At 41.0% G+C, this 72,089-nt stretch overlaps 1 protein-coding gene across 1 annotated transcript; it reads left to right on the forward strand.

Annotated features, from left to right (window-relative positions):
• Nucleotides 1-31,982: 31,982 nt before the first annotated feature.
• On the forward strand, nucleotides 31,983-58,850 carry LOC137500928 (ejaculatory bulb-specific protein 3-like). Its single transcript, XM_068227670.1, has 2 exons — nucleotides 31,983-32,202; nucleotides 58,599-58,850. Exons 1-2 carry the CDS (start codon nucleotides 32,010-32,012, stop codon nucleotides 58,769-58,771), a joined length of 366 nt encoding a protein of 121 aa, XP_068083771.1. The 5' UTR covers nucleotides 31,983-32,009; the 3' UTR covers nucleotides 58,772-58,850.
• The last annotated feature ends 13,239 nt before the right edge of the window (nucleotides 58,851-72,089 follow it).

Raw genomic sequence — 72,089 nt, forward strand, 5'->3', positions numbered from 1 at the left:
TTCGCAGGAACTTCTGTAATTAATTAAAATTTGTCTGGCTTCCCCTACCACGCGGGGTGAACTCCCTTCGTCAAGGAGGTGTCATGACAATAAACAGATGGCCCCGGTACTTTTCCACGCAGAAACAACACAATATTGGGAGAGGTTGGAAAGATCAACGAATAAACTAATCATTAGACGACTCAGAGATATTCAAAGACAGTGGTTGGCATCCGAGTGTAGAAGCAAGGCGACCCTCTCAGAGTTTATTAGGATAAGGCAGGATATGAACATAAATATTGTGAGTGTAAATAGAAGAGAAATCAGGGGTTTGATATGGTGCTTAATGGGAATTTACAAGAATAGGGGATGGATTAAAGTGAAAGATGCAACAAGGTGCCTTCTCTGTGGTGAAAACGGAGAAGAATTTCACATGTTGAAATCATGTAAAGAAACCATAGCGGTGAGAAGGAAATTTTTGAATAACACGGAACAATATATGATAAATGAGGATGAGAATGGCTATAGGATTATTAAGATGATAAGCAAAGAATGGTATAAACCTGGTAATCTCAGTAAACTTTTAATTGTAATTAGAAATCCATGTAGAAGAGTGTTGAAAGAGCCTACAATGAGGGTAGGTCATATTACGGATGGATGATTGTGTTGCGAACCGATTAGTTAAGAAATTGCCAATAAGGCTATGTAAGAAAGGAATATTAGTATATGTAGCACTGTAAAGTCGATATGTTAGTAAGCCATAACGTAATTAACTGTCAAACTGTTTGTAATGAGACAGGGCCCAATGGATATAATGTTTCATCCTCAGCTGCTGGCGATCCGTGGCTGTAGTTTGATAACATTCACTCATTCATTCACTACTCATTCCACATATATTATGCATTCAATCATTTACTTAATTCATAACAAGGGCTCTCTCCCCAGTTACTGGTTATCCGTACTGGGAGGGATGAGTATTTTTTTCCTAACATGCATGCATGAATATCCATATACCCATTCATAAATCCATCCATACGTGTTTTCTCAATACCGTTAGGGAATTGGTAATTCATTTATTAATTCATTTATTCATACACTCATGTAGATAATCGTAGGCGTGGCCCTTGCATGTGGAATGGCGATCCGCCTGTGCAAAGGGCACTATTTTAGATAGGGAATCATAGCCAATTAATTAATTAATTCATTAATTCATACACTTATGTAAGGCTATAACCGAAGTAGGACGGGATAGGACGGGCCTATCCCAATCGAATATGTAGAGTGATGTAAATGCAACAGAGAAAGAAGAATAGGGAGGGGGGCACATGGGGTGCGGGATTTCCGCTTACGTGAGCCTCGCAGAAATTAGGGAATGGTGAGAAATTAGTGTTTGACAGCTATTAGATCAGGTGGGGTCTTCCGTTTGGGCCTCAAGGGATAGGGCCGGACGTGTTATCCTTGGGAAGGTGGCTCCTTTTTCTCACTAGGGGTGGATAACACGACCGGGCAGTAGTCATGCATAATCCCATCCATGCATTTATCCTGCCAACCGAATGCTCTCTCCTCAGTTGGTGGCTATCCGTGACTGGGAGGGAAGTGTTCATTCATTTATTCATGCATGCATGACAATATTATTCGGTCATGGAATCATTCAAAAAAACCACATTCATGCATTTATGTACACCTATGTACAGTGACTGTGAAAATGGAGGAGAACTCTGTACAGACTTATGATAAATAAATAAATAGTATAACTATCAGGTGACCAATATCTGGCTTATGTGATCGAGACATATCCGTACGATTATTCTTCGCAGGATCTTCTGTAATTAATTAAAATTTGTCCGGCTTCCCCTACCACGCGGGGTGAACTCCCTTCGTCAAGGAGATGTCATGAGAATAAACAGATGGCCCCGGTACTTTTCCACGCAGAAACAACACAATATTCTTTCTTCTTCTGAAAGTTATCAAAAAAGGGGACATTAGACACTCTAAATAAATGTCCCAGTGACATTTATCCCTTTTAAATCGGGAGACGACTCCGGAATTCGAGTTTCATTAATTTCTAGATCGTAGATAATTAAGTTGGCTAGTCCGAATTCAAGATGGCTCCTATATTTCGTTTCGAAAAAGTTGGTTTCCCCTCATTCTCTGAGTCTTGAGGAGGGATGTCTTCTCTCGAGTGATGTCATGGGGAATCCCCATTCATAACCCCTCCCGGGTCCAGATGGGCTTGCGTTCCGCTGCGGGCCCCCGCTACACAAAGGACAATATGGCGCAATAGGTCGCAAACAAAGAAATCTCGTAAAATAACTTTAAAAGACTCAATTTATCTATCTTAATGGTATGAATATTAATTAGTTTCGGTATTACCTGTATTAATGATATGAATATTAATCAATTTCAGTATTGTTTTCCTTAAATAGCATTGCGTGCGTAATTACGAAGATCAATATCAACCAAAGGGCCTTTGATCATGCCCCTGTCGGGTTCAATATTATGTTCCAAGGTCAGCCTAGATCGCTGACAGGAACCAAGTAATTTTTCTTTTTTGCTAGGGGCTTTACGTCGCACCGACACAGATAGGTCTTATGGCGACGATGGGATAGGAAAGGCCTAGAAGTTGGAAGGAAGCGGCCGTGGCCTTAATTAAGGTACAGCCCCGGCATTTGCCTGGTGTGGAAATGGGAAACCACGGAAAACCATCGTCAGGGCTGCCGATAGTGGGACTGGAACCTACTATCTCCCGGATGCAAGCTCACAGCCGCGCGCCTCTACGCGCACGGCCAACTCGCCCGGTAGGAACCAAATAATCTGTCGCAATGACACATACACAGATTACGCTGAGTCACTTCCATTTGCAGGTGCGAAGAGAGTACAAAGAAGTAAGAAATAATTTTGTTCTTATTATATGACACATCGTGATCTTATTGCCTACTCTAAAGACGAGTCGCTAAATCTGAAGGATTCTGGTTGTCGTTTGACGACAAAATTATTAGTGACGGGTGATTTCTCTAGCGATTTTAAAATTTAAGTAGCGAGAGTTATGGTGGATTTCGTCTTCTGCAAGGTTTGGGTGCCAGGTCAAGTGTTTTTGTTCAAAGCGTACGAAAATGCTGCATGTAGTTCATAACAAATCGAAGACTGACAAGTAATTCTGAAATGTTGAAGAAAATGTAACTTCTCTCAATAAGAAACTTTCTAAATTCTATCGAAAAAGCACCATTTCTGATTAAAAGATTCATTGGTTACATTCCTTCGTAAATTGTTTCCAGTGATGCTCATTCGGGCAACATGAACATAATAAAATGGAAGAATATTTTAAATAAGGCAATTTCTGCAGAGAAGTACAGTATGTGGCAATAAAGATTGTCTAGGATTTAGCCTTATCAAGGAATTAGTTAATTTTACTCTCCACTTTATCTTCCAACGCAAATATTGAAAGTGATGGGCTGTTTAGATACCTGAGAAAATTCATCATGATCATCATTATCATCATCATTATCATCATTTTACAGTTCCCGGGTACTTTTGACAAGCCTCTTCCACTCTGTCCACTCTGAGATACGTTCTGTTGTCAATGATATCCTCCAGTGTTTTCCCCGATCTACAATGTCCATTTTTACGACCTCCCAGTGGGTTCTTGATCTTCCCACCATCCATTTTCCTGCTACATGTCTCCCCTAATTAACATGAGCTGTGCTTGTTGGCTCCATCCTCATTACATGCCCAAAGTACATCAGTATGCGCATGGTGACCTGGTCTAACAATGATGTCAGAAAAGTAAAAAGTAAAATTTAGAAACAGATTACAGCGTGTAAGCTTTGAAGCAATACTTCGCATTGAAAGCACCGTATTGGGCGAAACCTGGTTTCCTTACGAACTTTCTGAAGTGTAGGTATGTAATTTCTCTGTTATTAACTCTTGATTTATTGTGAATATGTTCCTTCTTTTCAGTACATTGTTTTATATACGATACGTATTAGCGGACTGTTTATACTTTAGAGACATTCTAGTGATATCTGAACTTATAAGTGTAGTTCATTGACATCACTGCTCACTAGGCACAAACACCTCATTCAAATAAACGAAAGGGACGCGAACTTGATATACAGTGATGAGTAGATGGTAGGTCTGGGTTCTTGTCTTGATCAGCATGTATTACATTTCTAACAAGGAGCTCACGAAGGTCTTGCCTCCACAGGACATGTGAACGATGGAAGAATTCAAACTAGTGATGATCATCAGGTGAAAATATAATTCTTAGTCCACTTGAATGCTCGGTGTGAAATACTATACGTATTGGCCATACGATCGCCCTTGTCAACATTGCACATATGGGCTCTCGAGAATGAAACGTTTCGTTGAAATGCCATTGTCGTGCAGTGACTGCTTTATTTTTAGCGGGAAAGGAAATTTGCACATTTTCAGCACAATTTATTGACGCATTCATCAGTAAAAACATGATAAGATCCTTTTCGTAAGTCAAAATTTACGCCTACCTCGCTCTTGATAAAACGACCGCTAATTCTGACAGACTACCTTATCTATTGTTTGACATACCGACCGCTAGTACGATAAACGTACATAATATTCATCTTTTATGTCATGTACTTTAGGTTTAAAAAAATGAAATGGCGTATGGCTTTTAGTGCCGGGAGTGTCCGAGGACAAGTTCGGCTCGCCAAGTGCAGGTCTTTGGATTTGACACCCGTAGGCGACCTGCGCGTCGTGATGAGGATGAAATGATGATGAAGACGACACATACACCCAGCCCCCGTGCCAGCGATATTAACCAATTAAGGTTAAAATTCCCGACCCTGCCGGGAATCGAACCCGGGACCCCTGTGACCAAAGGCCAGCACGCTAACCATTTAACCATGGAGCCGGAGTGTACTTTAGGTAATATCACTGTTTACTGCCATACTTGTTTTCCCGTTACGTTTTATGTATTGTGCTCTGTTTATGCACTGACTTATATTTTCAGTTTTTATTTTACTTGCTTTTCATTATGGTTTTTTTCTCTTTCCTTCTTTTCTTACTTTTATGCTCCGAATTTCTTTCTTTTCTTTTGATGAGCTTTGCTTTCTTCATTCTGTGTTCTCCAAATCTGTTATTTAGCTTAGTTGGTTTATAATGGAATACTATCTTTTATGTCGGGCTCAGTAGCTTGGGTGGTAGAGCGCTGGCCTTCTAAGCCCAATCTGGCAGGTTCTATTCTTGCTCAGTCCGGTGGTATTTGAAAGTGCTGAAATAGCTCAGCCTCGTGTCGGTAGATTTACTGGCAAGTAAAAGAACTCCTACAAGACAAAATTCCGGTAACTCGGCGTCTCCTTAAATTTTGGAAGAATTTAGTTGGACATAAAACCATTAAAATTATTATTATTATTAGCTTTTGTATATGTATTATCAAGTAATGAATGTGGGTAAGTGTAACAGAGGGCCATGAACCCTAACTTCATCTACTACTAAAGTCGAAAATAAATAAAGGTTGACTTATAAAAACTTTCATTCCCGTGCAGCAAAATCAATCTGAAAACAGACCGGTGTAAAGGTCTAGTTTCGTCCGAGAGTTGACTTCTTTCTTACAGAATACCGCGGATCACAACTGCGAGCTCAATGCATTAGCTTTGCTACATCGTGATTCATTTACTAACACTACCATCCTGGGAGAATACAGATCCTATATACTCGTAATGATCCAACGGATCTAGTTCTGCATTTATTTCCTGATATTCCATCCTATTTGGTTTCTTCCCAACTCACATCACAGTAGTCTTGAAAATCTCATTTCAGAGCAAGCTCGTATAAAATAGTTCTCTACCAAAGACCTTAGGTATGGCACGTGTTATTTCTAAAACATGTCACTACATTAGGTATGGAGAGTGTGCAGTAAGGGATTTTAGAAGTGGTCTGAGTAACATTCAAGACTTCCAGATTCCAAGGTCTGGGCTCGAAACCCAGTCACGAAGACTCTTGTGTCACCATCTGCTCGTCTGTGGTTAGGTCATTGCACACCTCGAATTACGCTTTGGTCGCTGGTCAGACCGGTTCTGTCGGTTATCTTAAATCAAACCAACCTTGGTTCAGTTCTTATTGACTGCAGCGCAATTTTGATTATGTTAACTACTCGGTATCTACGTATACCAGGTTTAACCTGTTGTCAAGAGAAATGTTTTTCATAAGTCCACCACGTGATACAAAAATTATTAGACCAGTGGAACGTGCGGTTAGAGGGGTTTCACACTAACGTCACAGGAAATCTCCTAACTTCCAGCAGAAGCTTCAGGTTCAAGCCACCGAGCTCGATAGCTTCAGTCACTTAAGTGCGGCCAGTGTCCAGTATTCGGGAGATAGCGGGTTCGAACCCCACCGTCGGCTGCCCTGAAAATTGTTTTCCGTGCTTTCCCATTTTCACACCAGGCAAATGCTGGGGCTGTACTTTAATTAAGGTCACGACCGCTTCTTTCACACTCCTAGCACCTTCCTGTCCCATCGTCGCCATAAGACCTATCTGTGCCGGTGAGACGTAAAGCAACTTGCAAAAAAAAAAATAGTTTCAACCTATAATACTTGTTCCAATCAAATTCTGCAAAATATGTTATTTTATGAAAATGTGAACGAAAATTAAATGTAAAACACCTTTAGTTACATGGCAGAAATGAAATTCGTAAAGTTTTACCCAACAAATTTTCAACAGCACTACCTTTGGAAACATTACTTGATTCAGAAAAAAAAAAGTATTTGCTTTCTTTATAACCAGAATTAACAGTGAATCCATATGCAATGCGTAAGCTGTATTTATAATATTTATAATGTGATGTAACATTATTATTAATATGTCGGCCCCGCGGTGTACGGGGCAACGCGTCCGCCTGTCACCCGGTGGCCTCGGGTTTTATTCCCGGCCTGGTCAGGGTTTTTAAATTATAAATGATTAATATCCCTGGCCTGGGGACTGGTTGTTTATGTCGCCCTTAACGTTCCTTTCCTCACATTCAACACTCTACACTTCCGCAATTGCAATTACACACAGGTTCATATCATATGTTGCAAGTAGCGGCAAAATATCTACAAAGGTTGACGCAACGAACAAATATCATTAAAAAATTATTCATATTATTATTATTATTATTATTATTATTATTATTATTATTATTATTATTATTGTTATTATTATTATTATTATTATTATTATTATTAACAAATGTCCAGACACAAACTGAGTTAAAATGTGGTCATGTGTTAATATATTTTCATTTCATCTTGAATCTTCAATCAATCACTATCAGTCACTACTGATCTGCATTTAGGACAGTCGCCCAGGTGACAGATACGCTATCTGTTGTTTTCCTAGCCTTTTCTTGAATGATTGCAAAGAAATTGGAAAATTATTGAACATCTCCCTTGGTAAGTTATTTCAATCCCTAACTACCCTTCCTATAAACGAATATTTGCCCCAATTTGTCCCCTTCAATTCCAACTTTATCTTCATATTGTGATTTCTCTTACTTTTAAAGACACCACTCAAACTTATTCGTCTACTGATGTCATTCCAGGCCATCTCTCCACTGACAGCCCGGAACGTACCACTTAGTCGAGCAGGTCGTCTCCTTTCTCCCAAGTCTACCCAGCCCAAACTTTGCAACATTTTTGTAAAACTACTCTTTTGTCATGGTTCAGGTTTGTGGGTTACTGTAGTCACGTCCTTGTTCGTGAACCATGGGCAACGGCTGAGTGGCCTAGTAAGTGGTCCTGAGAGTCGGGATACCAGTTGCTATGGAATGGGAGTGGGCATCTCGGACATATTCTGAGTCGTGGCCCTCCTTGTGCTCAGGCGGCTAGGACTATACAATTCACCGGCGGTCCATAACCCGTTAGAGGAGAGATCCTCACTTGGACTATGTGCAAGTAGGGCAGCATCCTGCTTCATGAATTTACCGAGCTCAGAACACTTTAAGCAAGCCTCGGACCTATGGGAGTAATGGAGTCCCACTCCCATTTGACAGGCGAGGGACTCCTTGGAAACAACTTGGCGAACGAAATAGAATTCGATGGGGAACTATCAATATTAATGGGGCTTATGGAAGGTAGAACTGGCTGAGTCAGCAAAGAGGATGCATCTGGATGTGCTAGGAGTAAGTGATATTCGGGTAAGGGGAGATAATGAGGAAGAGGTAGGAGATTATAAAGTGTACTAGACGGGTGTTAGAAAGGGAAGGGCAGAGTCTGGGGTAGGGCTCTTTATCAGGAATACCATTGCACGCAACATAGTTTCTGTTAGGCACGTAAATGAGCGAATGATGTGGGTAGATTTGTCAGTGGGAGGAATTAGGACAAGAATTGTGTCCGTGTATTCACCATGTGAGGATGCAGATAAGGATGAAGTTGACAAGTTTTATGAAGCATTGAGTGACATCGTGGTCAGGGTCAACAGCAAGGATAGAATAGTGCTAATGGGTGATTTTAATGCGAGAGTTGGGAATAGAACTGAAGGATACGAAAGGGTGATTGGTAAATGTGGGGAAGATATGGAAGCTAATGGGAATGGGAAGCGTTTGCTGGACTTCTGTGCTAGTATGGGTTTAGCTGTTACGAATACATTCTTCAAGCATAAGGCTATTCACCGCTACACATGGGAGGCTAGGGGTACCAGATTCATAATAGACTATATCTTAACAGACTTTGAATTCAGGAAATCTGTTAGGAACGTAAGAGGTTTTTCGGGGATTTTTTGATGATACAGACCACTATCTGATCTGTAGTGAACTAAGTATCTCTAGGCCTAGGGTAGAGAAAGTGAAATCTGTCTGCAAACGAATAAGGGTAGAAAATCTCCAGGACGAGGAAATTAGACAGAAGTACCTGGATATGATTAGTGAGAAGTTTCGAAAAGTAGACAGTAAGCAGGTTCAGGATATAGAAAGTGAATGGGTGGCATACAGGGATGCTGTAGTAGAAACAGCAAGGGAATGCCTAGGAACAACTGTGTGTAAAGATGGGAAAAGGCGAACATCTTGGTGGAATGATGAAGTGAGAGCAGCCTGTAAACGTAAAAAAGAAGGCTTATCAGAAATGGCTCCAAACAAGGGCCGAGACAGACAGGGATTTGTACGTAGATGAAAGAAACAGAGCGAAACAAATAGTTGTTGAATCCAAAAAGAAGTCATGGGAATATTTTGGTAATAACCTGGAAAGGCTAGGTCAAGCAGCAGGGAAACCTTTCTGGACAGTAATAAAGAATCTTAGGAAGGGAGGGAAAAAGGAAATGAACAGTGTTTTGAGCAATTCAGGTGAGCTCATAATAGATCTCAGGGAATCACTGCAGAGGTGGAGGGAATATCTTAAACATCTTCTCAATATAAAAGGAAATCATCCTGGTGGTGTTGCAAACAGCCAAGCTCATGGGGAGGAGGAAAATGATGTTGGTAAAATTATGCTTGAGGAAGTGGAAAGGATAGTAAATAAACTCCATTGTCATAAGGCAGCAGGAATAGATTAAATTAGACCTGAAATGGTGAAGTATGAAATGGCTTCATAGAGTAGTAAAATTAGCGTGGAGGTTGGTAAGGTACCATCAGATTGGACAAAAGCAGTAATTGCACCTATCTATAAGCAAGGGAACAGGAAGGATTGCAACAACTATCGAGGTATCTCATTGATTAGTATACCAGGCAAAGTATTCACTGGCATCTTGGAAGGGAGGGTGCGATCAGTGGTTTAGAGGAAGTTGGATGAAAACCAGTGCGGTTTCAGACCACAAAGAGGCTGTCAGGATCAGATTTTCAGTATGCGCCAGGTAATTGATAAATGCTACAAGAGGAATAGGCAGTTGTGTTTATGTTTCGTAGATCTAGAGAAAGCATATGACAGGGTACCGAGGGAAAAGATGTTCGCCATACTGGGGGACTATGGAATTAAAGGTAGATTATTAAAATCAATCAAAGGCATTTATGTTGACAATTGGGCTTCAGTGAGAATTGATGGTAAAAGTGTTCTTGGTTCAGGGTACTTACAGGAGTTAGACAAGGCTGTAATCTTTCACCTTTGCTGTTCGTAGTTTACATGGATCATCTGCTGAAAGGTATAAAATGGCAGGGAGGGATTCATTTAGGTGGAAATGTAGTAAGCAGTTTGGCCTATGCTGACGACTTGGTCTTATGGCAGACTGTGCCGAAAGCCTGCAGTCTAATATCTTGGAACTTGAAAATAGGTGCAATGAGTATGGTATGAAAATTAGCCTCTCGAAGACTAAATTGATGTCAATAGGTAAGAAATTCAACTGAATTGAATGTCAGATTGGTGATACAAAGCTAGAACAGGTCGATAATTTCAAGTATTTGGGTTGTGTGTTCTCCCAGGATGGTAATGTAGTAAGTGAGATTGAATCAAGGTGTAGTAAAGCTAATGCAGTGAGCTCGCAGTTGCGATCAGCAGTATTCTGTAAGAAGGAAGTCAGCTCCCAGACGAAACTATCTTTACATCGGTCTGTTTTCAGACCGACTTTGCTTTACGGGAGCGAAAGCTGGGTGGACTCAGGATATCTTATTCATAAGTTAGAAGTAACAGACATGAAAGTAGCAAGAATGATTGTTGGTACAAACAGGTGGGAACAATGGCAGGAGGGTACTCAGAATGAGGAGATAAAGGCTAATTTAGGAATGAACTCGATGGATGAAGCTGTACGCATAAACCGGCTTCGGTGGTGGGGTGATGTGAGGCGAATGGAGGAGGATAGGTTACCTAGGAGAATAATGGACTCTGTTATGGAGGGTAAGAGTAGTAGTAGAGGGAGACCAAGACGACGATGGTTAGACTCTGTTTCTAATGATTTAAAGATAAGAGGTATAGAACTAAATGAGGCCACAACACTAGTTGCAAATCGAGGATTGTGGCGTCGTTTAGTAAATTCTCAGAGGCTTGCAGACTGAACGCTGAAAGGCATAACAGTCTATAATGATAATGTATGTATGTATGTATGTACTCTTTTGTCGGAAACCACCCAGAACAAATCGAGCTGCATTTCTTTGGATTCTTTCCGGTCCTTGAATCAAATAATCCCGGTGAGGGCCCCAAAAACTGGAACCATACTCTAGTTGGGGTCTTACCAGAGACGTATATCCCCTCTCCTTTACCTCCTTACTACAACCCCTAATATACCCTATAACCATGTGCAGAGATCTGTACCCTTTATTTACAACCCCATTTATGAGATTGCCCCAATGAAGATCTATCCTTATATTCCTAACTAGCAAATGTACCCGTGCTTCGCTACGGTATTCTACATTGTATTCAAATATCGAAGTAAATACTGTACATGCAGTAAATAAGATTGTTTTAAAATTGCATGTCTCTTAGCGTTTTCCGAGAAACAGCATGGGGAGGTCCCCATGTGCCGTTTCTAATGTAAAGTGTTTGTTACATATTTGTGATATAACGGCAGGCACACTTGTCTACTGCCATTCACAACCGAGTCGGGAAGTTTACATTATAATTGCAGACCCCATTGCCTACTGTGCGGTCACAATCGATTTGGGGAGCTTTCGTTACAATTGCAGCCCCCCTTTCCTACTGCCAGATAACAGTTGAGGAGTTTTTATTATAATGGCAGGCAACTACCCTACTATCAGTCGAAATTGAGTTGTGCGGTTATCATTATAATGCCAGGCCCTTTTCCTACTGCGAGCCAGCTTACTGCCAGTCACACTAAGAAGGTGAATTTCCATCAAAATAGCAGGCCACTATGCCTAATGCCAGTCACATTTTAGATGAGGACATTAGTTTATAATGGCGGGCACCCTTGCCTACTGTCAAACACAATCGGGTAGAAGAGTTTTAAACAAAACTGCATGCTCCCTTGCCTTCTGTAAGTCAAATCGAGAAGTGAACTAATCATTACAACGGTAGGCCTTCCCTACTAATGCCAATTACACAGGAGTTGAAGAACGACGCCATTCCTACTGCCAGTCAAAGTCGGTGTGAGGAGTACTGATTACAATAGCAGACACACCCTTTCTCGATCGCTACAAATCGACATCATTGAATATATATAGTTCGACATGCGAAAATATATGCGTGTTTACAATATTGCAGACCTTCATTTACAGATTAACTGCTGCTAAACGTACGTCATATCGACAAAGGATTATACAATAAGACGCCGGATTTAGTGGCCTAAATGGCTGGTCCTATGATATCTCATTTATTCTTGGGTCAGACTGAGTTAGAAACTTTGAACAGGGTAAAGTTTTTGTAAGATAATCTCACATTGCATTACTTTTCGGAGCGACAGCTACATACATAGCATTTAGCTCACATATGGCTACTGGGTGGGCCAATTTTCGTGAAGAGTTTGATGATTCTATATTTCCCATAAGTGATTGAAAATATGAATTATGCATGTGAAAAGTCCAAATTTACTTAACATCGATTAATAGAGAAAAATACAACGTAAAAGTGATACAGATACGACAAAAAGTCATAACACCAAGGTTGTAGATTATTCCAAATTGAACGGAGATTGTGCAATCCGTTATATGATAGGACTTCCCGAAGGTCTGCACCATCATTAAAATTGCCTCCATATTTCGATATTCTTCGGGGATGAAAAGTGAAAAATTTAACGATCTTGGAAGTTTTAGGTCCGTTACAAGCTAAAACGTATAATTGTCAAATTTCAATTTTCATTTTCGTCTGGCAGATTATGCCGCAATCTGGATTTTGCGCGAGGAGGATAAAAATTAGGACTTTCAGGAAACTAAACCAAAAAAACATGCAGATGGTCATTATTACCCCTTTAACGGAAAGCTGTACGAAAATTTCGCCAAAATAGTCAATGTAAAGACACACAGTCGTGACGATTTTATTTATATAGATAGATAAGGAATCTGCTCCACGTAAAACACCTTTTGGGCTATGTCCGCTGGACTGAACCTGCAAAACTGACCATTCATGATATCTCCCTTATTAATCCTCCTGACGACAAAATGCACATGAAACCGAAGTTTTACAAATGGAGTTCCATCACGTTTGGCCGATTTCCAGTCACGTTGTTCTTGTGCTGTATATATTGTGGAAGAGTAAAATCACCATTTCGGTTCCCTATAAACCGCCAGTCCATTCCGGGAGCATGAAATGTTATTGACCTCTAAAACCTGCCTTTCGACAGGTGGATGCTAAATATAAATTTCGGTTCGAATATCTTCAGTAAGTTGTCAGAAATACGCTTTACATGCACCCGCTCTTGAGTTACGTCCGATGGAACTTGTACCGAAAAACGGTCCGTTAATGATATCTCCCTTATTAATCCTCGTATCGGAATGATGCACACGAGGAAAAATGTTTATAAATTAACTTCCATTAAGGCAGGTAGATTACCAATAAGTTTGGTTGTATAAATTTTGTGGGAGTACAAAATCACTGTTTCGGTTTCGTATTAAACCCCCAGTCAGTTCAGGGATTTAGAAACAATATTCGCCCTAAAATCTACCCAAGGACAGGTGGATTCGAAATATGAAGTTTGGTGGAAATATATCCAATAGATTCTAGCACTCGCGTACATACGGAGTAATTAAGGAAGAAAATAATACAGTTAAGAAAGTTGAAATTAATAGAAAATGGATTATAACTGAGGACATCCGGATAACGACAAATATGTAAATACCAAGTGAATGTATTGGAAAATCAAATGCCCCTCAATAAATTATACTGGTGTGAGTTATGGATAAAATAAAGCGGTAACAGAGGAGAAATTTTGGCGCAGTGATTCTTAGGTAAACAGATAAGAAGATGACTAATGGTGTTATTATTTAATCTATTCCAGGGCGGTTATAACCTCCAACGATATTCCGCCAATATCCCGCAGATAGGCCGATTGACGCCTCTCTTGCCTTCTACCCAAGGAACAATCACGAATTTAAAAGCATGATGAGGAAAATGGCAATACGTTACTTCCCTGCTGGCAAGCAGTCAGAGACGTTGCCATGATAACCTGTAGGTTCGCTGTCGGTCTGTCGGTCACTCAATGCAGAGCATGATACCCGCAGAAAAGAGTAAATTTCTCCGTCGTGTGAAGAGTAAGGTAAATTATGAACATAACGAAAGTTGTTTATAACGAAGAGACATTTCGCGTACGGTCCACGGAGTTTACAGAAAATCAATAGTATAAGAGAAAATGGAGGAAACCCGTTCTGGTTTTCCTATAAACCTCCCGTCTATTCAAAGATTTTAAAATGATATGCATATTGAAATCTTCCCATGGATGAGTACACTCTAAATATGAAGTTTGGTTGAGATCTATCGAACCGTTTGGACGTGTGGTGGAACAGACAGACAGACAGACAGACAGACAGACAGACAGACAGACAGACAGACAGACAGACAGACAGACAGACAGACAGACAGACAAACAGACACGAAAAGTAAAAACCACCGATTCGGTGTTGAGTTGACCTAAAAATATCTGAAAAATTGGCAAAACAAAAGAAATTACAGACAGCGGACCCATTACAAATTTATTTATATAGATTAACACCTAAGGAAAGAGAAAATACAAACCCTATTTTACAAATGGTATATCCATATGATCCTGTCTGGCCAGGTTACCCTGCTACCGTAATGGAGTAAACCGTACAGCCAGGACTCAACGCCGAGTGTTGGGCGGCAGTAAACAACCCGACTCCCTAAGGGTGCCAACGGCTTTTGGCGGATGAGCTCCTTTAGGTGGGGTGATGGTCCCCTCAGTGGAGGAAATGCCACTGGAATCCATCCCTGGTAGAGGGCAGCAGTACCTATCAGTACCAGGATAAGGCGTAAAAAGAATGACTTTGGATCGTCTCATCACGGGATTATTATGGGCGTCGCTGAATCAGCATCAACAGCCGTGATACTGCGGTGTGGAAAGCAAGGGGAAACTACCACACTACCTTCCCAAGAGAATCTCTGATGGATATGGCTAATTTTGAAATGAATTCGTCAAGCGATCCTGTTGACACCCGGCGCCATCTCAGGTCCAGGCTGAATGGTGTGAAATTGGTGACTGGGCACATGAAGGTAGACTCCCAGGCCTTGTGTGGGAAATCTGCGACTGGGAGGAGTAACATCTTAAGGAGAACATCTCTTCGACGCCGAAATAAAGTAGCAACTTGGAATGTAAGGGGACTCTTGCAACCTGGGAAACTTCAGACCATTGAGAAGGAAATGGAAAATCACAATCTAGACTTGCTAGGTCTATCTGAAACACACTGGAAAGGTAATGACTTCTTCTGCACCCCTAAGGGTAACACGATGTACTTTTCTGGACCAATGGTGTTGCAGTAATTATCCCTCCACATTTGGCAAATCTAGTGGATGGATGATCATGTGTTAATGACAGAATCATCCACTTAACACTTAAGGCAGCACCATGAAAACTCCATATCATTGAAGTGTATGCGCCTACATCTGTTTCGAGCGAAGAAGAGATCGAGAAATTCTATGGAGAATTAGATGATGTAATGAAGAATATCCCAAGTAAGGAAATATCAGTTGTTATTGGAGACTTTAATACAAACATTGGAGAAAAGACCACTGACAGTGAGTTTAGACACATCCTGGGCCATTATGGCATTGGAAAGCGAAATGATAATGGAGAGAGGCTACTACAGTTTTGTATGGAACGTGAATTATGTGTAACCAACATATTCTTTCAACATCATATTCGTCGACTGTATACATAGTGCTCCCCTGATGGTCTTCATAGAAATCAAATTGATTTTATATTCGTTAACAATCGCTAGAAATTCTCTGCCCTTGTCATCAATGCAAAAACATACCCTAGTGCAAATTGTGACTCAGATCACCAACAATTGTTTATGGTGTTCAGGTTGAAACTCAGTGGTATGCGCTGTGTACCTTGTAAAATGCGAAAGGTATAAGGTGAAAACTTAAGGAGTTTTGGTGTGGAAATCCAAAATGTTCTTTTGAACACTAGAAGGAAGCACAGTACTGATGAAGGGTCCACATGGGAAGACCTCAAACAAAATATAGTGACCATTGAGATGAAAAATTCTCGAATACAGAGTCATCGTAAGTGTTGGATCAGTGATCATACGTGGCAGCTCATAGAACAGCGGAAACAACTAAAGAAACAGGCTTGCACATTCAAGACAGATACTTTGAGCTGTGCCGTGAAATTCAACGTAATTGCCGCTTAGACAAACATAAGTATCTGTCAGGAATCTGTGAAGAAATTGAATCTCACACCATCACAATGAGACACGAGATATATACTGTAAAGTAAAACAGCTATCAAATAAATACAAACCTCGTGTATGGTCCATAGAAAATTCTAATGCTCATAGAATACATGATTTTGAAATTGTATTGAATAGATGGAAACAGTACTGTGAGGATTTGTATAAAGAAAAGACAGTACAGCCGAGGATTGAATGGCGATATTATGAACAAGAACCAGACATCTTACTTCAGGAAACAAAAAGGGCAATTACATCTTTGCGACCGAAAAAAGTACCGGGTTCTGACAACATAACAGCTGAACTACTGAGAGAGACGAGCGATATTGGTGCTCAAATTATCACAGATATTTGCAATAAAATATGGAGAAATGGCCAATGGCCGGCTGACTGGGTTACATCTATTTTCATCCCCTTGCATAAAAAGGGCTCAGAAATTAAATGTGATAACTATAGGACTTTATCGTTAATCTCACATGCTAGCAAGATCATGTTGTATATCTAGAAAGACAGACTCCAAAATTATATTAGTTCACAGATTCCCCTGAACAAGCTGGTTTTGTCAAAGGAAAAGGCACAAGAGAACAGCTGTTGAACATCCGACAACTAATAGAAAAGAGCAGAGAATTCCAGATTCCTATGATCATTTGCTTTCTAGAATATAGGAAAGCATTTGACAGTGTTCAATGGGAGAAACTTTGGCAAGTGTTATTGGAAATGGGAGTTCCAAAACATCTTATCTGGTTGATAAAGAATCTATATGAGTCTAACACAGTAGTTGTCAGGATAAATGGCAAGATGTCTGAAATCTTCAAGACACAAAGGGGCGTTCGCCAAGGCTGTATATTGTCACCCCAGCTTTTTAATATTTATGGTGAGTACATCATGAGAACTGCATTGGCTGGATGGACTGGTGGATTTCCTATTGGTGGCAGAAAGATATCAAATCTCCGATATGCAGATATCGCTGTATTGATTGCCATGGATGAGGCAGAAATGGCAGAGCTTTTATACCGTGTCAGAACTGAGAGCATCAGTTTTGGTTTGCAGATCAACATGCAAAAGGCAAAAATTATTGTAGTTGATAGGCCTGCCAAGCTGAACGAACTCAGTGCCTTCAGCGAAATGGAAATGGTTTCAGAAATGTTGAACCTGGGTGCCATTATAACTAGCAATAACAGGTGTGAAATATAGATCAGGAGAAGGATTGCATTGGCAAAGAATATCATGTCTCAGTTATCTCATATTTGGAAGGATCGCTCCATTTCTGTAAAGCTAAAGATGGTATTAGTACAGACACTGGTATTCTCTATCTTCCTCTATGGTGCTGAAACGTGGACTTTACGAGCTTCAGATTTGAATAAGATCAACTCATTCGAGATGTGGTGTTGGAGAAGAATGCCTCGCATTCCTTGGACAGCATTTCGAACCAACGAATACATCCTCAAGGAGCTGAACATCAGTACCAGGTTATCGGCAAAATGTCAACAGAAGATTCTCCAATTCTTTGGTCATATTATGCGTAGTGGAGAAGGAAGCCTTGAAAAGCACATAATACTTGGGAAATGTGCCTGGAAAGAGGGAGCGTGGGCGAGCACCTATACGCTGGACAGATGGCATAAAACATGCAACAAAGACATCGTTCATACAGTCTACCCGTATAGCAGAAGACCGTGGAGGATGGAAACGGGTACAGAGAAATATCTTCAGAAATCACGACCCTCAGGATTGATTTTTTAATAGTTGTTTTACATCGCACCGACACAGATAGGTCTTATGGCGACGATGGGACAGGAAAGGGCTAGGAGTTGGAAGGAAGCGGCCGTGGCCTTCATTAAGGTACAGCCCCAGCATTTGCCTGGTGTGAAAATGGGAAACCACGGAAAACCATTTTCAGAGCTGCTGGCAGTGGGGTTCGAAGCTACTATCTCCCGAATACTGGATACTGGCCGCACTTAAGCGACTGCAGCTATCGAGCTCGGTCCTCAGGATTGAAGGACCGATATAGACAGACAGACATATTCATATGATGAATAAAATATTGGAAAAAAAAAGAATATAACATGAAAATAAATAAAACAAAGCAAAAATTTTAGTATCAAGTAGACGAAAAATAAAACGTACATAGGTAAAATTGGGAAAAGAAACATTACAGGAAGTTGCCAATGATGCTTTCACGGCCCGTACTTATAGACATGATGTAGGCTTTTGGGCTTATGCCGCGTCAAGAATATAAGGTGAAATTCTTTACGTTTCGCAGAGAACTATGCTGCGCGTCATCAGAAGAAAATCCCGACTGTCCTCGAGAAAGTCTTCTAAAACAGTGAGCTTTGAATTTAGACGTTACCCAGTAGAAGTGGAAATGGTACGTTCATTCGTCACCAGATGGCACCTCGGACGTGGTACAGCGCTAGCGTTCGAAGCGGAAGCTGACGGAACCATCAGAATCATGAATTACAGAAATCAAGAATTACAGGAAGTGTCTGAATTTACATACTTAGGAAGTAAAGTCAAGAGTGATGGAAAAAGTTGAGGTGAGATATTGAAGAAGATTGTTCAAGCTAAGAATGTTTTTAATAAGAAGAAGAACCTATTTACACAATAACAACGAAGAAGGGAATCAATTCATAAAACTAGGTAACAGTGCAGTAATTAATGCCTTAAACACCGAACCGGATGGCGTTTATACTCTGCTCTCGTTGTACTACCAGCATGTTTCCAATGTTTCCAGTAGTGTAGCGTAGAAGATGTGATTAGGCGTTCGCCTAGCATAAGTCTTAATGTGAGGATGCAACTGCTGAAGACCTATGTATGGTAGTGGAAGTGAAGCTTGGACATTAGGGTAAAGGGAAAAGAAGAGACTGCTTGCATTTGAAGCTTGGTGCTATAGGAGCTAACTGAAGATTAGATGGAGAAAAATGGTTACGAATGAAGAGGTGTTTAGAAGAGCGGGAGAGAGAGAGATGTTTTATGACACAAATAAGAAGACTTTTGGGATCATCTAATAGGTCATATACTGTATTTGGGCATGATGTGTTATTGTAGAAAATAGTAGACTGTTCCATAGAGCGAAAAATTATAGAGGACGACCAATATTAGATGATGAGATGTGATTCCTACTACCAACTGAAAAGGGAAGCAGAGAAACTTGAAGAATGGAGAGCTGCTGCAACCATCCTCACGGCTAATGACTAGAGAGAGCGAGAGAGAGATTACGGCTATAGATTTTACAGAACTAGATTAATGCATGAAATCAACTAAAACTTAAAATTGGAACGACTTGTAAATCAAATGAAGAAATTTAGCAAACGCTTTATAACAGCAACATGTTTTGAAATAAAGCATTAAATGGTGCTTGAAATTATATCACTCATATTTAAGTGAATTACTCGTTCATATCTCCATGTTTCAAAAATAGGCCATTTGCTTCACGTCGCACCGACACAGATAGGTCTTATGGCGACGATGGGATAGGGAAGGCCTAGGAGTGGGAAGGAGGTGGCCGTGGCCTTATTAAGGTGTGTCTGGTGTGAAAATGGGAAACCACGAACAAGCATCTTCAGGGCTGCTGACAGTGGGATTCGAACCCACGATCTACCGGATGCGAGCTCACAGCTGCGCGCTCCTAACCGCACGGCCAACTCAAAAATAGGACAGTCAAACAAAGGATGATAAACAGTTTGTAGCATTTCACAAGTACAAGGTTAGGCTTCTAGATATTGATTCTATACCCCTCAAAATATGATCCAAAATTTTCTTGTCGGAATGAACAAATTCCTTATAAGCTGACATCTAATGCTAGTTATCCATAGATTATTCCATATATTCACCGCATATGTTGTCCGGCTCTACGGCTAAATGGTTAGCGTGCTGGCTTTTGGTCACAGGGGCCCCGAGTTCGATTCCCGGCAGGGTCGGAAATTTTAACCTCCTTTGGCTAATTTCGCCGGCACGATGGCTGGGTATGTGTGTGTGTTGTCTTCATCATCATTTCATCCTCATCACGAAGCACAGGTCGCCTACGGGTGTCAAATCGAAAGACCTGCACCTGGCGAGCCGAACATGTGCTCGGACACTCCCGGCACTAAAGGCAATACGCCATTTCATTTCCATTTCCGTATATGTTCCAGTTCCTTTTTTGGCAAATGACACAGGGCACATATATATTAAGAGACAGTCGGGGATGGTTGCAGCTTCTTTGCCAAGCTCGTCAGCTCTCTCGTTCCCTTCTCTCAAACCCTTGTTGGATTTGTCCTAGTTTGAATTTTAACCCACTTTCTTTTAAGAACATTTCGATATTTCAATGCAACATATAATAATAAAGGTTCTACCAAGCAAGGGCTGCACGATTTGGGTCAAGTAGCTATCAGCTTGCATTCGGGAGATAGTAGGCTTGAATCCCAATATCGGCAGCCCCGAAAATGGTTTTCCGTGGTTCAAAATCCATTTCCATACCAGGCAAATTAATTAAGGTACAACCCCAGCATTTGCTACCGACAGCTTCGTGACCCAAACCGCGCAGCCAGTTGTTCGTTTTTTTATACAACGTTTGAGAATCTTTTTACTGTCTTGATATATGTCAATAAGTACAATGTCGCAGTCGTCTAAAAAACGGAAGATTAGGGATTGTACCAGTTGTATTTTAACGTATTTTGGAAATGCAGGGGGCAGAAAAAATTTGTGTCGTAAATTAAAGAAGGGTTAGAAGGTATAAATATAAGTATTGTGAACATAGGAACCATAGGTCTGCGGAGTTAGTTTCGGTGCAACGGGTACTTAAAGATTTCAGGTCAGGCACTCGAGTGTACGCGTAACACACTGTTTCCATTTTCTTTTCTTTTTTTTTTTCAATTTGCTTTACGTCGCACCGACACAGATAGGTCTTATGGCGACGATGCGATAGGAGGGGGGAGGAAGCGACCGTGACCTTACTTAACGTACAGCCATTTACCTGGTTGAAAGTGTGAAACAACAGAAAACCATCTTCTTCATAGTTGCCCACAGTGTGGTCCGAACCCACTATCTCCCGAATGCAAGCAGATATCTGCTTGCCCCAAACCACACAGCCAGTTGCTCGGTAGGTTCACATTTGAGCTGCAAACAATAACAATGGACAAACGTACAGTACCTCTGAGCAGATGGTCGAAATGTCTCCCTACAACTGGGCGGCACAATTCTTATCAACTCAACAATGATTCGCGTGTTCCTTGGAGAATTTCTGGACACGATGTCCAGTAGTGGCGACTGCAGCAGGTCAGTAGTAATTTTCGGGTTAATCCAGAGAAAAGTATCGCCCAAACTTACGATGGATTAAGTGGTGAAAGAGGTACAGTTCAAAGGAAAATCAAAGCTAGCCAAATACATTCACTGCTACGCCCACCAACTCAACCTCGTATTTGAACACGCGGCCTCTCAAGATCAAGCTGCGCGCGTATTTCTCTGCAGCCTATCTGCGTTTCCTGCATTATTTTTTAGATCTCTTCAACGTCTGGCAGCTTTGGAAAAAGTGGTAGTAACACGAATTCCAGGATGTTTATCAACAAAATGGAACTTCAATACTAGAACCGTCAAGGGTCGTGTATGAAAACAAAGATGCTTTGTTGCAATGCTTTGTGGACTTGGAAAAGTCGAAATCTGCAAGCACACTTCAAGAAGCATGTGGGCACAGACACAATTTGGAGGATGAAGAGTTTTTATTTTGCCTGTCCTTATTTCACAGAATAATGTGTCATATGGATATTCTGTACTCCCAGCTACAAGCAAGATCGACAGATGCAATCAAAATAGGAAATTCTGTTGGCATTTTTACGAAGGCTGTTGCTTTAGTCAGGGATTCTGTCGATAAAATAGCAAATGAAGTTTCTAAAGAACTGCCACAAAGCAAAAGACGCAGAACGGAACCCTACAGGACGGCTGATGCTAAAGATATTTGTGATCGAATCACTGAAGGGTTAGGTCGTAGATTTGAGTCTGTTTCTTATTTAGAGGTTGCAAATTTATTCGATTCGATTAATTTTAGCGAATATTCAAAACAGTTCCCTGTAAAAGGAGTGCGTGACTTAGACAGGCTCCCAGAAGAGAATAGACTAATGACTGAGGTTAGCGTTCTCTATGAAAGAACTGATTTCAGAGAAACTGACGGTGCAGTTCCCTTGCTTCAACTGATCCTACAAGATATCTTCGTCCAAACAACAGAACTGCTCAGGATTTCGATTACTATTCCAATGACCACTTCAGAAACGGAAAGATGCTTTTCGAGTCTTAAAAGAATTAAAACGTTCCTTCGAAATACTACGTGTCAGGAACGGTTGAATGCATTAGCGATGCTATCAATTGAGAAAAAGCTTATGTCGGAAATAATGAACTTCAACCAAAAGGTGATTGACAAGTTTTGCAGCAAAAAAGATCGCCGTATGGAATTCATATTGCGCCATTATGTAAGTAAGAACAATATTTCTCGAATGAGTCATTTATCTCGTAGAAAGTTGTCGAAGTATTCATCTGTTTCCAAATTAATGTTGTTTTTGTTTGTTCTGATAAATTATAAGACAAGCTTCTATTATTATTATTATTACGAGGATGCCCGTGGAGCAGAAAGATGTGAAAGAAGGTGTAGGCTTGAATGGGTCTAACTACAATATCAAGAATTGAATTAAAATTTTAACAAAGGTTATATTTATTTCAATATTTTAAAAAAAACTTAACGAATTTCCAATCGGTAGAATAACAATTAAATGTCAGGTACAACGCCAATCTTGAAAAGAGACATTTTCGAAATCAAAATGAGGAATCACTTAGTCAGGGGCAGAAATCCCCTAATTCAAGAGCACTTGCTCCCTAAATTACAATATCTAGCCTTCCAGAGGCACTCTTCACTTTTACAAAACTTTGAAAAGAGCTAACAGGCTCCCAGTTTCTTCCAGCCTACTCGAGGCAACATCAAAATCTTATAGTCTCTAGCCTCTCAAGGCACAACTTACAAACTGAAATGGTTTTATACAGGGGTGTCTAGAACGCAACCTACAGTGCCTTCGTGAAAAAAAAGAACAGGTTAAATAAACGGCCCTACAGGGCTCTCGGCCGATTAAACAGAGGCTATTCCCATGCTACTGAGGTAGCTCGCATGGAAATTACTTTAATACAATACGGGAAAAGTTTACTAAATCGTAGTTACCTCAAACCAAGATGAAGGGGAGCTCGAGAGGTTAAATCACTCTCTATCCCCGATTTACAGTTGAAGATTGTATGAAGATTTACATTAGCCGAAAGAAAATTTACATTTTAGAAAAGTATGTTGCATAGTTAAGATTCGGACTTTCCTCTCAGATAAAGTTGCGGAGACAGCAAGAAGTATGAAATTTACGTGGCCATTACCTGGTAGATGTTCTGCCGGCCGAAGAAAGAGGCGCCCCGTCCCCTGCCTTAACACACACACTTAGAAAGACGGCGAACAATAGTCAAGGAAACTCGAAAAGCCGCAAAATATATACCCTCAGGGAAGGTTCGAGAGAATTCAAGACTAATCCAGACACGCCCACTCAATTTTTATTGGCAAATTCAATGTTAACAAGAGATGCATGATTGGTTGAAAATTAATTACAAAAATTTATGATGGCTAGTTTCAAACCTGGCAGAAAGATAATGAAGCATTCCCAATCCAAAAAAAATGAACATAGTTTCAGTTATGAAAACTAAAAAATACGAAACTTCTTTAAGTTAAAAGTTCCTTCACCTTGCACCAGAGTGCATGATCAGAGTTTTGGTAGTGTCATCTGTGGAAGAATGTCCAAACTTCTTGATGTACAGCAAAACAAAACAAGGAGAAATTCAATCATTCACCATAACACAATTACTTAATATTTCAGTGGTGACATCTTCCGATTGTTGTTGATGTTGTTGTTGTTGTTGTTACCAAGCTTAAAGTATGAGATGGTGAGATGTTCATCATGGCAATATGCAGATTTAAAACAGCGTATTTAGCGTGAGTTATTTTTTTTTTTTTTTTGTAGCACGTAGAACGATTTTTTCACGGGCCGGCACTGCATTAATTGGGACACTTTTCTTCTCCTCTGTGGGAGGAGTGAAAGGATGCACTATATGTATTCCCTGCTGCCGTAAGAGGCTACTAAGAGGGGAACAACTAAAGACTCTCTACTCGCTCTATCGCCTTCTAAGCCCAAAAATATGTCCGTGATTCTCCGTCTTTCCATGTAGAGGAGAATTTTACATATATCGTTTTTGAGTGTGGTGGAGGGTCACTTTCTCGGTCAGTATTAGAGGACCTTTAGGACATATTATATTCATTTTCTGCAGTTAATAGGTCACCATAATGTGGGTCCTGCTTATCAGCAATAACGTTGCACTGACCGACTACTGTATAATGAAGTGTGCTTTGTCTCTTCAGGTGCTACTCATCTCCATTAGATGTCATTAGTGCTGCAACTTCAAACTAACCTGTCCTTTTTTTATTTTTATTTTTATTTTTTACCATTTGCATTACATCGCAACTACACAGATAGGTAGAGGTACATGTTTTTTCGCGAAGTACAAAATAGGGAATTTTTGCTAAATTTTACAAATTTGCCTCAAAATGCGAAACAATTTACCTTTAAGCAAAAACACGAAATAATTGACGAAATTATGTGGAATCGCTTTTTGACCCAAGAAACATAATGGGATATGATTTAAAAAATAATGAACTCCCTCTTCTAATAAACCAAATTCCCATCCTAGGAGGACTTTCATCGTCAGAATACCTTGAACCATACACAGTCTTTAGGGATCTAGTTGGTAGTTCACGTAGAGCAGGTGACGATATTGATGGGACTGCCGTTCTTCTTTCTGTGAAATCAGAATATAGCAGGGGCGTATTTTCCTTGCATGCAAGGCATTCATTACGTGCGTTATGATAGGGTGAAGAACTGTCTGAAGTACGATTTGAGGTTGTTTCAAGTCAGGTATTGACAATTTCATCTCTCAGAAGTTTAAAATTTCCGCGCAACTGCACTAGTTCCGTTGCTTGACTACGTCTGGTGCTGGTGTAGTCTCTCCATTTAATCCACTGTAGATAGAAAGAGAAAGCAAATGGAGAAGTTAAGGACGAAAAGCATTCAATCTTTAGTCCGGCTCCATGAGTAAATGGTTAGCGTTCTGGCCTTTGGTCACAGGGGTCCCGGGTTCGATTCCCAGCAGGGTCGGGAATTTTAACCAAAATTGGTTAATTTCGCTGGCACGGGGGCTGGGTGTATGTGTCGTCATCATTGCATCCTCACCACGACGCGCAGGTCGCCTACGGGTGTCAAATCAAAAGACCTGCATCTGGCGAGCCGAACTTTATCCTCGGACACTCCCGGCAATAAAAGCCATGCACCATTTCATTTTCATTCAATCTTTAAATTGCATTCGATGACAGACATAGTTCTGAAATCCTCCGAATGATGTCGCTGCAATCGAAATTTGGTCACCATCCATGTGCTACCCTCTGCCATCTGTTGGAAAAAGAAAACTTGGAGAAAGTCGGCATGCCCAAGCTTACAGCGAGCGGGAAAACACTTATTAACCCCTAGTGAGAACCCAACGTGACGAAAGCAAATACAGTAGAGACAATACGCGACACTCTGCGAGATATCGAGGGACAGCGATTAGAGCTCTGTCTAGCGCAGTGACCTGGGTGTTACTGATTCTGTTATAAGTGCACGTGTATTTGTCTGTGAAGTTTTTGGCGTTATTTATGCGTTTGCATTAAGCTGTCATAAGTAAATAGTCGCGTGTGTCATTCCTTTATATCTCCTTTCAGTATGAGTGGAAAGATTTATGCTCTGATTGGCTGCAATGACTATAAAATGTAAGTAAATATTGTGTTTGCATAGATATTCTTCCAGTTACAAAGAAATTTGTATAGTACTTCCAACATTTCTGACCTGCACGATCCATATTTTAACTGGTTCAAAATATAATCTTATTTTATTGTGTAGTGCAGCAGTTAACCTTCAATACCGATGTGTTGTTGTAAGTGTGATCTGTGGTTTCGATTTCATTCAAGAAAATGCATATGTATATGTGTGTGGCTGGTTGTGTTCCAAGTTACCCGTTTTGGAATGCCATAATGCGTTGTCAAGAACTGAAGGAAATATGGGTGATTTAAGATATATACATATTTTGTTGAAACAATATGACGATGCAAATTTGCGTTACCCTAATGTAATGGCAAGTATTGCTTATAGGGAAATTTTGAATGTTCTTGAGGGTAAATTTATAGACTTTCTTTCTGTTAGTAGGCTTCATGTTAAAAGGAAAATTGTTCAGCTCTTAAATGTAAATCAATTGAATCATGTGTGTAAGGGATGTGCCGATATTTTTGTTGACAAGTGGTTTAACATGAACAATGCTTTTAAATGAGAAAAAAAGAAAAATCTAGCCGTGAACGTTCAGGCAGGAATTCTAAAGCTAAGAAAGTAATGCATAAATGAAAGATCAAGCCCTTTCACAGCAATCCATTTCACATCTTGGTTATATGTCTAATTTCAGTCTTAAATAATAACCTGTTGAATACATTTTAATTTATTTATCCAGAATTGCATTAGCAACTATGAAATTAATATCTTAGTAACACTTTCTCTCTAGATGTAATTTATTTATCCATTTTCGTATATGCATTTCCATTGATATTTGAATTTAGCGCTAATTTTCAGGTCACGCCACTAGGAGCGCCACTTGCGACTTGTCTCCCATTTTAACAAGGCTAAGTCCGGAAGTGTCGCGTATTGTCTCTACTGTATTTAACGAAAGTGACCACTGTCGCTGGGGTGATTTACTCCCAGTGCTTGAGTAGTGGCTGAGAAGGGAGTTCATTCATTGTGTTTTGTTCATTAGTAGATTAATTAATTGTGTTTTTTTTCGGTGCTAATTCTCGTGTTCGATGTTTTATGTATTAACGATGGATGAGTCTAAAACGGTCTGCCTCTGTGATGTAGTGGTTAGTGTGATTAGCTGCCACTCCCAGAGGCCCGGGTGGTATGATTCCCAGCTCTGCTACGAAATTTGAAAAGTGGTACGTGGATTGGAACAGGGTCCACTCAACCGCGGGAGGTCAATTGAGTTTCCCATCTCAGCCATCCCCGAAGTAGTTTTCCGCGTTTTCCCACTTCTCCTACAGGCAAATGCCGGGATGGAAACTAACTTAAGGCCAAAGTCGCTTCCTTCCCCCCGCCCCTCCCCTCCCCCCAAGGTCCCTGTTCAGCATACCAGGTGAGGCCGCCCGGGCGAGGTACTACTCCTCCTTCCCAGTTGTATCCCCGACTAAATGACTCACGCTCCAGGGCACTGTCCTTGAGGTGGCAGAGGTGGGATCCTTCGCTGAGTCCGAGGGAAAAGCCAACCCTGGAGGGTAAACGGATTAAGAAAGAAAGAAAGAAAGAAAGAAAGAAAGAAAGAACAAAGAAAGAGTCTCTGAAAAGCCCTTAAAAACCCGTTCTTTAATGAAACTTTAACATTCAAATAAATAAATAAATAAATAACACAAAACAAGAAATATGTTCACACGTTCAATCCAGAAACTGACAGGAAAACTGCTTGGCTCTCAGATATGTTCATGTTGTTGAAATATTGCTTGGTTCCTATAATGTGACTTCTGATAGGACAACGAATGCATTGGTGAGACTTGCGACTGAGTGTCTGGATAACTTTGACTGCCGTGAAAAATTAGTTGCGCAGACTTTCGATGGAGCTCTGGTGCTGCAGCTCACCTGAATGGTGTGCAAGCTAAATTAAAAGAAGTGGTTCCTTAGGCTGTATTCACCCACTGCTACGCGCACAAACTTAATTTAATTCTTCCTCAAACAGTGTCATGCGCGAAAGAATGTTGTATGTTATTCGCAACGATGAGTGGTTTTGCTACTTTTTTCTTTCTATTTACTTTACGTCGCACCAACACAGATAGGTCTTATGGCGACAATGGGACAGGAAAGGCCTAGGAATGGGAAAGGAAGCGGCCGTGGCCTCAATTAAGGTACAGACCCAGCATTTGCCTTGTGTGAAAATGGGAAGCCACGGAAACCATTTCAGGGCAGCCGACAGTGAGGTTCGAACCCACTATCTCTCGGATGCAAGCTCACAGCTGCGCGCCCCTAGCCACACGGTCAACTCGCTCGGTGCGACTTTTTTTAGCAGTTCTTCTAAGAGAAGTAACCTGATGGACATTGTCCTCAAGGAAAGGTTTTCCTAAGCTAGCTGCAACAAGGTAGTACAGACCATCGCGGAATATCGTGCTTCTCTCCAAGAGCTTTACGAAAGTATTTTGGAGGAACCTGGGAACTGGGATAATATTAAAATCAATGACGCAAGCGGGTTTCTTGCGAAGTTAACGGAATTTCAGTTCAGTTTTCTTCTGTATATGTTTAATGAAATGTTTTCTTTGACTGATGTCACATATAGGCCTAACATCCTTCAAAGCAAGACCCTTTACATCGCATTTTGCACCAGCGAAGTGAATTCATTAGAAACTAAAGTGCCAATAATGCGAAACAGTGGATTTGCTAATGTCTGGGACAGAACAGAGGAGACATTTGATCCACCAACGAAAAGAAGAAAGGAAGAAACTTCATTTTCGGTCAAAGATGAGTATAGGAGGATTTACTTGGAAATACATGATATTATTTTAGCACAGTTAAAATACCGCTTCTGTTCATTAGGAGATATGTCCTTCAGTGAAATGCTTGAATGTAAAAGAAAAATAATTTTCTGGCGATTTTCCTAAAGAGCAATTCAGTAAACTGATTGATCTTGATACAGTACGACTTAAATCCGAATTGAGGGCAATGTTTACTTCTGAACAGTTCAAAGACAAGACTGTGGCTCCAATCCAGAAATTCCTATCGACCAGTGGTCTCCACAGCGGTCTTCTCGGGCTTTGTAAGTCGTCTCTCTGCATTAGGAAAGATGTCTACGGAAAAGGTTCTTATTGAAATGAAATCACGCGAGGAGTTCTGCAGTGACGTCACCAAGGAATCCTGTAAAGAGAATCGCAGGGTGGAGTAATTAGGTTGAGTGGAATTGGACTTTGCTTACGGTACTACATTGTGCTACTGCATCGTTACTAGTTGCCTGCCTCGGTGGCGAATCCAGGGTACGCCACTGGAACATAGGTAATTTGAGGAAGCTGCAGTGAAGGCTTTATGGATCCCAGTCAGTAAAAGTGATAATGAGAGCTCATTTTCAACGTATTGTTACATAATATCTGATAAGAGAATATTTCTGACTCCCAGTATAATGGCACTCATGGTATACCTGTATTTTTCAGACTGATGTGTAAATTGTTTACGTAGGCTAGTTCCTACTTGTTGAAGTGTCAGGATAATTTGTTACCAAACATCCTTCTTTTGATATATGTAATACGTGTTTTCATCAGAAGCAGATCCCTCATGTTCCTTGTACATATGTAAGAATAAAATATGATGTTTTACTGCAAATTGGTATCAGCTATCTTTTGGTTTAGCTCTTATTGCTGAAAATTGGAAATAAAATTTAGCGAAATTATTGACGAAATGAGACAAAAATAGCGAAAAATATACGAAATTTACTTTTAAAAAGATTAAATTAGAATTTTTTTACCACAAACAGATGCTTCTACAGATATATCTATGGCGACGATGGGATAACAAAGGGCTAGAGTTCGAAAATTGTCAGCTACCGGATTCCAATTGTTAACCACTGCAAGATATTGGGCATTACCTTCAGTAACGATATTTCAGAGACGATAGAGTCTAATTGGACTTCTGCTCTAAACACCTTACGCTTTCAGCTAAAGGAGGAACTTTCAAGGCGACTCAACATTTTCCAAAAAGTTTTGCACATAAATATATTTGCGCTGTCGAAGCTCTGGTACCTTGCCCAAATTCTTTCCGCCTCACATGTCATTTGCCAACGTGTTGAAATGGCAACTGGATTTTATCTATGGAAAGGATACAGATACAGAATAAGAAGAGATCAACTTCATCTTACTGAACAGGATGGTGGCTTGCGCCTAATTGCAGTCGAAAAGAAATGCGCAGCACTATTTCTGTCACATATCATTAAAGCATTGTACTCAAGAGGAGATGTATTTGACAGTGCAGTGCTCAATTTGTGTGTAACAACAAACCTGCAACAAAATGATCCCTTTAGAAGCTGCTTCCGGAACGCTCTCTCCATTCTACAGCAACTTCCTGAAACAGAAATTACAGCTGGAAAGTTGGATAAAGCTAAGAATATATACAACTTCAGATTGAAGCAATATAAATGTATTCCACTAGTACAACAGACATCGTGACTGGAAGCAGATCTGGGAAAATATTTGGAACAAATGGATCCCGATTGAATGGAGGGTATCGCTCTACATGTACACAAATGAAATCATCCCGACGGGTGAGAAATTGAAACGGCATGGACAAGTATCTGATGACAAATGCCTGGTATGTTATCAGACGGACAGTCTCGTGCATCGAGTTACCACATGCGGCAATGGGGCACTAGTTTGGAGGTGGACACTAAACGCTATCTCCAGAATATCAGGGAAAACAACAACCACTGAGAGAGTGAGAGAGATACTGAATCTGGAAATACATCACGCACAGAACGAGAGTAGAAACGCTTGCATATGGATAACAGCCGGAGCCATTCACTACATCAAGGCGTACGCTCAGCATACAAGTGTGACTTTACCCGGATTTCTGGATCATCTCAGGAAAGAACGATGGAAGATGGTCAGACAGAAGTGTCTCCAAGAAGCTTTTGGAACACATCTTTTTAAATGCTGAGTGCCTTCCTGTTATGTCCATTGTGTAATATCTGCCAATTTTATGTTAACTGCAGAGTGTTTTGTGGTGGGAAAACTGTGTACTGTTCAAGGATTTGGATAATGAATGACAGGAATAATTAAGTTTGCTCCTAGTGTGCAAAAGGAAAAAGTTTTTGTTTCTGCTGTGAACGACTTGATGTTCTCCTGTCTTAAATTTTAATTTGTTTAGATGCAACTTATCAACGTTCTGTTTGCGGAATTATCCTAAATTTGTTCTAATATTTTTGTTTTAACAAAACAATAAGAAGTTTGTGTATCTCGTTTAGTATGTAAGTAGAGTTTGATATTGTCAATAAAAAAATCAACAGTTAAAAAAATTGGATGATAATGGAGGAGAAAAAAAAAAGAAAGCAGTCATGGCGTTACGTAAGGTACAGCCCCGGATTTATTTGCCTGGTGTGAAAATGGGAAACCGCGGAAACCATCTTCAGGGCTGCCGACAATGGTGTTCGACTCCACTGTTTCCCGAATGCAACCTCCAGCTGAGCGACCCTAACCGCAAGGCTAACTCAATTGTTTAACCTGCCAAAGCCGGTGCACAAGAGCTAGTAAACAACACGACTAAGAAAGAGCATGGAAGGACGTACATGAACTTCGACGTGAAGTGCCAAAGTCATCTCACGCACCCATCGTGACGTAATCTGTAGCCGTGAGCAATCCATACATTCATCGTTCTCTCCTAAGCGTCACATTGCCCATAAGAGCAAGCTGAAATTCTCGCCAAGAAAAAGAAGATTGTTTGTAAATATCTGTTTGTTTTCTTTTTTAACTTAATAGACCACTTACTCGGTAGTACAAGCTTGCCAGCAACTTTCAAGAAACCAGACTGCGGCGGGAATTTACCCACGACTGCGTGCCAAGGACAAGGAGGGAGAGTTGTTTGATATGGTGATATGTGACGTAATCGGAGGGAGTTGGCTATATATGAGCATCCGTAGGTTATCCTCACACATCGTCCGAACACCATGAGTCGTACAGCTGTCTTGTGTGTTGTGCTGGTGGTCGTGGGATGCGTCGTAGCCGAAGACAAATACACAGACAAGTATGACAATGTCGATATTAAAGCTATTCTAACCAACGACAGGCTTAGGGGTTTGTACGTCAACTGTCTGCTCGATGGTGGAGCCAAATGTCCTGAAGACGCCAAAGCGCTGAAAGGTAACTATTTCTTACCACTGTCCGCTTCATGATGACAGTTATAATAATTATATTTGATGTTCAACAAAAATTATATGTGTCTATTCCTGGCAGGAGTTCGCATATTATTATTATCGTTGTTATTGTTATTATTGTTAGTATTAGTATTATTTACAGTACAATTTGTTACGTCTCACCGAAAAAGATAGGTTTTATGGCGACAATGCGATAGGAAAGGAGAAAGAGTGAAAAGGAAGCGGACGTGGCCTTAATTGAGGTACAGCCACAGCATTTGCCTGGTGTGAAAATAGGAAACTACGGCTACCGACAGTGAGGTTCGAACCCACTATCTCCCGAATGCAAGCTGATAGGTACTTGACACAAATCACTCGGCCACTTGCTAGGATTATTATTATTATTATTATTATTATTATTATTATTATTATTATTATTATTATTATTACAGCTGCTTTGGTTAGTCAGTGGTAGAGTGTCTGCGCCATAATTCCAAGATCGCAGGCTCGAACTCAGCTGTCGTAGTCTATTTTTGAAAGGCGGTCAAGAATTTGGCACTTCATGTTGTTGGCAGGTTAAAAACTTCTCGTGGCACACAGTGATTCATTGACAATACTAATAGACCTAGCGGTAGGAACCGCTCACTACAATTCTCCGTTCGATTCTAAACAAATCTGCAATCTCAGTGTCGAAATTGAAAGGCAGGCCATTTAGATGGCACCTCTTCAGTAGTCCACCAATACGGTAGCTGAGGCCAAACAATTATTATTATTATTATTATTATTATTATTATTATTATTATTATTATTATTATTATTAATAATTCATTTCTTTAAGCTGGTTTTTCCCTCGGACTCAGCGAGCGATCCCACCTAAAAATCCTCAAGGACAGTGTCCTAAAACGTGAGACTTTGAGTTAGCGTTACCACTGGGAAGGAGGACCGGTATCTCACCCAGGCGGCCTCACTTGCTCTGCTGAAAGGGGCCTTGTGGGGAGCGATGGGAAGATTGGAAGGGATAGACAGGGAAGAGGGAAGGAAGCGCCTGTGGCCTTAAGTTAGGTAACATCCCGGCATTTGCCTGGAGGAGAAGTGGGAAACCACGGAAAAGCACTTCGAGGATAGCTGAGGTGGGAAACGAATCCGCCTCTAATCAGATGACCTCCCGAGGCTAAGTGGACCCCGTTCCAGCACTCGTACCAGTTTTCAAATTTCTTGGCAGAGCTGGGAATCGAACCGGGTCCTCCAGGTGTGGTAGTCAATCACACTAACCACTACACCACAGAGACGGTCATTATTATTATTATTATTATTATTATTATTATTATTATTATTATTATTATTATTGTTGTTGTTGTTGTTGTTGTTGTTTCACTCGCCGTGGCGGTTCACGGATCGGGAGATTGGCTGTTGTGACTTCTCCTGACCTCTACTGCTGTGATAGAATGATAGGAAGGTCTTTGACGTGCGGCAGATTTTGAGAATGACAACTACTGCTGCTAAAATGTGTTTATTCCTCCCCTGAAGGGGGGAGGCGGGCCTCTTAGACAGTAACGCTGTTTCTCAGCCTGGGAGATTCGTTAGGGTGAAGGAGATGCGTGTGAGGGTTGGTGGCCATGGCCTTTACTAGGAATTGGCAGGGCATTCGCCTTAGTGCAGCAGAATGGAAAACCACGAAAACCATTCTCAAGACAGCCGGTGGTTGGGACCAGCCGTGAGGTCCAACACTTTTCCGTCTCCCGAATACAAAGCCGTGGCTACCCATCCTCTGCTCGGTTGGCCGGTCAGAGTGCAGAGCTGTTGGACCACCGACAAGTCGAATGACAATCTTTTGAATTTGTGGAACTGTATAGGAGATGAGATCCTGCAGATTAATGTGCACAAGTCCTGTGGCAGAGATGATTAAAGGCCACACTGCTGCTAGATCCATTTCCCAGAGTTCTCGAACTTCCGTTGCGAGGTCAGTGTACTTTTGGACAGGCGTGGTGGACATTGTGATCTAAAATTACCGTCACATCCAGAAGATCAATCTTCCTAATCTATTTGTCAATAAGGACAATATCCGGCCTGTTTGATCTTACATACCTGCAGAGATAGGTTCCAGTACAGTTTGAACCTTTCATTCTCGAGCGCACTGGGTGGTCAGTACTCATAACTAGGGGGCGGATTTCTATGACGTCATATTTTTCCCTTAATATTATATCTTATAGTCTTGTATTTTCAACACGTTTCCGAGCATGATAATGATAATCAAAATTAAACAGGTTTTATTGGGCATATAAATGCATATTTAGGTTTTCTTAAGTTTTATGGCATATTTTGAACAAAATATCATTATAACGGCATATTTTGGTAATTTTCGTTTGGATTTCGTTTTATAAAAATCAGAATAAGCTCTAGAAATTATTTTTCAGGATAGACTGGAATATACTACTGAAGAACCATTCTAAAGTAGCTTATGGAATGTTTCTAACAGGTAGTAGCTATTGTTTGCTACATAAAATCCAATTTTAATTCTTTATCTGGAGCTATCACGCAACTGGAAGTTTCAGGTGCAAAACTAAGCGATGCACTGGAATTTGTAAAGTGCATTGAACAGGAATTAAAGCAAGCGAAAGGAACAATATCATCTAGGGTGCGACTCGTTGGCTGAACGGTCAGCGTACTGGCCTTCGTTTCAGAGGGTCCCGGGTTCGATTCCCGGCCGGGTCGGGGATTTTAACCTTAATTGGTTGATTCCAACGGCACGGGGGCTGGGTGTATGTGTTGTCTTCATCATCATTTCATCCTCATCACGACGAGCAGGCAAATAGAAAGACCTGCACCTAGCGAGCCGAACCCGTCCTGGGATATCTCGGCACTAAATGCCATACGACATTTCATTTCATCTAGGGTGTGTAGAAAATTAGATAATGTACTGGAAAAAATAGCGGACTTGTGCATCTGCGTGGCATAAGTGACATTCTTTGTGGAAACCCTTCATCTGCAAATTTCCACGAATTTTCTCCAAGTGATTTAACTCTATTCAAGTACGCTCCCGTTACATGGTGTAATGTCGAAACAAGTTTTTCTCGCTACAAGACGATACTCAACGACAACAGGAGGGGATTCTCATTCAACAATCTTAAGATGCATGTGGTCATAAATTGCAACAATTCTGGTAACGGAGACTAGATCAGGTATGAAAGTTTCATTCAAATAACATATGTTTTGTGCATAAATTAAAACTGATCGAATATTGAACAGTGAAAGTAAATGTAGTGTTTATGTCTTCCACAGAGTCCGTCCTTGCCTAGGACTATGCAGTGTAACCTTAACGAGTTCATGAAGTATTCATAGTTGATTTTGGGTTAAAGATTTCGAAGAATTAAAACTTTTTAAATTGTAAATTAACTGCAGCCTGCAGCAATCGTAACAAAAGTGTTTATGTAACGTAGAAGCTATTCATTAAGTCACATTATATATCACCGAGCTCGATAGCTGCAGTCGCTTAAATTGCGGCCAGTATCCAGTATTCGGGAGATAGTAGGTTCGAACCCCACTGTCGGCAGCCCTGAAAATGGTTTTCCGTGGTTTCCCATTTTCACACCAGGCAAATGCTGGGGCTGTACCGTAATTAAGGCCACGGCCGCTTCCTTCCCACTCTTAGCCCTTCCCTGTCCCATCGTCGCCATAAGACCTATCTGTGTCCGCGCGACGTAAAGCAACTAGCAAAAAAAAAAAAGACATATTATGAATTTTATAGTTCATACTTTTATGTTTTTTAGGTCATAAATGCATACATATTTCATACATTTTTAGGTCATAAAAATCCGCCCCCTACTCATAACATATGAGATTTTGACATCTAGATTTCGTCCTTGTATTATTATTATTGTTATTATTATTATTCCACAACGTTTTACCCAACTCTTGAGAGCGGTTGAACTTATTTAGCAGAAGAAAAACTGGCGTATGGCTTTTAGTGCCGGGATGTGTCCGAGGACTTCGGCTCGCCAGGTGCAGGTCTTCTGATTTGACTCCCGTAGGCGACCTGCGCGTCGTGATGAGTGTGGAATGATGACGAAGATGACGACACATACACCCAGCCCCTGTGCCAGGGGAATGAACTAATTATGGTTAAAATTCCCGACCATGCCTGGAATCGAACCCGTGGTCCCTGTGACCAAAGACCAGCACGCTAATCAGTTAGCCATGGAGCCGGACATTTAGCAGATGAATTTGCTGAATGGAATGGACAGAGTCTTGGGGAAGGAATACAAGATGAAAACAAATCAGTCCAAAACAAAAGTAATGGGGTGCGGTCGAACAAAGTCAGGTGATGCAGCAAATATTAGATTAAGAAATGAAGCCATAAAGGAAGTAGATGAGTATTGTTACTTAGGTAGTAAAATAACTAATGATGGTAGAAGTAAGGACAGAAAATTCAGATTAGCACAAGCCAGGAAGGCCTTTCTTAAGAAAAGAAATTTGTTCGCCTCGAACATTGATAAAAGCATTAGAAATATTTTTTTGAAGACTTTCATCTGGAGCGTGGCATCGTATTGAAGTGAGACATGGACGATAACTCGCTCAGAAAGAAAGAGAATAGAAGAATTTAAATGTGGTGTTACAAAACAATGCTGATAGTGAGATGGGTAGATGAAGAGATACTGAATCGAATTGATGAGAAGAGATCGGTTTGGCTAAATGTGACGAGAAGAAGAGATAGAATGATAGGACACATTTTAACACAGCCGGGCGAGTTGGCCGAGCGGTTAGGGGCGCACGGCTGTGAGCTTGCATCCGGGAGATAGTTGGTTCAAATCCCACTGTTGGCAGCCCTGAAGATGGTTTTCCGTGGATTCCCATCTTCACACCAGGCAAATGCTGTGGCTGTACCTGGCCGCTTCCTTCCAACTCTTAGGCGACAAGATAGGTGCGACGTAAAGCCATTAGCAAAAAAAAACACAGCCAGGACTTGTGCAGCTGTTTTTTTAGGGAAGTGTGTGAGGTAAGAACGGTAGGTGTAGACCAAGGTACTAAAATGACAAGCAGATTAGACCAGATGTAGAATGTAGCAGCTATGTAGAAATGAAAAGGTTAGCACAGAATAGGGTGTTATGGAGAATTGCATGAAACCAGTCTGTGGACTGATGACTTAAACAACAACAACAACAGCAACATGTCTCGACTTGATTTCCAACTCTTGGTGCACAATTTTTGCTGCCTCACCATGAGTATAATCCTTATCTGCCATGGCCTTACGTGCATCCACCAGTAGCGGCGACTGGGAATAAAAATTACGGGGGCAAAGGATTTACAGACAACAAACAGTATCCGGGTTTGCGGGATATAGCGGAGGATGGGGGGAGGGGTCTATATTCATCAAAACTTGAAAAAAAGGCCACAGAATGGTAATTTTATTAAGCTCTGTCAGCGAATTTCGACAGAGAGGTAAAGATTGACAGTTTACCATTTTAAATGCGGTAATAATAGTTTTTTTTGAGATTTTGATTCCATACTATACAATAAAACTTTCGCCAAAGGACTAATATTACACATTTATTAAATTAAAAAGAAATACGGCGTGATTATACAATTAAAAACCATTTAGTATTTGACTATACACTAACAACGTGACAGACACTAAAGAGGCCGCCAGAATGACGAATGCACGCGGCAAGGTGGTGAATGGTACCTCAGTGTCTAGGACCTTAGAAAAAAATATTGCCCTGGTATCCTTCCTTATAGCACAGGCAAAGTCTGCACTATTTGCTGTGGCGCTACACAAATCGGTGGGCCGGGACGAAGGACATTTTGTGCGTATTTCCGCTAATAATTTTGGTAATGATTAAAGAAAATAAAGAAAAGAATTAGCTGATAAGCGCTTGTACTAATGGCTTTTGTAAATAACTCTTAGTTTCAGCCGGCTAAAATGTAATAAAAATATAATATTTTCTCCAAGTTGATGATGATTGTTTAAGGCCTAACATCTAAGGTCATCGCCTCTCTCCAGAAAGTAGGGGGATGACTGCCCCCCTTGCCCCCTCTAATCGCCGCTACTGGCACCCCCAATGCGCATCACAGTCTCAGCTGTTTCTTCATATCTCCTGCATTTGTCGTTCACTTCTTCCTTTATGATATATTTGCTGTAGTTACTGGTGATTATGAATAGCCTGGATTTATATCAGGAACGCGTCTCTTTGTGCGTGGAATTAGCTGTGTTTTAGCCGGAGAGTAGATATCAGTCTCTCCAACGGATGGTTTACTTAAATGGTGAGGATATGAATCATGGCGTTCTTTCGGTGTCCAGGCTTGTTGTAGTTGTTCTGTGTTGGCATCTTTTATAAACTATCTGCCTCACGTCGCACCGACAGATAGGTCTTATGGCAACGATGGGATAGGAAAGGCCTAGGAATCGGAAGGATCTGGCCGTGGCCTTAATTAAGGAGTAATAATAATAATAATAATAATAATAATAATAATAATAATAATTAAGGAGTGCCTGGTGTGAAAATTTAAAACCACGGAAAACCCCTACAACAGTGGGGTTCGAACCTACTATCTCCTGGATGCAAGCTCACACCTGCGCACCCCTAACCCCACTATTTTGGCAACTGATTCTTATTCTTAGTCTTATTATAATTCTTAGCCTATTCTTATTCTTATTCCTATTGGAGAGTGTCATAATACGGAGGCTTAGCAGCTGGATTTTCACTCGAATCGATTTTGGTTTACGGTTAATATTTGCAACATATCTTAGAGAGCAATTCTACTGTTCTCTCGTACTAATTCTGGTTTCCCATTTTCACACCAGGCAAATGCTGGGGCTGTACCTGAATTAAGGCCACGGCCGCTTGCTTCGTACTCCTAGCCCTTTCCTGTCCCATCCTCACCATAAGACCTATGCGTGTCAGTGCGACGTAACGCAACTTGTAAAAAAATTACCAATGCAAAGTCTGCGACACTAATTCAATCCCATTTATGAATAGTACGTTACTCATAGCGTCAAGGACTTCATGATAACACCTATCATTAAAATCGTCCAGTTGACCATGTGGTCTCCAAGGTCGCAAAGTCATGCGGCTAGACAATAATTGTCCTGGAACAATAAGGCCCACAATGGGCTGTTAATACCACAGGTTGATTGATTGGTTTGTTTGTTTTTATCTTATTTATTTATTTATTTATTTATTTATTTATTTATTTATTTATTTATTTATTTATTTATTTATTTATTTAAATGCAGACTCCACTGTGAGGGTGACTGGTGTCAACTGTGGAAAGTTAACTAAGTGCTGTAGTAGGTCTATGTCCCCGAGAGATAGACGTTAAACATTACGCGCTTAAAATCACAAGACGCGACCGGGAATCGAACTCGGCTTTTTTCTTGACACGGCATAAGCCCAAAAGCCCATATCATGTTATCTCCCCCAGTAATTTGTTCTCTACTCTATTAACGGTAAAAAGCTTTGTGGCGTGTAGAGCCCATTTTGGACCTTGGCTTTCCAACATGACTGCTGCCTAACCTGAAGATACCTGACTGCCCGGTAGACAACGTGACGGTTTCCACAACCGTATTGTTTGCTTTTCTACACAAGAACTTCTGCTAACTGTACATTCTTTCACGTGCACACCTTTTGAGTAGACCTCGAAGGACTTCCTGATATGTCATATTCTTATTACATCTTAGTAATTGTAAGTATCGATATAATTAATTTAACGTTGTCGTTAACCTTGGTTTAGTATAAGAGAATGTATTATAGTCTTAACTACAGCATGAAAGTAAGACAAATGAATATAGATTTATTAAAAAACTGTTTACTATAATCAAATCGAAGAAAATCAAGATCAACTGGTTGGAAGAAATTAAGCTGGATTACAAGAAATATACGTTACAGGTGATACGATGGAAAATTATAAAGATTTTGGAACTGTGGTTGCAAAGCTAAAAAGCTGAAGAGAACACTTCGAAACAGTGAACAGAAAAACGCATAAAACAACACAGCGAATTCATTAAGAGATTTTGGAAGAAGAAGAAGAAGAAGGATAAGCAATCAGACCAAACTAATAAGAACAGAACGAATAAAGAAGAAGAATAAATAAACAAAATAAATAAAATCTTTTGCATTAAACATGTTATAAAAATCAACTGAAGGATATGAATATTATGAGATTTTATTTAATAAATCATTTAAATGATTCTTATTATTGTGCTTGCAATAATAATAGTCTATTTTAAATTGATTTATTTTAGTTTTTATTATTTGCTGTAAGTCACACCTTCACAGATAGGTTTCATAGCGACGAAAGGACAGAAAAGGACGCGACCGTTGCTTTAATTAAGATACAGAACCAGCATTTGACTGGTTTTAAAATAGGCCGAAAAACCATTTTAAGTGGTACCGCCAGTGGAGTTCGATCCCACTATCTCTCCAATTTAAGCTCACAGTGACGTGACTCTAACCGCACGGCCATCTCGCTCGGCCCAACGAATAAAAAGGGGAAAGGAAAAAGAAGGATTTCTCAACATGACAAAAGTCTTAGTTGGCGTTGGGATTATTGCAAATCCTAAAACGGCGAGGTTGTATGAAATGCTGGAGCCATGAGAAGTCCTATTTCTCCCTGGTTCTATTAAATCTCACTTGATTCAATTTTGTTTTCCTACTTCAAAATTACAGGCAAAATTTGCGGCCTCTCGTCGTCTCCGAAAACCATAAAAGAAAAGCTAGTGAGACGTAAAACCATTACTATTATTATTGTTACGGAGTACCGTGGATTTGCAGAGGTGAAAGAAGGTGCGGGGGTGAACAGGTCTCAGAATACGAAATTAAAGTTAAGATAAAATTTAACAAGGTTATATTTTCTTAGCAAAATCAAGAAATAACAAGAATGGCAGGTACAGAGTAGCAAGGTAACAAATGAACAATTACAGTATTCACAGGATTTGGGCTTCGAGCCCCGGACTCACAATTCTTGAGCAATTAGCCCAACTTTACGATATACACAATTCAACAAAGGGGCAGAAGACCCCTATCATGCCCAGGAGCACTTGCTCCCAATTACACAGTAAAGCCTCCTCGAGGCGCGCAGGAAACAAAATTTTTAGAAAGAGCAATCTGCTCTTAAGTACGAGCCTATCCAAACCCACACCAAACTCCACTTTCAAGTTGTCCTCCAAGGACATGAAAACAGAGGTAAAATACCCAACCTACTGAGGCCTATTAAGTAAGGAAAGGTTAATTACGTGGCCTCTAAAATACCAACTTGAGAGGAGGCGTTCTTGCACTCCTAACACACTTTATATAAAACCTACTTGGCACTAGGCCGTTACTGCAAGGGCTAATCCCATACTAAAGAGGTGACTTTTAGAAGGAAACAATTTACATTACGTTAAGGAAGAAACGGTTGTGAAAAATAAGTTCACCTCAATGCAATATGAGTGGGAGCTCGAGAGGGTTAAGCACTCTCTATCCCAATATGTAGTTTAAAAGATAGAATAGATACTAAGTGTCTTTACATTTTAGGGGAAAAGTTACATGGTGGAAAAGCTTCGGACCTGCCCCGGGAGTTAAACTGCTGAGCTAACAAGAAAAGAAGTTATTAAACGGCCATTACCTTGTGGTTGAACTGCTGCCCGAAGAAAGAGGCGCTTCCCGCCCCCTGCTACGTACTTTATGCACTGATAGATGGTACTGAAGAGGCGCGGAGACCCGAAAATCAGCAGTTTATATACTCTCGCGGAACGTTTGAGACGTTTCAAGAATGAGAACACCCTCCCACAAGAATTTTATTGGCTAACCAAGAAAACCCCTACACAAGATGAAGAAGAAACACATTATTGGTGGAAAATTAATTCGAGAAGTTCGGGATTGGTAAATTCAAAACAAGGGGAAAGAAAGGGTTAATCTTGCCAACTTAAACAATGACTGAAAGAAATTTAACAAAGAACAAACTTATAAACACTAAATTTCTTCAAAAACATAGTTCTTTCACTTCGCACCAGGGTGCATAATTGTATTTCTTCAGTAGTGCCATCTAGAAGAGAATGTCCACACTTCTTACTACAGGCAAAACAAAAATACATCGAAAACGACCCAGTTCAGAAACTTCAAAATTTCCAAGTAGTGACATCTTCTGAGAAACTTGAAAATTAACACAGTAGATAAAGTTCCGGCTTCCTCCAGTAGAGGAGTTTCAACTGGCGCAAGGTTCGAATTAGCGACGTGGAGGTGTACCACCCGGTACAGACCCCCACCCCCAAAAGCTCCTCCAAGGGGTGACACATCAAATTTGTTTGAAAACAAGGTTCAAGTTATGATGTTGATATTGAAGTAAGTTGCAGAAGTATTTACCAACAAATTTTCTTAAAATGATTGGATCCAGTCTCAGAATTCTTGTAGTGACTTTTGAAGTAATGTCTTTATGTTTGTAGAAGTTGAATTCAGAAGGAACCTTTTAGTTTTTAAAGCTGAGGAAAAATTCTCTAAGTCCACCAGATATTGCAGTAAAATCCAAAAAAAGGTAGTAATTGTTGAACTGGAACGTCCATATAGCTGAATAAGTACTTTAAACGTTGATAAGTTTGACGGCCAGACCAGCCGCCGCTGCTTGAGTTCAGAGGAGGCCGCTCGGACCCCTCAAGTACCCTGAGATACCGCTCGCCCGCACTATGAGAGGAGTAGTGGAGTTGAAGCACGCCACGCCCGCGGCGAACATGCAGGTCGCGGGCCAGTTACAGGTTGTGCGCCGCACATCAGCCTTGGCCGGGAGGAAGACTCCGGCTCGCCGTACACTGGTTGGCCTCACTGGAGAAGGGAGGGCCCGTACCCTGCCTCAGTAGCGGTACGGCGCCGCGCTGCTGCGGGGGCACTGAAACATAAAACTCGGCGGCAGAATTTTGTTGGTCCACCATCATTTTTCGAGGGCACAGGCTTTGTGGAGAGGTTGAGGGGCCAGCGGCGTGAAGATATTCATTTCATATATAAGCCACTGTGTGTTATGTTAGCAGGAGACGGGAGCGTGGTAATGGCCGTGGTAAGGACAGGATGGCAGTTTAACTGGTCGGAGAAGGTTTACAATAAATGGTTACACACAAAGGACACAGATTCCAAGGGCAGAAGGCCTTAAAAGTGAAACCCCTCAAACAAAATATAACCTTCATATTTCTTTCAAAATTATATGAAGCAAGTTAACACAGAAATTACACCAGTTTCACCTGTGACAGGTGAACCCTAAATATCCTCTCGGTGGCTGGATTACTTAATAACAACGTAACCGGCGTAAGGAAATCTAGAATAGTACACGGCCCATGAAATCTGGGGGCAAGCTTGCCCGCGGGAACAAAATTCTTGACTATCACCTGGTCGCCTACCTTCAAATTGGTGGGTCTCCGTCCACGATCATATCTTTCCCTAACCTTTTCATGAGACACTTTAAGATTGGCTTTAGCCTTCTTCCAAAGATCTTTAGTGTTATCGGGATCTATTGTCTCAGGTAGAATGTCACTCAGAGACCAGAGGTTAGAGAGCGGCGTGTTGGGAACAAACTTGAACATTAAAGAAGCTGGAGTAAACTTATGAGATTCATGAACAGCCGAGTTCAAAGCAAAAGCTAACCAATGCAGGGACGTGTCCCACCTAGAATGATCTTCGTGATGATAGGCAATAAGCGTGGACCTGAGATTACGATTAACCCGTTCAGCCAGAGATGGTTGAGGGTAATAAGCAGAAGTTGTCACATGAGAGATGGACAGGTCAAAGCAGAATTTACGAAATAAATTAGATGTGAAAGCCTTAGCATTATCAGACACAATATATTGACACGGACCAAAAGAAGCAAAGACTGAATTTAGACAAGTAATGGTGGACTGAGCGGTAGCCAGCTTAGTCGGAAATAACCAGGAAAATCTTGTAAAACCATCTACACTTACAAAGATGAACTTGTTGGCATTTCCCTTTGACTGGGGGAAGGGTCCTACATAATCAATATACAGGCGTTCCATAGGGCGCGACGCTTGATGAGAAGACAACAGGCCTACCTTGGTGGACATGGTTGGTTTACTAAGTAAGCAGGATTTACAAGTATTTACTAGTTCACGAATTTCACCGTCCATACCCTTCCAGATGAACCTTTCACGAACCTTTTCACGAGTTTTAAAGATGCCTAGATGCCCCCCTAATGGGGTCTCATGTTAGTACTTGAAGATCATAGGTACAAGAACAGCTGGAACGACAACTTTCATCTTATCATGCCCCGAAGAGCAACATAACACACCATTCCTCAGTACGTAAGGGACAACATGTTCCCCAGAAGAAAGGGTTTCCATTATCGGAGCCAGCGTCGGATCTTCACGTTGGTATTTCTCAATGTCCCTAAAGAGCATGGGAGCATCTGTTAAGATGGCATTAACCTCAGATAGTATGGACTCTGGAGGTGATGGACTATCGACCGGCTCATGGGTCTCGACGTCGTTGGAAAACATACGGCTGAGTCCGTCTGCGACTACATTTTCAGTACCTCTGATATGCCTAACATCAAATTGGAAGGCAGAAATACGGATGGCCCAACGGGCTATACGACCAGTACGACGCGGCCTACATAAGACCCAGCTTAAGGCTTGATTATCCGTCTCCAGGTCGAATTTGACATGTTCCAGATAGAGACGGAACTTTTCTAAGGCAAATAAGACTGCCAAACCCTCGAGCTCATAGATGGAATACTTGGCTTCTTGAGCCGATTGAGTCCTAGATGCATAGGCGATGGGTCGCCTCCCTAGTTCAGTCTCTTGAAGAAGGACTGCAGCTACAGCCGACGACGACGCGTCGGTTTGGACGATGAATTTCTAAGAGAAATCCGGCATAGCAAGGACAGGGGCATTACAGAGAGATAATTTAAGATCTTCAAAAGCGGCTTGTTGAGAAGGTCCCCACTCAAATTTGATGCCTTTCCTACGAAGAAGGTTCAAGGGCGCCGCTCTATTAGCGAAGTTAGGAATAAACTTCCTGAAGAAATTCACCATACCAATGAACCTGGCGATACCTTTGATGTCCTTAGGAGGTTTAAAATCACGGATGGCCTGTGTTCTAGAATGATCGACTGCAACACCAGCAGGTGACACAATATGCCCTAGGAATGACATGGAGGGCTTAGCAAAGGCAACCTTGGACAACTTCACAGTTAACCCGGCCTTACGAAGGCGATTGAGAACTTCTCGCAGATGATCTAGGTGTTCTTCGAAAGTCTCCGAAAATACGACGACATCATCAAGATAGTGATATAAGTACTCAAATTTGATGTCAGAGAAGACCATATCTAGCAGTCTAGTGAGTACAGCTGCTCCCGTAGGGAGCCCAAAAGGCACGCGGTTGTATTCATACAAATTCCAATCCGTGGCAAACGCTGTAAGGTGTTTAGACTCTTCGGCTAGGGGAATTTGATTGTAGGCCTGATTCAGGTCCAATATGGTAAAGAACATGGCCTTACGAAACCATGAAAAACAAGAATGAAGGTCAGGAAGGGGCACAGATTGTAACACCACCTTCCGATTGAGAGCCCTATAATCAATGACAGGGCTGAAGCCCCCGTTGGGGTTTCGGGACTAGAAAAATAGGTGAAGAATACGCCGACTTAGAAGCCCCAATAATACCATCCTTCAACATTTGATCAATGATTTCCTTCAGAGCCTTCATTTTAGGTCGAGACAGCCTATATGGTGGAAAACGGACCGGAATCGAATCCGTGACCTCAATTTTGTATTCAATAAGGTCAGTAACACCAAGAGTATCAGAGAATACCTCTGGAAACGACTGACACAACTTACGAATACTATCAGCCTGCTCCTCAGGTAGATGTCTAAGGTCTAACAACATCTCATCCTGGGTAGGCCAAATAGAGGAACATGATACAGAATTACACTTTAACAAGGGGATTTTACAATGGGAAGCAAATTTGAATGCGCACGATTTACTCTGAAGGTCGAGCACTAGACCGGAGTTAGAAATGAAGTCAGCTCCCAATATAAAAGGCAAGACAAGTGCTTGGCCACAAACAATTTAATTTTCCATGTAAATTTAAAAATACGAATTTTGACATTTAAAGAGCCTAAAATTTCTAATGGAGAAGAATTAGCCGAAACATATTGAACAGGAGATGAGCCATAGTCAGGTAGTTTACAAATAGATTTCAATTTTGAATACCATTGATCCGAAATAATAGAACTTACACTGCCTGAATCTAAAAGAGCTGTTACAGGTTCATTATTTAATTCAATCTTAAGAAAAGGAACAGGTGCGGGGGTATCCGCCGCAATCCTAAGACATTCTTTGGGGCATTCAAAAGATAAATCTGAAGATTGAGTTTTCCCTGAATTTTCGACCTGTTTACCAGGGGCTGAGCCTTGGGAAGCTGAATTAGTCGACTCAGCCGAAGCCGCTAGTCACTTGTTATTAGTGACATTGGTGGAAGTTGCATCAGAAGTTGAGCAGGAGGGGGTGCTATTTGAATTTGGGCAATTCTTGGCGATATGTGAGAAAGCCCCACATTTAAAACAGCCTTGTGATGAGCCAGCTCCATTATTTGCCCTACTAGATTTGATCAATGGGCACTTGTTCCGAAGATGGTCAGGCGACCCGCAAGCATAACATTTACGAGGTGTGACTGGTCGGCGAGGTGGAGGCCGAGGATTACTAAAAGAAGGAGGGGGTTCTTTCGCGACACGCAAGGAATCGGCGTAGCTAACTCCTTCCGCTGAGACAGCCAATGCTTCAAGTTCAGAGAAGGTTTGCGGGCACGCCGCGAAACACAAATATGATCTATAAGATGGTGAAATACCTTCCACAATAGCCTGTACAATCTGATCTTCAGGGAAGTGAAGAGCAAACACCCTAGTATAGAACTTAATATCTTGGATGAAATCTGCCAGGTTTTCATCCAAGCGCTGTACACGATAATAGTACTTCTGAATAAGGGAGGACCTTGCCCTAGCCGGGATGAAGTTAGCTAGCAAGTGGGCGTGGAAGTCCTCAATAGATGATTGCTCGGCAATGGCTCTTACTATTTTGTCTCAGAGAATACCAATTGCATAGGGATAGATAATTTGCAAAATCTGACATGGAGAAAGAGAAAAAACAAGGGCATGATCCTGGAACTCAACTAAAAACCTTAAGAATGAAATAACTTCACTGGTAGTGTTAACAGAAAATTTAGAGATACCTCTAAGCAACATTACTAATGGATGAGGCAAGCTGCTGAACCCAGGAGACATAGTAGGTAAAGGTTTCAGTGGCAAAGTCGTTAATTCAGAAAGTACATTATTCAACGAGGTACGGCGTTCAGACTCGTTGTCCAATGGGGCAGAGATTGTTTGAGCTCCAACGGTTTTCCTATTGACTTCTCTCTTAGGAGGCTCTTCCTCGCTACCTACATTCACCGTAGTGGGTTGATCAGTTTTGGGAGGAACTTCCCCAGTTAACAATTGGGTAACCTTACTGGATAATTCAGAAAGATTTTCAAGAACCACACTAGCTTCCTTCCTCTGAACGTCATTCAAATTCAGAGACAACAGATCGTTAACTCTATTAGAAAAATGAAATAACCTGGCTTGCACACGTTTAATTTGATTAGGAGAAGGATCATTTTCTTCAAAAAAACTAACTACAGATTCTAGCTCAGTAGTATTTTCAGTGATCGTGGAAAGAGAGTCGTCAATTTCTTTCTCTCCCAAAGTGGGGATGGATATGAGCAAATCAAGGGACTCTCTAAGCTTATTTGTGTCTACCGCAACCGTGGCACCAGATTGCACATTTCTAATAGTTAATTCATAGATCAACTCCTCCTTGCGCAAATAGTTAAGATGGAGAATATCGCGAGGGCCGGGCATGATGACAAAGCAATTTTGAAAACAAACGGAAAAATCAAAAAATTCCAGCAACTGAGAAAATTGTTAGAGTTCGAAAATAAGGCAATGTTTAGCCGTCAAAAGGGGCTAAATTGAGACCCATTCAACCACGCTCTGCTACCACTTGTTCCGAGGTATCTGTGGAATAGCAGAGGTGAAAGAAAGTGCGGGGGTGAACAGGTCTCAGAATACGAAATTAAAGTTGAGATAAAATTTAACAAGGTTATATTTTCTTAGCAAAATCAAGAAATAACAAGAATGGCAAGTACAGAGTAGCAAGGTAACAAATGTACAATTACAGTATTCACAGGATTTGGGCTTCGAGCCCCGGACTCACAATTCTTGAGCAATTAGCCCAACTTTACGATATACACAATTCAACAAAGGGGCAGAAGACCCCTATCATGCCCAGGAGCACTTGCTCCCAATTACACAGTAAAGCCTCCTCGAGGCGCGCAGGAAACAAAATTTTTAGAAAGAGCAATCTGCTCTTAAGTACGAGCCTATCCAAACCCACACCAAACTCCACTTTCAAGTTGTCCTCCAAGGACATGAAAACAGAGGTAAAATACCCAACCTACTGAGGCCTATTAAGTAAGGAAAGGTTAATTACGTGGCCTCTAAAATACCAACTTGAGAGGAGGCGTTCTTGCACTCCTAACACACTTTATATAAAACCTACTTGGCACTAGGCCGTTACTGCAAGGGCTAATCCCATACTAAAGAGGTGACTTTTAGAAGGAAACAATTTACATTACGTTAAGGAAGAAACGGTTGTGAAAAATAAGTTCACCTCAATGCAATATGAGTGGGAGCTTGAGAGGGTTAAGCACTCTCTATCCCAATATGTAGTTTAAAAGATAGAATAGATACTAAGTGTCTTTACATTTTAGGGGAAAAGTTACATGGTGGAAAAGCTTCGGACCTGCCCCGAGAGTTAAACTGCTGAGCTAACAAGAAAAGAAGTTATTAAACGGCCATTACCTTGTGGTTGAACTGCTGCCCGAAGAAAGAGGCGCTTCCCGCCCCCTGCTACGTACTTTATGCACTGATAGATGGTACTGAAGAGGCGCGGAGACCCGAAAATCAGCAGTTTATATACTCTCGCGGAAAGTTCGAGACGTTTCAAGAATGAGAACACCCTCCCACAAGAATTTTATTGGCTAACCAAGAAAACCCCTGCACAAGATGAGGAAGAAACACATTATTGGTGGAAAATTAATTCGAGAAATTCGGGATTGGTAAATTCAAAACAAGGGGAAAGAAAGGGTTAATCTTGCCAACTTAAACAATGACTGAAAGAAATTTAACAAAGAACAAACTTATGAACACTAAATTTCTTCAAAAACATAGTTCTTTCACTTCGCACCAGGGTGCATAATTGTATTTCTTCAGTAGTGCCATCTAGAAGAGAATGTCCACACTTCTTACTACAGGCAAAACAAAAATACATCGAAAACGACCCAGTTCAGAGACTTCAAAATTTCCAAGTAGTGACATCTTCTGAGAAACTTGAAAATTAACACAGTAGATAAAGTTCCGGCTTCCTCCAGTAGAGGAGTTTCAACTGGCGCAAGGTTCGAATTAGCGACGTGGATGTGTACCACCCGGTACAATTATTATTATTATTATTATTATTATTATTATTATTATTATTATTATTATTATTATTATTATTATTATTTCTTTCTTAATCCGTTTTTTCCCAAAGACTAAGTGAGGAATTGCACCTCTACTACACCAAGGGCAGTGTCCTCGTGCGTCAGACTTTGGGTTGGGGATAAAATGGGGGTGGAGGACCAGTACCTCGTCGAGACAGCCTCACCTGCTATGCTGAACGGGGGCCTTATGAGAATGGGAAGATTGGAAGAGATAGACAAGGAAGAGGTAAGCAAGCGGCCGTGGCCTTAATCAGGTACCATCTCGTGGTTTGTCTGAAGAAGAATTGGGAAACCACGGAAAACCACTTCGAGGATGAGTGAGGTGGGAATCGAAACCAGTCCTCCATGGAAGGCAGCTAATCACACTAACCTCTACACCACATAGGCGGATGTTATTATTATTATTATTATTATTATTATTATTATTATTATTTTATTATTATTATTATGATACATACATACATTATCATTATAGACTGTTATGCCTTTCAGCGTTCAGTCTGCAAGCCTCTGAGAATACACTAAACGTCGCCACAATCCTCGATTTGCAACTAGTGTTGTGGCCTCATTTAGTTCTATACCTCTTATCTTTAAATCGTTAGAAACCGAGTCTAACCATCGTCGTCTTGGTCTCCCTCTACTTCTCTTACCCTCCATAACAGAGTCCATTATTCTCCTAGGTAACCTATCCTCCTCCATTCGTCTCACATGACCCCACCACCGAAGCCGGTTTATGCGTACAGCTTCATCCATCGAGTTCATTCCTAAATTAGCCTGTATCTTCTCATTCCGAGTACCCTCCTGCCATTGTTCAACCTGTTTGTACCAGCAATCATTCTTGCTACTTTCATGTCTGTTACTTCTAACTTATGAATAAGATATCCTGAGTCCACCCAGCTTTCACTCCCGTAAAGCAAAGTTGGTCTGAAAACAGACCGATGTAAAGATAGTTTCGTCTGGGAGCTGACTTCCTTCTTACAGAATACTGCTGATCGCAACTGCGAGCTCACTGCATTAGCTTTACTACACCTTGATTCAATCTCACTTACTATATTACCATCCTGGGAGAACACACAACCTAAATACTTGAAATTATCGACCTGTTCTAGCTTTGTATCACCAATCTGACATTCAATTCTGTTGAATTTCTTACCTACTGACATCAATTTAGTCTTCGAGAGGCTAATTTTCATACCATACTCATTGCACCTATTTTCAAGTTCCAAGATATTAGACTGCAGGCTTTCGGCACAGTCTGCCATTAAGGCCAAGTCGTCAGCATAGGCCAAACTGCTTACTACATTTCCACCTAACTGAATCCCTCCCTGCCATTTTATACCTTTCAGCAGATGATCCATGTAAACTATGAACAGCAAAGGTGAAAGATTACAACCTTGTCTAACTCCTGTAAGTACCCTGAACCCAAAACTCATTCTACCATCAATTCTCGCTGAAGCCCAATTGTCAACATAAATGCCTTTGATTGATTTTAATAATCTACATTTAATTCCATAGTCCCCCAGTATGGCGAACATCTTTTCCCTCGGTACCCTGTCATATGCTTTCTCTAGATCTACGAAACATAAACACAACTGCCTATTTCTCTCGTAGCATTTTTCAATTACCTGGCGCATACTGAAAATCTGATCCTGACAGCTTCTCTGTGGTCTGAAACCACACTGGTTTTCATCCAACTTCCTCTCAACGACTGATCGCACCCTCCTTTCCAAGATGTCAGTGAATACTTTGCCTGGTATACTAATCAATGAGATACCTTGATAGTTGTTGCAATCCTTCCTGTTTCCTTGCTTATAGATAGGTGCAATTACTGCTTTTGTCCAATCTGAAGGTACCTTACCAACACTCCACGCTAATTTTACTACTCTATGAAGCCATTTCATCCCTGCCTTCCCACTATACTTCACCATTTCAGTTCTAATTTCATCTATTCCTGCTGCCTTATTACAATGGAGTTTTCTTACTATCCTTTCCACTTCTTCAAGCATAATTTCACCAACATCATTTTCCTCCTCCCCATGAGCTTGGCTGTTTGCAACACCACCATGATGATTTCCTTTTACATTGAGAAGATGTTCAAAATATTCCCTCCACCTCTCCAGTGATTCCCTGGGGTCTATTATGAGTTCACCTGAATTACTCAAAACACTGTTCATCTCCTCTTTCCCACCCTTCCTAAGATTTTTGATTACTGTCCAGAAAGGTTTCCCTGCTGCTTGACCTAGCCTTTCCAGGTTATTACCAAAATATTCCCATGACTTCTTTTTGGATTCAACAACTATTTGTTTCGCTCTGTTTCTTTCATCTACGTACAAATCTCTGTGTGCCTCGGCCCTTGTTTGGAGCCATTTCTGATAGGCCTTCTTTTTACGTTTACAGGCTGCTCTCACTTCATCATTCCACCAAGATGTTCGCCTTTTCCCATCTTTACACACAGTTGTTCCTAGGCATTCCCTTGCTGTTTCTATTACAGCATCCCTGTATGCCACCCATTCACTTTCTATATCCTGAACCTGCTTACTGTCTACTGTTCGAAACTTCTCACTAATCATATCCATGAACTTCTGTCTAATTTCCTCGTCCTGGAGATTTTCTACCCTTATTCGTTTGCAGACAGATTTCACTTTCTCTACCCTAGGCCTAGAGATACTTAGTTCACTACAGATCAGATAGTAGTCTGTATCATCGAAAAATCCCCGAAAACCTCTTACATTCCTAACAGATTTCCTGAATTCAAAGTCTGTTAAGATATAGTCTATTATGGATCTGGTACCCCTAGCCTCCCATGTGTAGCGGTGAATAGCCTTATGCTTGAAGAATGTATTCGTAACAGCTAAACCCATACTAGCACAGAAGTCCAGCAAACGCTTCCCATTCCCATTAGCTTCCATATCTTCCCCACATTTACCAATCACCCTTTCGTATCTTTCAGTTCTATTCCCAACTCTCGCATTGAAATCGCCCATTAGCACTATTCTATCCTTGCTGTTGACCCTGACCACGATGTCACTCAATGCTTCATAAAACTTGTCAACTTCATCCTCATCTGCACCCTCACATGGTGAATACACGGACACAATTCTTGTCTTAATTCCTCTCACTGACAAATCTACCCGCATCATTTGCTCATTTACGTGCCTAACAGAAACTATGTTGCTTGCAATGGTATTCCTGATAAAGAGCCCTACCCCAGACTCTGCCCTTCCCTTTCTTACACCCGTCAATTACACCTTATAATCTCCTATCTCTTCCTCCTTATCTCCCCTTACCCGAATATCACTTACTCCTAGCACATCCAGATGCATCCTCTTTGCTGACTCAGCCAGTTCTACCTTCTTTCTTCCATAAGCCCCATTAATATTGATAGCTCCCCATCGAAATCCATTTCGTTCGCCAAGTTGTTTCCAAGGAGTCCCTCGCCTGTCAAATGGGAGTGGGACTCCATTACTCCCATAGGTCCGAGGCTTGCTTAAAGTGTTCTGAGCTCGGTAAATTCATGAAGCAGGATGCTGCCCTACTTGCACATAGTCCAAGTGAGGATCTCTCCTCTAACGGGTTATGGACCACCGGTGAATTGTATAGTCCTAGCCGCCTGAGCACAAGGAAATATTATTATTATTATTATTATTATTATTATTATTATTATTATTATTATTAAGTAAATATACCTGTGAAGAATGTATGTTATTCATAGTGACAAACCCGTTTGAACCAAGAGCACATTGAGAAAGAGAATGAGAAAATGCTAGTGGATGTATAAGAAGTGAAAGGAATCTTGCAATGCGTAGAAGAGGTCATTCTTTAGTATATTCAGAATATTAGTTGCGAAACGCTGAATGTAAACAAAGAGTACAAATAAAATAACTGAAGTAAGTAGTATATTAGACTCCCTGGTGCATAGATTCACGTAGATAGGCCTGTATTCAATCCAGGAAGCCCAGATGTGAGAACGCGCTCAGCCTATAATTTAAGACAGCCTGTATAATATAACAGATGAGAAGTTACATTCTCTCTCTCCCAGTCCATACAAAATTGATTTTAACATGGATATGATTTTGAGCTGGGCCATTGGCGTAGCCGGGATCGCCCGATGGGGTGGGTTCGGGGGGAAGGGTGAAAATGAAAACCTACAACCTGTTTTCTAATCAATGACCGGGTCAGGAATGGAATGAATGAAGCCCCCATCTTGCGGCGAGGATAGGAATTGTGCCGGCTGCCGAAGCCTGTCGCACCCTTCTGGGACAATGATTAATGACTGAAACATGAAATGATATGAGAGAGTGGTGTTGCTGGAATGAAAGATGACAGGGAAAACCGGAGTACCCGGAGAAAAACCTGTTCCCCCTGCGCTTTGTCCAGCACAAATCTCAAATGGAGTGACCGGTATTTGAACCACGGAACCCAGCGGTGAGAGGCCGACGCGCTGCCGTCTGAGCAACGGAGAGGGGAATGGAATAGTTAGTAAATGATGGTAGAACACAGTGGAGGTGCATGATGACTTGTCATCACAAGGACAATGATACAAGTGAATTACAGATGTGTTGGTTCTACAGTTATGTCGCTGAATGTTCATTTAGTTTATTGTCAGTTTCCGTTTATTTTCTTTTTTGTAAACATTCCATTAGGCGGGGGTGGCTTGTAACGCTCAGTAACCACCACCGTTCCTGGCTACGCCCCTGAGCTAGGCGTCTAACTGGAATTAGCATCATCAATTTAGCGTAGACAATTTTGCGTGGACAGAAAACCGACACCGTGGTCATCATCATCATCATCATCATCATCATCATCATCTGTTTACCCTCCAGGTTCGGTTTTTCCCTCGGACGTAGCGAGGGATCCCACCCCTACCGCCTCAAGGGCAGTGTCCTTGGTCGGGGGATACAACTGGGGAGTATGACCAGTACCTCGCCCAGGCGCCCTCACCTGCTATGCTGAACAGGGGTCTTGTGGAGGGATGGGAAGATTGGAAGGTATAGGCAAGGAAGAGGGAAGGAAGCGGCCATGGCCTTAAGTTAGGTACCATCCTGGCATGCGCCTGGAGGAGAAGTTGGAAACCACGGAAAACCACTTCCAGGATGGCTGAGGTGGGAATCGAACCCACCTCTACTCAGTTGACCTCCCGAGGCTGAGTGGACCCCGTTCCAGCCCTCGTACCATGTTTTAAATTTCGTGGCAGAGCCGGGAATCGAACCCGGGCCTCCGGGGGTGGCAGCTAATCACGCTAACCACTACACCACAGAGGCGGACACCGACACCGTGGTAAGCATGGTAAACAGTCTTCGTTATCTACTTCCTCACGTTACTACCAAATGCCAGAACTATGCCTTCTACACACAGTAGATACAAATGGCGCCGTGTTTTAAACGAGTTTCCACTATCTTTGACTGGCATTTCGTCTAGGTCACAAAAAGGTAATCGAATTGTTCTCATAATAAGTATCTTGCCAATATTTAGGGCCATTAAATCGTGTGCTAAATCAGCAACCACTTTGTTGGACGTAGATCTTGACAGGTGGGGCTGTCTTGTGACATGGCATGGAAATGTTCTATGTTGGAACAGCTGCCATATTGATGGACATAGAACAGTATGGTACACATTTCTTTCGATTTATCAGAACTCCTTTTCTCCCCTGTGGGTGGAGTGAAAGGATACTCAATTTGAACCGGGTATATAAGCGTAAGAGGGTTGGTGATCCTGATAAATAATTTATAATCATTAATGTGATATCCCGTACCGTTGTCATTTTATGAGCTGTTGAATTTAGCCGATCAAATCGCTTCGCGGGTGAATTCAAATGGGCTTTTGGAGGCGGTGTTGCTGTATCTGCACCTGCCTTCAGACCGACTTGAGAACCATACCAAGAAATCAGCATCAAACCAAAGCACACCATGGGTTTCAGCCGGTATCACCGTACTGTACTTGCTGTGGCATAATCCTGTCGGTTCTGAGGTCCGTATTTAACTCCCTCCCGTTGCGAAGTGTCTTCTTCGATTGGCGCTCTCAAGTCGGTCTTAATCCACGGATAGATTTGGCAACACCCCCCCCCCCTCCTCCCCCGTAAAGCCCATTTCAATTCGCCCGCAAATCGATCTAATTGGCTAACTTCAGAAGCTGAGTAAGTTATCATCATGACCTTTCCTCTAACGCTCATATACCCAACTCACGTTGTTTCCGAACACTCTGTATGTACCCCTGCATGTCGTTTGAAGCTACTAAGAAGGACTAACCCAAGAATCTGTAGTCACTCTCTCGTCTTCTAAGCCCAAAAACATGATGTTGCGTACCAGCGTGGCACTTTCTGGAAGGGGCTAGTGAGTCAGACGAGCCGGGATCTTGCACTCGGCCTGGAGGGCATGGCCGGCCTGTTCGTGTATTGTTCTCGTCGGCTGCCTTACCTGTGAGTGTCTGGAAGATGCAACGAGAATATTCTGTCTCTAGCCACATCGCGAATATTCCGGTACACGTCACCCGAGCTACAAAAAGTAGGCTAGCCCCGAGGAGTCAACCAGTGTTGGACTCCGTGATGGAGTCAGTGTGGGACTCACTGTTAGACTCCGTGGTGGAGTCAGTGGTGGACTCATTGTTGATGGGAGTCAGTGTGGGACTCAGAGGTCGGGACATTGTGGGTTGAGTCAGCGTTGGACTTGGTGTGTTGGGGTTCGGTTGCTGGGCTGAGGAAGACAGCGGTGTGGGCTGTCGCTACTGTCTCACCAGAATCTGAAGAGGCGTTGTTGTTGCGCCGGAGCGTACTGTCAGTAGCTGGACTGGAGACGGCGTACGGGACAGAAGACTGTGTACTGCCTTAGAGTACTGTTTGTGTGCATTTAATGGGTCATCCTGAAATAAATTAGTGTAATAAAACAGTCGGTGTTTTATTCGTAACAATATTAATGATTTTATGCTTTTCCGTGTGGCAGATAAATTCACATATATATTTTTTTCCTGGATGATACCTAATACACTACGTAAATATGACTCCTCCAAGAGCAAGTAAACCTGTAATATTTATATAACTGCTGATATATGATCATAGCCACCGCACCTCCACTTAAATTGGAATCCGTATCACAGAATCATGACTTTTATTTTTAATCCCACGTGCAATCCCGGATTTTCATGAAATTGGGATAGAAAAAAATGGAATAACAGCACTCAGGACGAGTTAAATATAACGAGGACTGGAAGCAATATCCTCCACTGAATCTTCCAAGTCCTGGTCTGATAAAAGAGCCCACGAGCAACATCAAGGAGAAAAATATGCACGAATAACTTGAAGTCGGCCTGAGTAGTTCAGAGGAAAATACTGGCCTTCTGAGCTCAAGTAGGTGGGTTCGATCCTTGCTGAGTCTGGTGGTACTTAAAGGTTTTCAAATACTATAGCCTTGTGTTGGTACATTTACCGGCACGCAAAAGAAGTCCTGTGGAGCAAACTTCTGGAACACTGTCGTTTCCAAAACCGCCAAAGTAGTTAGTGCGCATGAAAACTAATAACATTATTATACTACGAAGAAATTGCTACCTCTGAGTAGTGAAAGTAGCCAGGTTAGAAGGAAATGTATCGCTTGGTCTACACGAGGATCATTTACTGTACGTATGTCTACCTTTTTGTCCCGTTTCCTAATACGGAGTCAGAAACGAGGTGAGGTGGAATTTTATGCCATGATTTTACGGCTGGTTGCCCTTCTTCTTGCGAACCTCAGTTGAGGAACTATTAAAGATTGAATGAAATATGGTGAATGAAAATAGGCAAGGAGGTGGAAGGAATCCCCTGTGGCGTACGAATAGGAACTTCCCCGGCATTTACTGGAAGTGAAAATGAGAAACCACATAAAACCATTCTCATATGAGGATCCTGTTCCTGATAGGAAGGCTTAGTGGAGGGGGAGTGACGTGATTACTGCAGTTGGTCAGTATCCAGCTTTTAAACTGGTTGTCTGAGGTTTGAATTCTGGTCGATCCCGGGAAATAATACCCTCCATTTTGAACCTAAATGCACAGAGAACAACCAATAAACACTGGAAAAGCAATGAGAAACCACGAAAGGCAACTTGCAGGATGGCTGAGGTGGGAATTGATTCCCTCTACTCAGTTGACCTCCAGAGGCTGACCCTGTTCCAATCCTCGAATCACTTTTCAAATTATATATATATCGAAATAAATTGATGGAAAGAAGAATAGTCAGTGAAAATAATCGTTTACTACTGATTGTCTTGCTGTATCCCTCCTACCGTCATAACCGTCAGGCATAGTCAGTGGCGTCTCACCAAGGAAGGCAGAGCCGAGAATGGAACCTGGACTCCCTGAGATGACAGCTAATGACACTAACCACTACACCACAGAGGTGGACGGGGTGTTATTTACTTATTCTATTTTCAGTACTTACATTTAAAGCATATATTGACACAGTAGTATTATAGTGGGAAGTCGAAACGCTCTATGGCGAATCCAAGCGTTTTTGAACAAGTGCCACAACATGTTTGTATACAAGATACAAATCAGAGTGGTTCTGTTGACATTAAGCCACACCACATATCTCCAACAGAGGCTATTAAGCAGTCATAGCACACGAAGTCGGAGCCACCTTTCAAGAACATCATTTTAAATTATTTGTATCAGTGAACGAAAATATCGTCTTAAGTTCAGTTTCAATCAATTGCTTACCCTAGACGATACCACTCACTACGTTCCATCAAGATCGGAGACCTATGTGGCGAACTTTCTTTGGTTTCAAGATACTTTTTTCATTCTTGAGTCTATGTGAAGTGTTCTTTTATAAATTTTATAACAACCGTTCTTTCTGTTTTCCTGCATTACACTAATCTAACGTGTATTCGCTGTTTCCAGAGAGGTTACCTGAAGTTCTCGAGACGGACTGTGCCAAGTGCACTGACAAGCAGAGGAGTATTATCAGGGAAATCATCACTTACCTCAAGAAAAACAATCCCGGGGACTTCGAGAAGTTGGCCAAGAAATACGACCCTGAAGGAATTTATGCTGCAAAGCATCCAGAGCTTTAATTGAAGATTGGCAATTAGACTTCAGTCTACCATGTACCTTATTTCTAAATAAAAAGCTGTTTTCTTTTTACAAAGTTAATTTTACTGTTGGAAAGATGTGTACCTTTTGATTGTCTTCAGAGTTAAAAGTTAGACGTAAGCCTCCCTAACCCAAATTATAATGTAAGGACGGTATCTACCAGGCATCCCTGTGTTGACGCAATATGATGTCATTCCCACGTGCAGTACAAATCTTCCTGGATGGGCTGCGTACCGAAGCTGACCATGAGTTCACTTTTTGTGATCGAAGTTGCGGGATCATAATCCTTGGGCAATCTCCTTAAAATACAAATCACCACCGCTTCAGTCGGAATATATTTAAGTGTTTAAATGCGAAATACCTCTTCAGCAGAATCAATGGCAAGTTAAATAATTCCTTTCTTCAAGGGAAAATCACAACCCTATGGCGTCCCTTAAAGTCTACAATTAAGGGGGCATTCCCCTTCTAGAAAGTACCCTATAAGGACCCCAGACGTCGACTATAATTCCGGCTTATTCATCTCTATTTTCTACGAGGTAGAGTAAGTTTTGAGGTTTTTGTGCATCCATGTAAGCTTGGATGTTTCTCAGTCGTAATTCTCCACGACCGTATATTTTCCGCTGTAGTATTAACTTTATACCGTGTGATCGATTACCCCTCACTACATGCCCTACGTATACGGATTTCCTATTTTACGGTTGTCAGAATTTCTTGCCCAAGATGGTCTATTATCAGCAAATCTTCATTGGAATCTCGAGCTGTGCTCGAAATGCAAAGCATTTTCCTGGAAGGAATATTAATTAAATATCAGTATTATTATCATCACTACCATTATTTCTCCCTCCTTTCCTTCGCATCTCGTGGTCTCTGATTTGACTCCCCACGAGTTGATGGAATTTCAGTGGTTGACATTTAAATCCCTTGGCCAAAGAACTGAATGTGTATGCTATTATCAACATTATTATATTTCTCTCTCACTCAAAATCTCACCACCCACCAACGCCGGAGGCTTTGCATTAAAATGGCTATCACCAAATTTGTAATGAGAACAGTAGTAGTATTTGTTGTTGTTGTTGTAGAATATAATACTCCCATCCCGTAGTTCCGAAACGCCTGAAACTCGGGAGAGAATATTCATTTATTGCATCCATTTGTTCGATACATGCATAAACTTATCCTTCCTACAATTATTTGACTATTTTCACATTAAATATTACATTTAAAGCTAATAATCTTTATATTCTTTCCACAAATGATCATTCCTTCTTTCTTTTCTCGTAACATTACTTTTTGGCTACGATGTAGTATTCCAGGACAAACATATGTCTTCCTCGTCATTCCTTTAGTTAGTACTTATTTCATTTTCTCGTTTCCATTAATTATTATTATTATTATTATTATTATTATTATTATTATTATTATTATTATTATTATTATTATTATTATTGCCTCCGTGCCTCAGGTAGCAGCGTGCTGGCCTCTCACCGCTGGGTTCCGTGCTTCAAATCCCGGTCATTCCATGTGAGATTTGTGCTGGAGAAAGTGGAGGCTGGACAGGTTTCAGTGCGGATACGCCGGTATTCCCTGACATCCTTCATTCCGCAACACTCTCCATTATCATTTCATTTCATCTGTTAGTAATTAATATTTTCCCCAGAGGAGTGCGACACGCTTCGGCAGCCAACACAATTCCTACCGTCGCCACTAGATGGAGCTGGATTTATTCCGTTCCTGACCAGGTTGAAACTGGAAACAGGCTGTGGATTTTCATCATCATTAATTATAATAATATTATAATTATACCGATTTTCTCACACCTTGGTAGAGTCGCTGGTATGAAATATGTCGCACATGTGGCTTGACCCTGTTTTACGGCAGGTTGTCCTTCTTTAAGCAAACCCAATTTGGAGGCATGTATTCACTTCTGTATATTTCTGTCGTTTGTTGAGTAATGTCTTGTGTCAATTTGAAAAGGACTGTGTTGGGACAAACACAATCACCCCAGTCTCCGAGTCAGAGGAATTAGCAAGAAGCGATTAAAGACCGAGAATCGAACCCGGCAGACTCTGCAGCGAATGCCGCAACGTCGACGATTCATCCAAAAAGCCGGACGGGAACATTATTATTATTATTATTATTATTATTATTATTATTATTATTATTATTATTATTATTATTATTATTGTACCGAGAGGTACACCTCAATGCCGCGCATTTAAAACTAGCGCCTAAATGAACTCCTGTATCTGTGAAACAGAGAAACTGAAACTACACCAACTTAGAAATTCACTCAGAAGATGTCACCACAGAGATAAGATGTAATTTTGTTATTGTGAAGTTTCCTGAACTGACTGTATTTTTACTAGTTTTGTTTGCTATCCATCAAGAAGTTTGGACATTCTTCCTCAGATGACACATCTAAAAACTAGGATCATGCATCCTGGTGCGAGGTATAGGAACTTATAATTCAAAGAAGTTTTGTATTCATAAGTTTGTTTTTTTTTTTTACTGATTGATGTTCATTTATTTTTGGGTTGGCAAAATTTCCTTTTTATTTCCGCCAGTTTTGAATCTAGCCAATCCCTAATTTCTGTTATTAAATTTCTACCAACTTGCTTCTTGTTCGATCCTGAAGTGTAACTTTGAACTGGACCAATTAAATTGAGAGCGTGTGGCTGGTTTAGTCCTGAATGACCTCGAACCTGCCATGAGGGTTTATAAACTGCGGCTTTTCACGTCTCTTGGCCAATTGATCGCCATCTTCTGAGTGTGTGTGAAAGCAGGAGACTGGCGGCCTCTTTCATCAGTCAGCGGTACACCTACAAGGTAATGGCCAAAGAACATCTTTCTTTCTTGCTAACTCCGCAGTTTAACCCGAGGGAAAGGTCCGAATCATTAACTATGTAACCTACTTTTTCTAAAAATGTAACTTTCTGCTGGATAATGTATAAACTTCATAAAATCTTTAACTGTAAATCGGCGATAGAGAGTGATGTACCCTCTCGAGTTCCCCTTCATCTTGGTTTGAGGTGACTGCGTTTTGAATATTTTTTTTTCTTCCTTTCAGTAATGCATTAATTTATCCTTATACGAGTCACCTCCATAGTTTTGGAATAACCCCTGTTTCATCGGCGTAGTGCCCTTCAGGTTTTACGTGTCCATATCTAGGATTGCAAGTATTCGCCTCCAGTCATTTTGTGTTCGGGCCATTAATTTAACCTGTTATTCTTACCCCATGAAGGCCCAGTAGGTTGGGTATTTAATACCCTTGTAAAATAAGTTCCATTTGTTAATAGTGCCTTGAGAGGCCTGTAATTGTAAGTTGAGGTTGCCTCGAGTAGGCTTGGAAAACTGAGAGCATGTTCGCTCTTTTTCAAGGATTTATGAATGCCTCTTGAAGGCTAGATGTTGTAATGTTGGGAGCAAGTGCTCTTTGAATTAGGGGATTTCTGCCCTTGTATTAATTTGTGCTCTTTTGTAAATTTGAGCTAGTAGCTCAGGAAATGTAAAGCTTGGGGCTTAAAGCCCAAAGTGTTAAGATTCTGAATCTTGGATTTTCCCCATCTTGTTTAACGATTGCTACTTGTACCTGTAATATTGTCATTTAAAAAAATGTTATGTTTGAAGTTCTAAAAATATAACTTTCAGTTTAAGTTTTAAATTCAATTATTGACATTGTAGTTAGACCCATTCACCCCAGCACCTTCATTAACCTCTTTCTATAATTGTTACGGGGATTATTATTATTATTATTATTAGTATTAATAATTCGTTTGGAACACCTAATAACCACTGTGCTTGTTATTTTGTTATTTAGCTGTGTTGTTGTTTCTGATGGTTGCTGCTTGTAGTGTTCTTAAGGGTAGGTCTGGCTGCTACTTTCTTCTTTGTACCTTGACCTTTTCTGTTGGTCCAGAAATCCTTCGTTCTCTGGCTGAACTCTATTTAGCTTTGCTCGGATCATTTCTTGGACTTATTATGGTTAGTTTACGTAAAAGATGTCAGGAAGGGTCTGGTTTTGATAGTTGAACGGTAGTTGGTTCTGTTAATTTTGATTGCATTATTACTATTTAGTTCTGCCAGATCCTTCTCTACCTGCTGGGTCCACGGCGATCCAGTGGCTTTAACCTTGGTGGCTACTTTGAAGATCTTATAGGACAGCCTGTTGGGATCCATTATAAACAGGTGCCCGTAGAAAGCAAGCCGTTTTCTTCTGATGGAAACTGTGAGGGTTTCTTGGTTTTGGTAGAATTTATTTCATTCGTGGTAGTTCAGTCAGTCTCCCCCCCCCCCCCTTTCGATGCACTGAATCCTAAACTTGTCGACTCCAAATTCCATACGGGTATCTCTCGGAAATAATTCGTTAAATGCAAAGAAAGTAATAGTTATCTATATTTGAGTTTTAGTTACTCAAAGACATATGACATATATATTATTTAATTTTTCCAAAGTGAAATTTGACATCATGTTACTTTTATTATTATTATTATTATTATTATTATTATTATTATTATTATTATTATTATTATTATTATTATTATTATTATTATTATTATTACCGCGATTCCGTGGCTCATAGAGGAATAGAAAGCGCCTGGGATGAACGGCTGGACAGGGGATCACTTTGAGCAAACATTTACCTTAACAAAATGTGGAAATTTTCTTTCTTCCCTTCTTAAAATCCTGATGGAGAAATTTAATGACATGACATAGAAGAGTTGTCCGACTCGTTGGCTGAATGGTCAGCGTACTGGCCTTCGGTTCAGAGGGTCCCGGGTTCGATTCCCGGCCGGGTCGGGGATTTTAACCTTAATTGGTTAATTCCAGTGGCCCGGGGGCTGGGTGTTCGTGCTGTCCCCAACATCCCTGCAACTTACACACCACACATAACACTATCCTCCACCACAATAACACGCAGTTACCTACACATGGCAGATGCCGCCCACCCTCATCGGAGGGTCTGCCTTACAAGGGCTGCACTCGGCTAGAAATAGCCACACGAAATTATTATATAGAAGAGTAGAAATATAGCTTGGACATATTTACACAACAATGAGCTCGTCAGCTCCAACAATGCATTGGACTTAGAAGTCCTTAATCAAGTAAAAAATAAATTGGGATAATCTGCTAGTCGTCACCACACATATGAAAAAGCATAATTACTCCTGACAGGTACAATTTTACAGGAGTCTCAGCTCCAAAAATACAATTGAGGCTAGCCTTAATCAAGCAATCAGTTGCTGTTTACAATCTCAGTTACACTCGGTAACCTCTACGGTGAACCCACTTCAAAGTGTTCATACACTGGTTGCCCCATGGCGGGCTTATCTATTACAAAGTTCCACAATTAGTTTAAGTACTGTTCCCAAAGCGAATCAAAACGTAGACACGGTTACCCTAATAACTATAAATAATAAACAGGGGCATAATTACCCATACTACAAGGCTTAAGAATAAGAAGGAAAGGTTACAGGCAACAGGAGGAGGAGGAGGAGGCGTTACACCAGCACTCCTTGACGAACATTCTGAAACATGCATCACCCAAACAGCTGTTCAGAAGGAACCAACAACAACTCGATCCGAGAGGATCCTACGTTACGTCGCTCTGAAGGAACAAAACTGCGAAATCCAGGAAACACTTATTCATCATGGATTTAGAAGTAATGCTAAACACTGAAGTTAAAGAAAAGTGGTAAGTCACTTGAAAATATTCTTATAAAACCAACTTTCAGGTTATAAATGGCTATGTTGAGTTTAATAAACGTACAAGTCTACGCGATAAAATAAAATTTTTAAAATCAAAGGAAATCTTTCCATTTTCATCTATGACTACCATTACAGATCTGTCTACCTATGTTTGTCCCAATAACCTAAACTACAGGTTATTGGTAGACCAAGTGTCTCACCTAATATAAAGTGAAAGAACAAAAATTGAAAATAAAATGCATTAACAGCTGACGAATCGAAACCGCATTCGTAGCACAAGTCCTACATAAATCAGCTGTGTCAACACACGGCACTATCAAGGCATATCGGACATCTGAACGATAAAATAATTAAGTCGAGAAATTAAATGAAAAATACTAAAGTTCATTGAACCCGAACGTATGTGGCGAATATCAGTAATCAATCTCCGGTAGCTAAGTATCCACGCTGGACAACCCTCACATTCATGTCACAAGTGGTTCCATGCTATTATGTAAACACCTTCTGGCTAGTAAGGATTGTGCCGAAACATGGCCTCAATAATACTTTGCTAACACTCTTCGCATTTACATTCACAACTGCAGACACCAACATCGTTCAAGTCAATTCGCAAAACACCTAACCTAAGACATGACTATATTCAGACGACACCCTAATCCTGTCGTCGAGCCTACATAGTGTCTACACACCCTAACAATAAATTATATAACACACGCAGCATCCTAAATCTATCGTTGAGCGGAAACTGGGGTGTCTACACATCCGTATATTCATATGATACGCGCAACGTCCTAAATCTATTGTTGAGCGGAAACTGGGATGTCTACACATCATCTACGAAGTCAGGCGAATTCGAAACTTCAAACACAATCGCCGATATTTAACTATAAACATTATCGAAACTTTAGCACAATGAAATGAAGCTTGCCACAGAATGAACTCAAGTCTGGAAATTTAACTATGTCCATTCCTTCTAATAAAAACGTGAAATTGAAATTGACGACGCGCGGCCACTTTAATCTATGACTCAAACACAATCTCAACACACGCAGTGAAGTTCGGAAAATAAAGTATAAGTTCAACACTCGTCTAACTTTACGTAAATATTGTCAAAACAGTAATCACCGCCATCGCAAAATCCGCAGTGTAATTCAAGCATGAAATTCCCAAATGGCCTACCATTCTCAATACTCAAACATTTCTATCCATGAACTATCCAGTCAAGCGAACTTTCATCGATCTATACAACCAAACTATCACCTTAATAACGTTCAATATTCCATCCCATAATGTTCCCAATTAAATGATAATTTCGTCTCGTAATAAAAAATATACTGAATGGAATTTTTTTGTTACAACAATTAAATAACACCACAACCGTGTTTCATAATGCCCTTTGTTCGTGTGAAGTCTCTTATCATAAAATGCACTATGCTGGTTTTACATAGAATCGTCATTCGGACTTAACTGCCAAGAAGGCAATCTTCTACAGAAATTGTTCATCATGGTAAATTCTCGACTTGAAATCATAACAGGCGTTACAAACCACTCACTTAGAATCTGACCACTATTAAATCGGTCAGCTGTTCCGAATTGCTAAGAGGACATCGTCTCAGAAATATCACATCTTTAATATGCAGCCTGTCTCAAAATTTCTTCTCCATCGACAAATATAGCCTGTCTCAAAATTCTTCTCTATCGACAAAACATAGCCTACATCGCGGCTACGCATTCATTACTCATAAAATACAGGCTTCCTCTGCCTTCAACATTCTCATAACTGTTCTCATAACATTTCATTTCCACCACAATCCCTTTCTTCCTGTCCAACACTTTTCAAATGCGAATATTTCCATGACGAACAACGTTACAAGACTCTTTTAACTTACGTCATTACAACTTTCCGACCTCAAGAACAAAGATAACATACCGTGATTTTCTGTATCACAAAGTACACGGTGTTACAAAAATGTATGCGTCCCAAAAATAAATAGCTTATAACTTTATCAGACTTCACTGGATTTCGGAAAAAGCGCAAATCTTACTCGACATTACTGTTAAATACATGTTTCAACATAGAAAAAATTATCCTGATGTAAATTTTATTATTTTTTATTATTATTATTACTATTATTATTATTATTATTATTATTAGTATTATTATTATTATCTGAACTAATATGATATTTAAATTTATCATGTTCACCACGACTATATTATCGTTATCATATTCCTAACTTTTATCAGCTTGAAAAATATTTCACAAATTGTTAGCACAATATTTAAACTTCGCATTTTACAGTTTCTTAACGTGCTTCTTATCGCACAGAAGAGTTTTGCACGCCGACAAGAACCATAAACACTTCGCCTGAACATTTTTAAATACTTATTCGACAAAAGCATTGGAAAATTTTATTAGGACAAACAAATTACACTCTATCTACAACATTAATACAAAATAGACAGACCTGTTCATGGAGTCATCTAAGAGTCCTAGTTACATATTAGCCAGCTTGCCTCAGATTCAGCCACACATGACTGGAGAATACATTATCTTCTTATAAATTAATTATAATTACACAAATTTTACACTCTTTAATAATAAAAAACACAAATGATGCACTATTCTCGCCCGTTACCACGCGAACGTATCTTCTCTCTGCTGTACAACAGCAAACTGTTTGCGGGAGCTATATTCTCACCCACCCAATTAGGCCAGGTGCTCAAAAGATAACAGACTCGAACCTGCCTCTGACTAGCCTCCAATCTTCCTTTGATAATTTCCAACACACAATAGAATAAATGAAACCAGCTACGTGTTTTAGTTAAATATCTATGCCTTCGCTGCTTTCGTCAGCGGAAGTTCAGGAAATTTTCTATCACTTTCAACCAAATATTCTAACTCGAGCCACCTACATGAATGTATAACGCAAGTTATTCTGCGGAAACAAATAACGCACTTTTCTCTGAGATAAGCAACGTGGGTTCCTCCGCCCAAACTTTCAGACAGAGTCTGTGAATATTCATGGGGGGTCTATATATAAGCTCCAAACCGGGCGAATTGGCCGTGCGCGTAGAGGTGCGCGGCTGTGAGCTTGCATCCGGGAGATAGTAGGTTCGAATCCCACTGTCGGCAGCCCTGAAAATGGTTTTCCGTGTTTTCCCATTTTCTCACCAGGCAAGTGCTGGGGCTGTACCTTAATTAAGGTCACGGCCGTTTCCTTCCAACTCCTAGGCCTTTCCTATCCCATCGTCGCCATAAGACCTATCTGTGTCGGCGCGACGTAAAGCCCCTAGCAAAAAAAATATAAGCTCCAAGATGACGCTACCCTGGTCATGAAGTCTTGTGGTGCAATCCTCTAATTTCATTACCGCTGGACCAATCTTCCTGAAATTTACTCCGAAAATTCAACCCATTATACAATCCACAATGGTATTGTTTTTATATTTTCCCCATACTTGCAACAGGCGTAATAAATTAATTTCTGACATGTATCTTGGCGCGCTTTATAAGGGCTTGACCTTCGTACGTGTCGCTAATCTGCCAATGCAGACGCCAACTTCTCTCCAGGCTTAATTACATTTATTTTCACCCTGTGGATTCTGTCTTCATTTAATATTTATTACTAATTTAAATCCTTTATTCCTGGATGAACTATGTTGCCAAAATCTCTCGTTGTGAAGGTTTTCTATAGATTGTTAATTGGTCAGTACTCGAAATCAGCCGAAGTGTTCCGGCATTTCACGAGCGGATGGGTCGCTCACCACTGTGAGTTCGTTCCCACGGTCTTAGGGGGTGAGATAATCTCGCAATAAAAACATGGCTGCGCAAAAAGTTATTTGTAGCTGCAATATTTATATGTAACATTTATCATCGTAGAATTATGGGTTCAATACATTAAGAGAGAGTCGGGGGTGGTTGCAGCTTCTTTGCCAAGTTCGTCAGCTCTATGATTTCCTCCTGTGACGTTCTGACCTCGTACACATTTCATGCTTGTATGCTTCTTGTATTTTAATGCAAATGATCTTACACTAACAGCAGTCGGATGTAAACTATATTTATCTTGAATTGCATTCAAAGCCGCCTGGGTATCGCCCTAATATACGTGCTTCACAACTGTGACCCTTCATCCTTTCAATTGCCTGTTGTATAGCACAGAGTTTTGCTTGAAATATTCAACATTCTGAAGACAATTTGAATTGTTCAGCATCAGTTTCGATGTTGTCCTTTAAAATCAAGAAAGTACATTTTACAAGCCAACGATAACTTTTATTGCAAATCTAAGAGCTACCTGTGTAAATATCAAAATTATGGTTTACATTGCAGTTAAGTTGTTTACCAACATAGTGAAATTTCGATGAATGGCCTGCTATTAATGCCTTTTTCTGCAGGTCTGGAGAAACTTATAAAAATTTCCCAGAATTTATAGTCCCTTTTTCATTAAAGTAACTTCATCTTTGGAAAAATCGTTAAATGTAAATGTGCTATGCCCGCGATCACAAGAGCTGCATGGGTGGATATTGTACTGTATGCCCGAATAATTCTGAGCACAAACCCCCGTTGGATTTGTCCTAGTTTGATTTTTAACCCATTTTCTTTTAAGAACATTGCGATATTCCAATGCAACATATAATAATAAAGGTTCTACCGAGCAAAGGCCGCATGGTTTGGGTCAAGTAGCTATCACATTGCATTCAGGAGATAGTGGGTTTGAATCCCAATATCGGCAGCCTTGAAAATTGTTTCTCCGTGGTTCCCCATTTTCACACCAGGCAAATTAATTAAGGTACAGCCCAGCATTTGCTACCGACAGCTGCGTGACCCAAACCGCGCAGTCACTTCCTCGGTTTTCATACAACTTTCGAGCATCTTGTTACAGTCTTGATATATTCCACAAGTACAATGTCGCAGTGGTCTAGAAAAGGGAATATTAGGGATTGTATCAATTGTGTTTTAACACATTTTGGAAATACAGGGTGCAGAAAAAATTTGTGTCGTAAATTAAAGAAGGGTTAGAAGGTATAAATATAAGTATTGTGAACATAGGAACCATAGGTCTGCGGTGATTAGTTTCGGTGCAACAGGTACTTAAAGATTTCAGGTCAGGCACTCGAGTGTACGCGTGACACACTGTTTCCATTTTCTTTTCTTCCCCCGCCCCCCTTACAATTTGCTTTACGTCGCACCGACACAGATAGGTCTTATGGTGACGATACGATAGGAGGGGGGAGGAAGCAACCGTGGCCTTACTTAACGTACAGCCATTTACTTGGTTGAAAGTGGGAAACAACAGAAAACCATCTTCTTCATAGCTGCCCACAGTCTGGTCCGAACTCACTATCTCCCGAATGCAAGCAGGTATCTGCGTGCCCCAAACCACACAGCCACTTGCTCGGTAGGTTCACATTTGACCTGCAAACAATAAGAATGGACAAACGTACAGTACCTCAGAGCAGATGTTCGAAATGTCTCCCTAAAACTGGGTGGCACAATTCATATCAACGCAACAATGATTCGCGTGTTCCTTGGAGAATTTCTGGACACGATGTCCAGTAGTGGCGACGGAGAAACGGAAGGACACAAGAAAAACAGAAGGCAGGTCACTCAAACAGCTCCTCTGCAAAAAACAGTGTGGCTCGTTAACATTCGAGAGTCTGGGACGTAGTCAGCCAAAATTAATCACCACAATACTTTTATTTGTACCTTCTGATATTCCCTTAATTTACGAAAGAAATATTTTCTGCACCCTGTAGGCCATCGAATTTTTTTTTTCTTCCGATGTGGTGGTATTAAGGCAATCAAAGCCCACGCTTCTAACTCTTTCCTCCTCTCCCCTTACCACCTCTTCCGTCCCCCGTTATTATGATTAATTTCTTTGTCATTCTTGGAGTGATCGCACTTCGTGGTTTACTTCTCATTTAGATAGCCGAACAATAGAGGCTTTGACCATGCGTTATTGAAGATTATAAAAACAATCACCCTCTGTGGGTGGAGCTAGTAGAATACACACACAGTATTCCCTGTCTGTAGTAAGAGGCTACTAAAAGGTTCCCCAGGGGCTTTTAACTTGAGAGCGTGGGTTAGCGTCAACGGGGCCATTAGCTGAGTCCTGACATTCCTCCCACTTATTTGTGCCAGGCTCCTCACTTTCATCCATGCTATCCGACCTCCCTTAGTCAACACTTGTTCACTTCCGACCCCGACGGAGGCCTGGGGAGTCTTTCATTTTCACGCCCTTCGTGACCCTTGTCTTTCTTTGGCCAATACATTCAGTTTTCGAAGTGTCAGAACCCTTCAATTTTTGACCTCTGATAAATGTTAATAGAGGATGGTTGCCTAATTGAGCTTCCTCTTAAAACTGTAATGGCCACCACCACCACCACCACCACAATCGCCAATTAGTTCGTTACCATGACGACTGAGCAATATATGAGAAATGGAAATTCGCGAAAACCTCTTACTATTATTTTGGATCTTACAGTAAAAAGGTATCAGATATAAATGATTCAAAATTAAATTTCCTGATGTTGTTGTTATTACTTGGGTCATCAGTCCACAGACTGGTTTGATGCAGCTCTCCTTACTACCCTACCCGGTGCTAACCTTTTCATTTCTACATAACTACTACTGCTAGGAGCTTTACGTCGCACCGTCTTATGGCGACGATGGGATAGGAAAGGCCTAGGAGTTGGAAGGAAGCGGCCGTGGCCTTAATTAAGGTACAGCCCCAGCATTTGCCTGGTGTGAAAATGTGAAACCACGGAAAACCAACTTCAGGGCTGCCGATAGTGGGATTCGAACCTACTATCTACCGGATGCAAGCTCACAGCCGCGCGCCTCTACGCGCACGGCCAACTCGCCCGGTCATTTCTACATAACTACATCTGCTCTAATCTGTTTGCCATGTTCATACCTCGGTCTACCCCTGCCGTTCTTACCACCTACACTTCCCTCAAAAACCAACTGAACAAGCTCTGGATGTCTTAATATGTTCCCTATCATTATATAACGTCTTCCGGTCAAATTTCACCAAATCGTTCTCAATTCAGTGTCTCTTAATTCGTGATTCGGTTTACCCATCTCACCCTCAGCATTTTTCTGTAATACCACATTTCAAAAGCTTCTATTCTCTCTCTTTATGAGCAAGTTATCTTTCATAGTTCACTTCCATACAGTGCCACGTTTCAGATGAAAGTCTTCAAAAACATATTTCTAAACCCCATATCAATGTTCGAAGTGAGCAAATTTATTTTCTTAAAAATGTCCTTCCTTGCTTATGCTAGTCTGCATTTTATGTTCTTACTTCTGCCATCATGCCCGCCTCCATGGCCAAATGGTCCAAAGAGTCCCGGGTTCTATTCCCGGTTGGGTCTGGGATTCTAACTTTCATTAGTAAGTTCCTGTAACTCGGGGGCTGGCTGTTCATCTTTTCTTTTTTTCTAGTGGCTTTACGTCGCACCGACACAGATAGGTCTTATGGCGACGACGGGATAGGAAAGGGCTAGGAGTTGGGAACGAAGCGGCCGTGGTCTTAATTAAGGTACATCCCCAGCATTTGCCTGGTGTCAAAATGGGAAACAACGGAAAACCAT

Source organism: Anabrus simplex, chromosome 5, assembly GCF_040414725.1.
Source record: "Anabrus simplex isolate iqAnaSimp1 chromosome 5, ASM4041472v1, whole genome shotgun sequence".
Lineage (NCBI taxonomy): Eukaryota > Metazoa > Arthropoda > Insecta > Orthoptera > Tettigoniidae > Anabrus > Anabrus simplex.

Bases quoted from the DNA above. Each gene is read 5' to 3' on its own strand.
- LOC137500928 (XM_068227670.1), top strand. From the start codon at position 32,010: ATGAGTCGTACAGCTGTCTTGTGTGTTGTGCTGGTGGTCGTGGGATGC. The intron at 32,203-58,598 runs GTAACTATTTCT...CGCTGTTTCCAG, and splicing joins AGACGCCAAAGCGCTGAAAG to AGAGGTTACCTGAAGTTCTC.